At 42.9% G+C, this 72,089-nt stretch overlaps 1 protein-coding gene across 1 annotated transcript; it reads right to left on the bottom strand.

Annotated features, from left to right (window-relative positions):
- Positions 1-45,845: 45,845 nt before the first annotated feature.
- LOC120061836 (retinoic acid receptor gamma-A-like) lies at positions 45,846-71,445 on the bottom strand. The gene is made up of 8 exons (XM_039011632.1): positions 70,871-71,445; positions 49,129-49,277; positions 48,562-48,703; positions 47,885-48,048; positions 47,618-47,794; positions 47,057-47,261; positions 46,628-46,786; positions 45,846-46,344 (listed from the first exon to the last, which is right to left on the bottom strand). Exons 1-8 carry the CDS (start codon positions 71,013-71,015, stop codon positions 46,028-46,030), a joined length of 1,458 nt encoding a protein of 485 aa, XP_038867560.1. The 5' UTR covers positions 71,016-71,445; the 3' UTR covers positions 45,846-46,027.
- Between the last annotated feature and the right edge of the window lie 644 nt (positions 71,446-72,089).

Raw genomic sequence — 72,089 nt, 5'->3', positions numbered from 1 at the left:
ACGGGATGAGGTCAATATCCTTCCAGGGTACCCGGGCCAGGTCGATTAGAAAGGCCTGCTCGCAGAAGTGTTTTAGGGAGCGTTTGACAGTGATGAGGGGTGGTCGTTTGACCGCGGACCCGTAGCGGATACAGGCAATGAGGCAGTGATCGCTGAGATCTTGATTGAAGACAGCAGAGGTGTATTTGGAGGGCAAGTTGGTCAGGATAATGTCTATTAGGGTGCCCATGTTTACGGATTTAGGGTTGTACCTGGTGGGTTCCTTGATGATTTGTGTGAGATTGAGGGCATCTAGCTTAGATTGTAGGACTGCCGGGGTGTTAAGCATATCCCAGTTTAGGTCACCTAACAGAACAAACTCTGAAGCTAGATGGGGAGCGATCAATTCACAGATGGTGTCCAGGGCACAGCTGGGAGCTGAGGGGGGTCGGTAGCAGGCGGCAACAGTGAGAGACTTATTTCTGGAGAGATTAATTTTTAAAATTAGAAGTTCGAACTGTTTGGGCATAGACCTGGAAAGTATGACAGAACTTTGCAGGCTATCTCTGCAGTAGATTGCAACTCCTCCCCCTTTGGCAGTTCTATCTTGACGGAAAGTGTTATAGTTGGGTATGGAAATCTCAGAATTTTTGGTGGCCTTCCTAAGCCAGGATTCAGACATGGCAAGGACATCAGGGTTGGCAGAGTGTGCTAAAGCGGTGAGTAAGACAAACTTAGGGAGGAGGCTTCTGATGTTGACATGCATGAGGTCAAGGCTTTTTCGATCACAGAAGTCAACAAATGAGGGTGCCTGGGGACATGCAGGGCCTGGGTTTACCTCCACATCACCCGAGGAACAGAGGAGTAGTAGGATGAGGGTGCGGCTAAAGGCTATCAAAACTGGTCGCCTAGAGCGTTGTGGACAAGGAATAAAAGGAGCAGATTTATGGGCTTGGTAGAATAGATTCTGGGCATAATGTGCAGACAGGGGTATGGTGGGGCACGGGTACAGCGGAGGCAAGCCCAGGCACTGGGTGATGATAAGAGAGGTTGTATCTCTGGACATGCTGGTCTCAATGGGTGAGGTCACCGCATGTGTGGGAGGTGGGACAAAGGAGGTATCAGAGGTACGGAGAGTGGAACTACGGGGTCCATTGCAAACCAAAACAATGATAACTAGCCTGAACAACAGTATACAAGGCATATTGATATTTGAGAGAGACATACAGTAAGGCATAAAGTGATTGCAGGTCTTGATTGGGAGAGCTAGCTAAAACAACAGGTGAGATAACAGCAGCTAGTCAGCTAACACAGCAACAGCAGGTAAAAATGGCGACGACTAGGCAGAGAGGGTCGGATTAACTACACACAGAGCCTGAGTTAAAACACAGAGCCGACAGATAAAACACAAATAAACAGAATGGAGTACCGTGAATTAATGGACAGTCCGGCAGGCATCAGCTATGTAGCCAAGTGATCATAGTGTCCAGGGGGCAGCCGTAGATGGAGCAGGGAAGCCGCCACTACGCTAGCACGCAGCGTTTAAAGTTAGTAGCCCGGGGGGTGGTCTGCTCAGACGGAGGGGGTCTGCTCAGACGGAGGCCGGTTGAGGGCACAGCGGATGGGGTATTCGTCTGCAGACCAGACGTGGTCGTGTCGACAGAGAATCTAAGCCGGATGGCGATGGCGAAAGAGGTATTGTAGAATTGTGTTTGCTAACTGGTGCTAGCTTCGTGGCAGCACCAGTTAGCTTCGTAGCTTCGTGGCAGTGGCGCTAGCTGCAAGCTAGCTGTGAGGATCAGAAGTAGTGGCTCAGGGATTACGGCAGGAATCCAGCGTTGTTGTGGAGAGACAGTCCGATGTTGGTAAATTGGTGAGTAATATCCAGGCTAATAACAGGGCTGGTGTCTGTGCAGAAGGTAAAAGCTGCTAGTAGCGGCTAAAAATGACTAAATAGCTTGTAGCTGATTAGCTGGTTAGCTACTGTGGGTTCTTGAATGTGTTCCAAAGTAAAAAAAATAATAGCGATTCCGTATCACATTGGGTGAGGTAGGTTACCGGAAGGTATAATCGAATTAAAAATCGAAAAGAGATAGAATTTAAAAAAATATATATATACAAGAAATACGAAAAATACAAACGTACACGAGAGGACGAAACAAAACACGTCTACACTGCTACGCCATCTTGGATCATTAATCTTTTGTCTTGCCCATTCACCATCAATGGCACACATACAATCCATGTCTCAATTGTCTCAAGGATTACAAATACTTCTTTAACCTGTCTCCTCCCCTTCATCAACACTAATTGAAGTGGATTTAACAAGTGACAACAATAAGCTATGATAGCTTTCACCTGGATTCACCTGGTCAGTCTCATGGAAAGAGCAGGTGTTCCTAATGTTTTGTACATAGTGTATAATACAATATTTTACATTGAGTGGATCCTGACACAGTGAATGCTGTGTAATATGCTGTGATTGATAGTAAGTAACTGCAGTTGAACACAAAGAATCTCTCCAAAGTTAAGCTTGGGTTTTGGGGACAATACCATGACAAGGAGAGTCTTCGGCAGTGGTGTAAAGTACTACTTAAGTAGTTTTTTGGGGTATCTGTACTTTACTATTTATAGTTTTTACAACTTTTACTTTACTCCTAAAGAAAATAATGCACTTTTTACTCCATACATTTTCCCTGACATGCAAAAGTACCTGTTACATCTTGAATGCTTATTAGCAGGACAGAAAAATTGTCTAATTCACACAATTATCAAGAGAACATTCCTGGTCATCCCTACTGCCTCTGATCTGGCAGACTCACCAAACATATGCTTAGTTTGTAAATTATGTCAGTGTTGGAGCGTGCCCCTGGCTATCCGTAAATCAACAAAACAAAGGAGATGATCGTGGACTTCAGGAAACAGCAGAGGGAGCACCCCCCTTTCAACATCAACGGGACAGTAGTGGAGAAGGTGGAAAGTTTTAAAAGTTCCTCGGCGTACACATCACAGACAAACTGAAATGGTCCACCCACACAGACAGTGTGGTGAAGGCGCAACCTCAGGAGGCTGAAGAAATTTGGCTTGTCACCTAAAACTCTGACAAACTTTTACAGATGCACAATTGAGAGCATCCTGTCGGCCTGTATCATTGCCTGGTACGGCAACTGCACCGTCCTCAACCGCAAGGCTCTCCAGAGGGTGGTGCAGTCTGCACAACGCATAAACGGGGGCAAACTACCTGCCCTCCAGCACCTTTAAATTTGTGTGTATTAGGTAGTTGTTGTGGAATTGTTAGATTACTTATTAGATATTACTGCACTGTCGGAACTAGAAGCACAAGCATTTTGCTACACTCGCATTAACATCTGCTAACCATGTGTATGTGACCAATACAATTTGATTTGAAATGAATTTGCTTAAAAATACATTTGAAATGATTTATACTTTTACTTTTTATACTTAAGTATATTTTAGCAATTACATTTACTTTTGATAATTAAGTATCAAAAGTAAATTTAATTGCTAAAATATACGCAAGTATCAAAAGTATAAATCATTTCAAATATCTTATATTAAGCAAAGCAGACGGCACCATTTATTATATATATTTTTTAATTCATTTAATTTACGGATAGCCAGGGGCACACTCCAACGCTGACATCATTTACAAACCAAGCATGTGCTTGGTGAGTCCGACAGATCAGAGGCAGTAGGGATGACCAGGAATGTTCTCTTGATAAGTGTGTGAATTAAACCATTTTCCTGTCCTGCTAAGCATTCAAAATGTAATGAGTACTTTTGCATGTCAGAGAAAATGCATGGAGTAAAAGGTACATTCTTTTCTTTAGGAGTATAGTAAAGTAAAAGTTTCCAAATATATAAATAGTAAAGTATCAAGAATGGTCCACCCTTCTTCATACTCCGGTAAAAGTCTAAAAGTATTTGGTTTTAAAGAATATTTAAAACCAAATACTTTTACTGAAGTACTATTTCACTGGGTGACTTTCACTTGAGTCTTTCTATTAAGGTATCTTTACTTTTACTCAAGTATGACAATTGGGTACTTATTCCATCACTGGTCTTCGGGGTGTTGACTGCACCCACTCAGGTAGGGTCCTGATGACTTAGTGATAAAGTGAGGTTGCGTTGAGATTCACCTAAAACACTAGATGGCAGTGCAACAAGGCTTTCAGTGGACTCAGTACGGTAGTTGTCATTTTTTTTTTTTTTTTACCTTTATTTAACTAGGCAAGTCAGTTAAGAACACATTCTAATTTGCAATGACGGCCTACACGCCTAATGACATTATTTGTAGTGAATACTTCAATAAACTCAACTCGTATTCTCCAACAAAACCTCCAAAAAATCACATGCCTTGAGACTTGATTTCAAATTAAAATATGATTAAAATAAAACATGACAACTAGACAAGGAATATGCTACAAAGTGGCCATCATATAAATAACTACATTGGCTGAACATTGTCTACATTTCCTGAACTCAAATACATATTTCTAAGGGAATAACCTTTGTAAGTTGACGCCTCCAAAACATCTACAGCCAGCCCAGCCTCACATTCAATTCGCGCATATATGTACAAAATGTATTTCAGCAGATTTCGTGCGTTTTTGTGCATTTTTGGGGTGGTTCAATTCGTTTGAAAATACACGAATTTCTGTGCTACTTAATTCGTGCGAAAATACACGAATTTCTGTGATACTTAATTCGTGCGAAAAGACACGAATTTAACCAGTAGGCGACACACAAGCCGTTGCAACAACCATAGACGCGATCGCCTGTTATTTATTTTACGTTATGAATATATAGATATTTTGTCTTTTTTTAACCATTTAACCATAAGAGGTTATATATATATTGTCTTTATTTAATCCCTATTAAAACATTGTGGTTTTATGCCTATATGTACTGTTTTCGATTTTTCTGAACAGACTTTTCAGGATAGAATGAATGTAAGCAATGCATGATGGTTAATGGTGTTTTATTCGGTTGTAGTTCCATGTATTTCTTAAAAAATAAACGTGTAAACCATTTTTATTGAACAGAATGTAACTGAAAATACAATGGCAGCCTTGCCATTGTCCATCAATAACAAAACATTTTTTTTTCGTATAACATTTGGGGAAACGTATGCAGTCATTGTAGTCTTACATTTTGTTGGCCAACCAAAATTACCAAAACGTTAACCCGTAATAAGGCTAGGGTGGCTGAGTGTAAATACATGGCTCTGAGTGTAAGCACCTTTTCACTAGAAACGTTCTTGTGTTCAAATTACCGTCAGTGCGAAATAGAAGGAAAGCTTTCGTATTTCCACTTGGCTGCACCTACGGTTACGATAACGATAAATCAAGTGCAATACCTGCGTCGACCTGTGTCGAGCAGCAAAACACCGGAAAGCTTCTAGCCTACCGGAAAGTTACAAGAAGAACAAGAATAGTTACCTCATCCGGTCATGTGACACTCTGGATGCCCCCTAAAAGCAATTTCAACCGTTTTGAAAAATGACGCCTGGTAACCCCAAAAAAATACCAGGTGCATGAAAAGTTTGGACTTAGAATATTTTTTGAAAACCTCCATAAATCACTCAGGCCATTGACTCGAGAAGAAAAAACCTAAAATATTTTCCAGAAGAAAAAACAGAATATTTTTTGAAAACCTCCATAAATCACTCAGGCCAGCACCCATTGATTTGGGGCGGTAGTATAGCGCTCCCAGAGCGGGTATGGAAGTCTGGATCCCCCCTAAAAGCATTTAAGGCTCTGTGTGTCTTTAAGCACCATACTTTTTCACTCCATCCTTGCTGTGTGTGTGTGTGTGTGTGTGTGTGTGTGTGTGTGTGTGTGTGTGTGTGTGTGTGTGTGTGTGTGTGTGTGTGTGTGTGTGTGTGTGTGTGTGTGTGTGTGTGAGAGAGCTTTTCTTTGACATCTGTTTAGCGAAATTACTGATTTACAGTTCATGAGGGTTGACCGATTCACACATTTAAAGTTTTGGAAAGATCTGACTTTTTTAAACCTTCGAAACAGCACCTATGACCCCATTTTAAGGCACTTCCGGTTGGCACAGGAAGCTATAAGTAAATACATATCCTGATCGGGGTATGCTTTTACAGAATCCTGAGTTTTAAGTCTATACGTTAAGAACTGACTGATTTACACAGGGTTGAATGCACTATATATCACAAACTGCTGGTTGGGTATGGCAAAACACTTTTAGGGTGATTTTATCACTTCCGGTTGCTCCAGGAAGCTTAGAATCAACACAGGTAGACCTCATAGTAGCTTGATGGATTGTCATTGAAGACAGGTTCATAAGACATTCATAACCCACATAGGCTTCAGGTTGAATTTAGGGGTGCAGGCAATGTGTTCCTATGGGGTGAGATGTCATTGTAAACTGTTTGATGTAAACACCTTCTTTTAACTGTTAAGGGTTAATGCCACACGGTCAATGTTAGGCTTGCACAGAGACCTTAGGAACGTTCCTGAGGTCAAATTGTGCTTCTAAACCTTAACAGTTCTCTCTCTGTCTCCCCAAAGCAAAAGACTTGAAATGTAGGTCAAGGGTCATCTTCTTGTCACTGTCGCTGCGCTCAGACCGAGCAAGCTACGGTCAAGCGGGGCATCTCGTTGAACTCGGCACGGCTATGGTGATGTCATTTTTAGTGGTGATTTCAGAATGCTATTTTGGTGGTTTTTCACTGTTGAAACATATTGCAAATGCACAAAAGTCAACTAGCAAGTCAGTGTCCATCAGCCAATTAGATATTTTCAGACACCAAACTGATACCATCTGACTCCAAACTCACTTTTTCCAACTCGTTTAGAAGCCAACTATCACATATTTCAGAGCAGGCCCAAAATTCACAGCGCCTTCCATTTAAACCATAATAAAACAAATAATACGTAGTTATGTTCTAGCTGCGGGTCCAGTTTTCACATTATGTTTAGCCCTATGTGAGGCGACCTCGAATCCCAAGTTTCGGCTCGATAGGTCATTCGGTGCCCGAGCAAAACCTTAATTGGTGCTGAAATTCCACTTTTTTCCATGCCTTGCTACGGGGTCCTTGAATGAGCTATCGGACAGAAATGTCGGGGTCCGTCTCTATGGGCCGAGCCGGTTTCAATGCACCTAGTCTTGCAACTCTGGGACTTTTCTAAATGTCACCATTTTGTAATGCTCAAAATGAATTGAAGTCAATGCAAATGCACCAAGGCTTTTTATCGGTCCGAGAACCTTCTAGAGCCACATAACTCACCGTGCTTAATCGACCTGAGCTCTAGAACAGGTTTGTAAAGTTTCAGAACTCTAGGTCTGACGGTTCTTTAAAAGTTCAAACAAAAGTAACTATTGCAGGCACTGTCTGCCTCTAAGCCCCTCAGTGTGTCACTCCATCCTTTCTGTGTGGGTGTGTAAATTTTTCATTGAAATCTGATGGGATGAATGACTGATTTACAGTTCATGAGGGTTGCCTATTCACATATATTAAGTTTTGGAAAGATTTGACTTTTTTAACCCTTCGAAACAGCCCTTTTGACACCAATTATGGCACTTCCGGTTGGCACAGGAAGCTGAAAGTAAACACATATCCTCATTGGAGTGGGCTTTTACAGAATCCTGAGTTTTAAGTCTATACGTTAAGAACTCACTGATTTACATAGGGTTGAATGCACTATTTCTCTCAAACTGCAGGTTGGGTATGGCAAACACTTTTAGGGTGATTTAACCACTTCCGGTTGCTCCAGGAAGCTTAGAATCGACACAGGTAGACCTCATAGTGGCCTGATGGATTGTCATCGAAGACAGGTTCATAAGGCATTATTAACCCACATAGGCTTCAGGTTGAATTTAGGGGAGCAGGCAATGTATTCCTATGGGGAGACATGTCATTGTAAACTGTTTGATGTAAACACCTTCTTTTAACTATTAAGGGTTAATGCCACACGGTCAATGTTAGGCTTGCACAGACCGGGAGGACCTTAGGAACGTTCCTGAGGTCAAATTGTGCTTCTAACCTTAACGGTTCTCTCTCTGTCTCCCAAAAGCAAAAAAATATTAAATTGAGGTCAAAGGGTCATTTGGGTCCTTCTTCTTGTCCCTGTCGCTGCACTCAGACCGAGCTAGCTACGGTCAAGCGGGGCATCTCGTTGAACTCGGCACGGCCTGGAGATAATGGCAATGCCATTGCAGGCTTTGTGTGTCTTTAAGCACCGTACTTTTTCACTCCATCCTTTTATCCCCTTTTCTTCGTGGTATCCAATCGCTAGTAATTACTATCTTGTCTCATCGCTACAACTCCCGTATGGGCTCAGGAGAGACGAAGGTCGAAAGCCACGCGTCCTCCGAAGCACAACCCAACCAAGCCGCACTGCTTCTTAACACAGCGCGCCTCCAACCCGGAAGCCAGCCGCACCAATGTGTCGGAGGAAACACCGTGCACATGGCCCCCTTGGCTAGCGCGCACTGCCCCCGGCCCGCCACAGGAGTCGCTGGAGCGCGATGAGACAAGGATATCCCTACCGGCCAAACCCTCCCTAACCCGGACGACGCTAGGCCAACGGACCACCCTTTTTGTGAACATGACCAATTTGTCAATGTACGATTTCTCTTAAATTACGATAGATAAATGGCTGGTTCTTTTTTTCCTGACACCGTATGCTTATGTACTTTGACGTGAAGCGGTCAAATTAGCACCCTACTTTACGTTTTTGACCTTTAATCCCAGAAAAATGGCCATAACTCAAAAAGCGTTGAGGCCTCGACGCCATCTTGTTCGGGGCCAACTGTCCATTACGTCTTCGAAATATTTTCCGTTTAGGAGAAAAGGCCACATGCATTTGCAATGTGCTTGTGCATTTGCAATATTATTTATTTTCCCTCTGGTGGGAATTTCCTAGACTGCGGAAAAATGACCAAAATGTGTTATTTTTATAAAACGGAAACCGAACGTCCGAGAGATTTAGTTTGATGACTTCCTGAAAGATCTCTCCCCCGCGCACGGCCCGACGCCATCCGCAAATTTTAGAAACGTTGCAGGACGTCTAGTAAGGGACCTTACATTTGCAATGTGGCGTTTCTCACTAACCATATGGCGAGTGCTAAAATGTTCCCTTAAGGTATGGAAAGGCCTTGGAAAGGCCATAAGTGTAAGCCAACATAATTCATTATTTCACATTAACATGTAATACATGCATTATGAAGAAAATGGTGTAATTTAGGCTCCACGAAATATGAAATGGGTTATGAAGAAAATCGTGTATGGTTGCCTACATGACAAAAAGGCGTTCTGATTACAAGTGCACCAGTATCCAAAGTATTAAGCGAAATCAAGCACAGAAAACAGCATTGGCATTAATAAAACAATATTTCCCACGAATTAAGTCGCAGGTAAATGTGCGTCTTTTCTCAAAAATTCTGTTCAGCAAGTCTAAAACAGTACATATAGGCATACAACGACACATTTTAAAACATGGTTAAACAAAGACAACATTTCTGTATATTCATGACGTTGAATTAGCCATTAAGAAGAACAAAAATGAAATACAAATTATCGCGTCTACATGGTTGTTGCAACGGCTTGTGTGTCACCTACTGGTTAAATTTGTGTCTTTTCGCACGAATTAAGTAGCACAGAAATTCGTGTATTTTCAAACGAATTGAACCACCCCAAAACACCCCAAAAATGCACAAAAACGCACGAAATCTGCTGAAATACATTTTGTACATATATGCACGAATTGAATGTGAGACTGTGTTGCTACAGCACAAGTGTCCTCAACCTCCTACTATGAGTCAGCAGAGACCTATCACTGTTTACAAAATATTATTTTATTACATTACATTACTGTGGTTGTTTAAGCAACAGAATTCGCAAAAACATTATCTACTGATAAATCAGCTATAGGGTATGATAGGTCAAAGCGCCCACTCATGGACACGTCGGCTCTTCCCGACACAGTTGCGCAAATTACGCAAACGTTCCAAATATCCATCTGTTAGTTCGGTAGGTTTCATATGAAATACAGCCTGATTACACAGTAGCCTAAAGAAAATAGACTAACTGTACTCCGAAATGCCTCCATCCCAAATGCGCTTTCGTTTAAAACAAGTCAACCAATCTCAACAGCCGCAGTGAGTGACAGCGCGTTCTACTACCCCACTCAGCACAAGGGGGCTGTAGTTCGGGAGAAATAGTTATAATCAGAGTTTCTAAACGATATATTAGGTTCTATACCTTTCAGGATATGCTGTTCTCTCAAGAACTGTATTTACCAAGCCAACTATTTATTTTTGTTGCAGTAGCAGGCACCCAAGTATTAGTTGACAGGCGGTTGTGTGCATCACTTTATTTCAATCACATCTCTGAGGATAGGCAGCACTGAAGCCATTGGTGGCAAATTGCATACCAACATTAGGTAAGCTTTTTAAAACAATTCCATAAGAATGTATGTCTATTAATTTATCAATGTTGTTAATTTCTTCCATGATAACGAAATTATACTTAATGACTCTTGACAAAACTTGAATCAACTAGACTGCCAATTAAATTAGCTTAGCCTACTACAATTCTTTAAATTCAAGCTACAAGTAGGAAAATGTATTCAATCTAGTTAGGCCTATTGGTAACACAAGGGTAATATGAACTAAATAAGAATATTTTAAAATGTATGGGGTCGTGTTCTTTTTAAGAGGACAGTTCAGCACAAGATGGAGCCTTTGTCAATGAATCTAGGCTATTATAGAATAATTTCCCATGTCATAATACTTAACATTAACTTTTAGATGAAAAAAAACTACATTTGACAAAAATAATTTATTAATCAGATAGGCTGTTTGAGTAGTTTAAAAAAAAATAAAGTTACCTAGTAATTCTAGTGGCAGGTGAAGATGCATAGACAAAACAATAAGGTATGATAACAATGTCACAGCAACACCATGACAAAGAAATCCTGTAGTCCTAGATTTCATACTTCACTATCATCTTTGCCTGGCTGCTGGCTCAGTTCTCTCTCACTTTTTGGAGTCCTGCGTGTTCAAACATTCTCTGAAACGATTCTGACATGGACAGTGGACAGTCGTTTTCACAACACTTTGAAATCTAATATTTGTTCCAGTCTGTCAACTACACTCAGAGATTTTGCCATTCATCAGAATGTCAACAATAATAGCCTTGAGCCCTTGATCTCAATCTATGACATTGCAGAATATTATGCTGTTGCCTGTAGGTTTCCAAGTAGAGAAAACACACCAGCTGATATACACTGAACAAAAATATAAAACGCAACATGTAAAGTGTTGGTCCCATGTTTCATGAGCTAAAATAAAATATCCCAGAAATGTTCCACACACACACAAAGCGTATCTCTCTCAGATCTTGTGCAAAAATGTGTTTAAATCCCTCTTAGTGAGCATTTTTCATTTGCCAAGATAATCCAACCACCTGACAGGTGTGGCATATCAAGAAGCTGATTAAACAGCACAATCATTACACAGGTTTACCTTGTGCTCGAGACAATAAAAGGCCACTCTAAAATGTACTGTTTTGTCACACAACACAATGCCACAGATGTCTCTGCTGACTGCTGACTGCAGGAATGTCCACAAAAACTGTTGCCAGCAAATTGAATGTTAATTTCTCTACCATAAGCCACTTCTAACATCGTTAGAGAATTTGGCAGTACGTCCAATCGGCCTCACAACCGCAGACCAAGTGTATAGCGTCGGGTGGGCAAGCTTTTTGTTGATGTCAACGTTGTGAACAGAGTGCCCCATGGTGGCAGTAGGGTTATGGTATGGGCAGGCATAAGCTACGGACAACGAACACAATTACATTTTATGTAATTGTGGCATTTTGTATTTATTTTAACCTCCTTTTTCTCCCCAATTTTGTGATATCCAAATTGGTAGTTATGATCTTGTCTCATTGCTGCAACTCCCCAATGGGCTCGGGAGAGGCAAAGGTCGAGACATGCATCCTCCGAAACATGACCCGCCAAGCCGTGCTGCCTCTTAACACCTGCTCGCTTAATCCGGAAGCCAGCCGCACCAATGTGTCAGAGGAAACACTGTTCAACTGACGACTAAAGTCAGCTTGCAGGTGCCCGGCCCGCCACAAGGAGTCGCTAGAGAGCAATGAGCCAAGGAAAGCCTCCTGGCCAAACCCTCCCCTAATCCGGACGATGCTGGGCCAATTGTGCACCGCCCTATGGGACTCCGTCACGGCCGGCTGTGACACAGCCTAGGAATGAACCCCAGGCTGTAGTAATGCCTCAGCACTGCGATGCAGTGCCTTAGACCGCTGCACCACTCTGGAGGCTCTTTATTTATGGGAATTTGAATGCACAGAGATACCATAATGAGATCCTGAGGCCCCCTGTCGTGCCATTCATCCGCTGCCATCACCTCATGTTTCAGCATGATAATGCACGGCCCCATGTCACAAGTATCTGTACACAATTCCAGGAAGCTGAAAATGTCTCAGTTCTTCCATGGCCTGCATACTCACTAGACATATCACCCATTTAGCATGTTTGGGATGTTCTGGGTCGATATGTACAACAGCTCCAGTTCCTGCCAATATCCAGCAACTTCGTACAGCCATTGAAGAGGAGTGGGACAACATTCCACAGGCCACAATCAACAGCCTGATCAACTCAATGTGAAGATGTGTCGCGCTACATGAGGCAAATGGTGGTCACACCAGACACTGACTGTTTTTATGATCCACGCCCCTATTTTTTTTTTAAAGGTATCGGTGACCAACAGATGCATATATCTGTATTACCAGTCATGGGAAATCCATAGATTAGAGCCTAATGAATTTATTTAAATTGACTGATTTCATTATATGAACTGTAACTCAGTCAAATCTTTGAACTTGTTGCATTTATATTTTTGTAGAGTGTAAATAAGGAATGTAAATAATCATTGTGAAAAAAAATATGCAGTACTACAATGTGATGTCATCTATAAATATGGGTGGATCTCCATTGTTCTCCAATCGCTGACAAAGGCTGCCGCCGAAACTAGTCCAATTGTTTCGACCTCTGCTGCTAAAAAAACAAGACATTAGAACTTAAAGAATACTTCAGTGAGTGCGCATTTTTCCCTTTTAGATCGCTATAAAAAAGTCTGTGCATTGCAATGTTTTGGTGTTAAAAACAATAGAACACTTCCAAATAATGTTTATATGAACAATATGGAGGACTACTAATGTCTCACTCAGGTTGGCCAGTCATAGGTCAAAAAGTACTCCACCTTTGCATGGTCACTCACTCCTGAGGGGTACACTGAGAAAACACTTGCCAACTGCTGTGTACATTTCCAAGGTAAGAATGCATCAATCATGTCAGATTAGCACAGGAATGAGAAGTACATTTTAAGGCAGAGTCTAGCAGAGCAGGTCACAGAGGGCAGCAGTCTGCTGCTGGTTTTATCATCACTGGGATTCATAGAGTAACCAACTGGATTGCATTCCTCTAGAGTTTATCAGTAAATTAGACATTTATTGTCAAACCAGTCAAACGATTTGATGTAGCATACTTTTGATTCCAAATTCGTGACTGAATATACATACACACACACAGTACCATTCACACCTACTCATTCCAGGGTCTTTCTTTATTTTTACTTTTTTCTACATTGTAGAATAATAGTGAAGACATCAAAACTATGAAATAACATGTGGAATCATGTAGTAACCAAAAAAGTGTTAAACAAATCAAAATATATTTTATATTAGATTCTTCAATGTAGCCACTCTTTGCCTTGATGACTGCTTTGCACACTCTTGGCATTCTCTCAACCAGCTTCATGAGGTAGTCACCTGGAATGCATTTCAATAAGAGGTGTGCCTCGTTAAAAGTTAATTTGTGGACTTTCATTCCATCTGAATGCACTTGAGCCAAATCAGTTGTATAGTGACAAGGTGGGGGGGGGGGGGGGTATACAGAACATAGCCCTATTTGGTAAAAGACGAAGTCCATATTATGGCAAGAACAGCTCAAATAAGCAAAGAGAAACGACAGTCTATCATTACTTTAAGACATGGAGGTCAATCAATATGGAAAATTTCAAGAACTTTTGACAGTTTCTTCAAGTACAGTCGCAAAAACCATCAAGCGCTATGATGAAACTGGCTCTCATGAGGACCGCAACAAGAAAGGAAGACCCAGAGTTACCTCTGCTGCAGAGGATAGGTTCATTAGAGATAACTGCACCTCAGATTGCAGCCAAAAATAAATGCTTCACAGAGTTCAAGTAACAGACACATCTCAACATCAACTGTTCAGAGGAGACTGTGTGAATCAGGCGTTCATGGTCAAATTGCTGCAAAGAAACCACTATTAACAGACACCAATAAGAAGAAGAGACTTGCTTAGGCCAAGAAACACAAGCAATGGACATTAGACCGGTGGAAATCTGTCCTTTGGTCTGATGAGTCCAAATTTGAGATTTTTGGTTCCAACCGCCGTGTCTTTGTGAGACGCAGAGTAGGCAAACGGATTATCTCCGCATGTGTGGTTCCCACCGTGAAGCATGGAGGAGGAGGTGTAATGGTATGGGGGTGCTTTGTTGGTGACACAGTCTGAGATTTATTTAGAATTCAAGGAACACTTAACCAGCATGGCTACCACAGCATTCTGCAGCGATACGCCATCCCATCTGCTTTGCGCTTAGTGGGAATATCATTTGTTTTTCAACAGGACCATGACTCAACATACCTCCAGGCTGTATAAGGGCTACTTAACCAATAAGGAGAGTGATGGAGTGCTGCATCAGATGACCTGGCCTCCGCAATCACCCGACCTCAACCCAATCGAGATGGTTTGGGATGAGTTGGACCGCAGAGTAAAGGAAAAGCAGCCAACAAGTGCTCAGCATATGTGGGAACTCTTGTTGGTAAAGCATTCAAGGTGAATCTGGTTGAGAGAATGCCAAGACTGTGCAAAGCTGTCATCAAGGCAAAGGGTAATACACGTTTGATCAGTTTTGGGGAAAGAAAATATTATTAAACAAACCGGAGAAGTGCCCACACTAGCATTTCCAAGACGCTGGATGAGCTGGAGACATTGACGGAGGAGCAGGACAAGGATGAGGAGGGCGGAGAGGGGGACAGGGACGACTTGCTCCTGGTGTTGCCCAGAGCTCAGCTCCTGCAGGTGGGGGTGGATGGATGGACAACTCAGTTTCACTCAACTTCTCTAGAAATGTTTCATACTCATGGTGTAATGAGTCCAACATGAGTACAGTTTGCGGGTAAAATTAATGCACACGAGGGAAGTCTCATAATAGTTCTGTTGCTTGAGGTTACTCCATACAAGTTAAGTGGTTTACCATTCCCTGTTTTGATCATCTCCTTTATAAAATAATAGTTGCGTGCGTGAGTGTGGCGATGCAATCTTCCAAGCACATAGCCGATGTCTGGCATGGGGTCGAATCCCACCTCAACCATTACTTTACACCTTAGTCATTCCATGTCATTTCCGTAAGCCATGACACCCAACATCTCTTATGTATACTGAACAGAAATATAAACGCAACATGTAAAGTGTTGGTACCATGTTTCATGATCTGAAATAAAACAACCCCAGAAATGTTCCATAATCACAAAAAGCTTATTTCTCTCAATTTTTGCACACATTTGTTTACATCCCTGTCAGTGAGCATTTCTCCTTTCCCAAGATAATCCATCCACCTGACAGATGTTTTGTTTACCTGGCCACTGTTTCAAATGCTAACTTTTTTGCATTTGTGGCACAACTCCAATGCAAGTCAATGGTACCTATATATATTTTTTAAAATGTGCTTCATATCCAAATCATCTATAAGTAACCTCATTGAGTTACACAATACATTTTTAGATACTAGATTGGATTTTTGACAGAAATGCATTTCAAACAGTGGCCAGGTAAACAAAACCAAAGCAAGGGTTAGGGTCATACCTGGTGCATAGACTGCTTACAGGGTAAGAAAACCAATACGTAATTTAGTAATTTGTGTGAACCATCCCTTTAACAATGGGGGGGGGGGGGGGGGGGGGGGGGGAATTATGATCACCTAATAGCAGGAACAGCACCATCTAGTGGTCAGACCCTGGTAATATCAAGACTGGGACATAAACTCAACAACTTCAATGACTTATTTCTCTAAACAGGGGGGAAAAACATCACCAAATTTACTGAGAATACATTACACAGGATGAAGAAACAATACTCAGAGCCACAGCTCCATAGTACTTGTAAAACATTGAGTACGGATACTACAGTTGAAGTCGGAAGTTTACATACACCTTAGCCAAATACAATTAAAATCAGTTTCACAATTCCTGATATTTAATCCTTGTAAAAATTCCCTGTTTTAGGTCAGTTAGGATCACCACTTTATTTTAAGAATGTGAAATGTCAGAATAATAGTAGAGAGAAGGATTTCTTTCCGCTTTTATTTCTTTCATCACATTCCCAGTGGGTCAGAAGTTTACATACACTCAATTAGTATTTGGTAGCATTGCCTTTAAATTGTTTAACTTGGGTCAAACATCTTGGTTAGCCTTCCACAAGCTTCCCACAATAAGTTGGGTGAATTTTGGCCCATTCCTCCTGACAGAGCTGGTGTAACTGAGTCAGGTTTGTAGGCCTCCTTGCTCGCACACACTTTTTCAGTTCTGCCCACAGATTTTCTATGGGATTGAGGTCAGGGCTTTGTGATGGCCACTCCAATACCTTGTTGTCCTTAAGCCATTTTGCCACAACTTTGGAAGTATGCTTGGGGTCATTGTCCATTTGGAAGACCCATTTACGAACAAGCTTTAACTTCCTGACGGATGTCTTGAGATGTTGCTTCAATATATCCACATAATGTTCCTTCCTCATGATGCCATCTATTTTGTGAAGTGCACGAGGTCCTCCTGCAGCAAAACACCCCCACAACATGATGTTGCCACCCATGTGCTTCACGGTTGGGATGGTGTTCTTCGGCTTGCAAGCCTCCCCCTTTTTCCTCCAAACATAACTATGGTCATTATGGCCAAACAGCTCTATTTTTGTTTCATCAGACCAGAGGACATTTCTCCAAAAAGTACGATTTTCGTCCCTATGTGCAGTTGCAAACCGTAGTCTAGCTTTTTTATGACGGGTTTGGAGCAGTGGCTTCTTCCTTGCTGAGCGGCCTTTCAGGTTATGTCGATGTAGGACTCGTTTTACTGTGGATATAGATACTTTGTACCTGTTTCCTCCAGCATCCTCACAAGGTCTTTTGCTGTTGTTCTGGAATTGATGCACTTTTCGCACCAAAGTACGTTAATCTCTAGGAGACAGAACGCATTTCCTTCCTTAACGGTATGACGGCTGCGTGGTCCCATGGTGTTTATACTTGCGTACTATTGTTTGTACAGATGAACGTGTTACCTTCAGGCGTTTGGAAATGACTCCCAATGATGAACCAGACTTGTGGAGGTCTACAATTTTTTTTCTGAAGTCTTGACTGATTTATTTTGATGTTCCCATGATGTCAAGCAAAGAGGCACTGAGTTTGAAGGTAGGCCTTGAAATACATCCACAGGTACACCTCCAATTGACTCAAATGATGTCAATTAGCCTATCAGAAGCTTCTAAAGCCATGACATCGTTTTCTGGAATTTTCCAAGCTGTTTAAAGGCACAATCAACTTAGTGTATGTAAATGTCTGACCCACTGGAATTGGGATAATCTGTCTGTAAACAATTGTTGGAAAAATTACTTGTGTCATGCACAAAGTAGATGTCCTAACCGACTTGCCAAAATTATAGTTTGTTAACAAGAAATTTGTGGAGTGAAAAACTAGTTTTAATGACTCCAACCTAAGTGTATGTAAACTTCCGACTTCAACTGTATATACTCATTGTTGGGGTGGGATTGGCGTGGTGTGTGGGGTGTCTGTGGGTGGCTTTCAACCATTTCTTTGGATTCCTCATGTCTAACTCATTGTTAGAAAAAAAAGTGGGGTCCAAATTGGATGTTAGGTACTATATTTATTGAACATGATATGATTCCTATAAATTAAAATGACGGAATTGGGTGCAATCAATTAGCTTAATTTGTCAGAGATCAAATTATATTTCAACCAAATAATGTTGCAGAAATGCTCATCTTAATGGTTTCTAACAACAAACTATTTCAAACTATTTCACAACAATCTGAAATGGTGGGTGTCGAAATCCTCTCTGTGCTTTATGAGGTGGAACAACACACATGTTCTCCCCTCTAAATACTGTAAACCCACTGACTCCTACATCTCAAATTTCCTACTCCATTGAGAGGTGATGGCGAAATAAGGCTCCAACTCATCTCGGTTTCACAGATCCTGAGTTCTGGGACAACCTTCAACATATCTCAGTTTCACAGATCCTGAGTTCTGGGACAACCTTCAACATATCTCGGTTTCACAGATCCTGAGTTCTGGGACAACCTTCAACATATCTCAGTTTCACAGATCCTGAGTTCTGGGACAACCTTCAACATATCTCGGTTTCACAGATCCTGAGTTCTGGGACAACCTTCAACATATCTCAGTTTCACAGATCCTGAGTTCTGGGACAACCTTCAACATATCTCGGTTTCACAGATCCTGAGTTCTGGGACAACCTTCAACATATCTCGGTTTCACAGATCCTGAGTTCTGGGACAACCTTCAACATATCTCGGTTTCACAGATCCTGAGTTCTGGGACAACCTTCAACATATCTCGGTTTCACAGATCCTGAGTTCTGGGACAATCTTCAACATGCAAGCCAGCACAAATACCCTTTTTTCACTAACTCTTTTGACTCATCACATTCACTGCTGTTACTGTTTATTATCTATCCTGTTGCCTAGTCACTTTAGCCCTACCTAGTGTATGTGTACAGCTTTTCACAATTCTAAATGTATTACAATTAGATAGTGTAATTTTATTTGCGATTAGATGTTCTAAACATATTACCCACCACATGGCTGGACCGCTCATTAGACATGATTAGGTGACCACCTATGGCGGCAGATTGACGAGGGACGCACTTTTCTGAGCTAAAACTGACCAAGACGCATCTACAACAACAACATGATGACAATATTTCTCAACAGTGGCATATGGGCTTTTTAGGTGAGCGCCAATGCCGCCCTTTGATAAGTAGTGCCCACCGTGTCAAAGCAGGGGAGCAAAATATTTTGCTTGTCCATTCCCAGCATGCCTCTTAAGGGTGCTGTTGTAGAGATGCATCACTTCAGCGCTCCACCAACGTTCTGTACAAAAATAATCTAACATAAATCCTGTAGCAGATATAGGATACGGTCGAAAGAGTATGTGGCCTATTCTGTAGCCTACAGGCTGGAGATAAAATGTATGACAATGTAATGAGACGGACATCCAGAGGCGGCGCTCCTAGTGGCCGGGGACTTTAATGCAGGGAAACTTAAATCAGTTTTATCAAATTTCTATCAGCATTTTAATTGTGCAACTAGATGAAAAAAATTCTAGACCACCTTGACTCCACAAACAGAGACGCGTACAAAGCTCTCCCTCGCCCTCCATTCGGCAAATCTGACCATAACTCTATCCTCCTGATTCCTGCTTACAAGCAAAAATTAAAGCAGGAAGCACCAGTGACTCGGTCTATAAAAAAGTGGTCAGATGAAGCAGATGCTAAACTACAGGACTGTTTTCCTAGCACAGACTGGATAATGTTCCGGGATTCTTCTGATGGCATTGAGGAGTACACCACATCAGTCACTGGCTTTATCAATAAGTGCATCGAGGACGTCGTTCCCACAGTGACTGTACGTACATACCCCAACCAAAAGCCATGGATTACAGGCAACATCCGCACTGAGCTAAAGGGTAGAGCTGCCACTTTCAAGGAGCAGGACTCTAACCTGGAAGCTTACAAGAAATCCCGCTATACTCTCCGACGAACCATCAAACAGGCAAAGCGTCAATATGGGACTAAGATTGAATCGTACCACACCGGCTCTGATGCTCGTCGGATGTGGCAGGGCTTGCAAACTATTACAGACTACAAAGGGAAGCACAGCCCAGAGCTGCCCAGTGATACGAGCCTACTAGACGAGCTAAATAACTTCTATGCTCGCTTCGAGGCAAGTAACACTGAAACATGCATGAGAGCATCAGCTGTTCCGGATGACTGTGCGATCACGCTCTCTGCAGCCAATGTGAGTAAGACCTTTAAACAGGTCAACATTCACAAGGCCGCTGGGCCAGACGGATTACCAGGACGTGTACCCCGAGCATGCGCTGACCAACTGGCAAGTGTCTTCACTGACATTTTCAACCTCTCCCTGTCTGAGTCTGTAATACCAACATGTTTCAAGCAGACCACCATAGTCCCTGTGCCCAAGAACACTAAGGTAACCTGTCTAAATGACTACCGACCCGTAGCACTCACGTCTGTAGCCATGAAATGCTTTGAAAGGCTGGTCATGGGTCACATCAGCACTATTATTCCAGAAACCCTAGACCCACTCAAATTTGCATACCGAACCAACAGATCCACAGATGATGGAATCTCTATTGCACTCCACACTGCCTATTCCCACCTGGATAAAAGGAACACCTATGTGAGAATGCTATTCATTGACTACAGTTCAGCGTTCAACACCATAGTGCCATCAAAGCTCATCACTAAGCTAAGGACCATGGGACTAAACACCCCCCTCTGCAACTGGATCCTGGACTTCCTGACGGGCTGCCCCCAGGTGGTAAGAGTAGGTAACAACACTTCCGCCACGCTGTTCCTCAACACGGGGGCCCCTCAGGGGTGTGTGCTCAGTCCCCTCCTGTACTCACTGTTCACTCATGACTGCACGGCCTGGCACGACTCCAAAACCATCATTAAGTTTGCTCAATGACAACGATGAGACAGCCTATAGGGAGGACCGTGTGGTGCAAGGACAACAACCTCTCCCTCAATGAGATCAAGACAAAGGAGATGATTGTGGACAACAGGAAAAGGAGGACCGAGCACGCCCCCATTCTCATCGACGTGGCTGCAGTGGAGCAGGTTGAGCGCTTCAAGTTCCTTGATGTCCACATCACCAACAAACTAACATGGTCCAAGCACAACAAGACAGTTGTGAAGAGGGCACAACAAAACCTATACCCCCTCAGGAGACTGAAAAGATTTGGCATGGGTCCTCAAATCCTCAAAAGGTTTTACAGCTGCACCATCGAGAGCATCCTGACGGGTTGCATCACTGCCTGTATGGCAACTGCTCGGCCTCCGACCGCAAGGCACCACAGAGGTAGTGCGTATGGCCCAATACATCACCGGGGCCAAGCTTCCTGCCATCCAGGACCTCTATACCAGGCGGTGTCAGAGGAAGGCCCTAAAAATGGTCAAAGACTCCAGCCACCCTAGTCATAGACTGTTCTCTCTGGTACCTCACGGCAAGCGGTAGCAGAGCGCCAAGTCTAGGTCCAAGAGGCTTTTAAACAGCTTCTACCCCAAAGCCGTAAGACTCCTGAATAGCTAATCAAACGGCTACCCTCTTCTATGCTGCTGCTACTCTGTTATTATCTATGCATAGTCACTTTAATATCTCTACCTACATGTACATATTACCTCAATTACCTCGACACCAGTGCCCCCGCACATTGACTCTGAACCGGTACCCTCTGTATATAGCCCGCTATTATTATTTACTGCTGCTCTTTAATTATTTGTTATTCTTATCTCTTTTTTTTAGGTATTTTCTTAAAACTGCATTGTTGGTTAAGGGCTTGTAAGTAAGTATTTCACTGTAAGGTCTACACCTGTTGTATTTGGCACATGTGACAAATACAATTTGATTTGATTTGCACTTTTTACACAATGCAGGTTTCTCTAATCAAATAGCCTGACCTAAATGGAGCTCAATCAAATAAAACATTTGCTGTCATGTAAAAAAAAAATACAAAAATAACATCCTAAAAACAGGACAGGTCAAAATAAAATAGACAATATGGAATGAACAATCACAACTGTGGTCCAGGAGTTTCACCCCATTGTCATGATCAGTGGTTTCAAGTTTGTATCTATACATTTTTGACAATGTGATCATAGCGAAAAATAAAATACTTCTGCATTTCCTGCTGTGTAAACACACTGCAAATAGGCTCACGATAACTCCTGATAAAGTTGGGTAGCTGATATTCAGAACTTAAATAGCCACATTTCTTAGGTCACAGGAATCAGGACTAATAAAGCCAATGCAATGGAAATTCATAAAATTCCATTGTTGGCCGGCTATACCCCAGTAAGCACGAGCCGACGTAATTTGGATGTAATTCCTAGTCCTGCCCGGATGTCGTTTTAAGGTGTTTTACAAACGGTAGGCTTACCACATAGGTGGGAATTCATAAATTTCAATTTCAGACAACACTGTAGGCTACACCTCAGTAAGCACGAACTGCCGCCGACGTCTTTTGGATGTCTTTTTTTTTAATGCAGTTCCGGACCGGCCTTGATTTCCACATCCACAGACATTGGTTTTTGGTCTGGACCAAATCTGGTCCAGATATTGACCGGTCTGTACCAGCCTTGATTTGGCCCAAACATAGACGTCTATAAATTACTTATTTTCAACTTTCAGTCAGAACCAAAAATCTGCCTGATTTCAACATCTGGAAAATAAGTATTTAAACTTTCATCCAGAACCGAAAATTAACCTGATTTCAATGTCCGGAAAATATGTTTTTTCAACCTCCTGAAAAATTTGTTTTTAAACAATTTTAAACATATGGAAAATATATTTTCACCTTTCATTCAGAACCTAAATAGAACTTAAAATGTCTGGAAAATACTTATTTTAGAAGTCTTTTCAATGTCTTTTTGCTTACCGGGATTATTGTAGTTGTGGGGGAGAGGCATTGTTTGGTCTTGCCTATGGCGGCAGAATGGCAAGGACCGACCCTGACGCACCATATGTCTGCTACAGAGGGACAAAAGAGAGCCATGAGAAAAACAAGTTTTGATCAGTCATCGAAATAAAAGTGCTGAAAACAAAGTGGGCTCCCTATTTAAAAAGAAGATGGAGAACACGATATGAAGGGAAAATACTGGAGTTTTGGTGCACGTACAACCAACTAGCCCAACAATTATACTGCGATATCTTTAAAACAATACAACATATTGTCAAAAATAATATTTTGATATGCAATTGTATCAACTTTTTCCCCCATTACTAATTTCTATATGTATTTACAAAGCACTGTATGTGTATCCTATTTCTCGTCTATCTATTCATCTTTCCTTGCTGTAGCTTGATAAAGGGAGGGTGCAGAAATTGATCTGCGACATGCAGTGGAAGGAGGAGTGGCTCCAAGAGAATAAGATTAATAGGGAGAAACTAGAAGTGGAGCTTGGAAAAGAGAAGGATTGCAACAGGGTAATATAGTCAAGTGTATTGCAATAGGTAGGCTACACACAAAACACATAAACCATAGACCATTATTGGCACACAAAAACACACATCCTAAATATAACTGCCATTCCCCTAGTTTCTCTAATCTGTCCGCATCGGACATTCAGATCATATCGGAAACGGTTTCCTTTTTTTATTTATTTTAAACATCCTCTGCCACGTTCACAGTAAACACAGAAAGACACATATGCTGGCAGCCTGGCATCAACACCCATCCATCACACTGCTCCCCACAGTGATTCACAAGACGCTGGAAGTCACACTTAGCCTACCGACTCTAAACACACCAGTGCCCCCTGCAGGTGCTGCTGAGCGATGCCCGCAGGGAGGAGCGCGAGATGAAGGCCAGCCTGAGAATGAACCTGAAGGAGAAGGAGCAGCAACAGCTAGAGAGACAGGCAAGGATCAGGCTATGTGCCATTTATAATCAGGTGGATTTATGTCTATACACCGAGTTTACAAAACACTAAGAACACCTGCTCTTTCCATGACAGACTAACCAGGTGAAAGCTATGATCCCTTATTGATGTCATTCTTAAATCCACTTAAAATCAGTGTAGATGAAGGGGAGGAGACAGGTTAAAGAAGGATTTTTAAGCCTTGAGAAAATTGAGACATGAATTGCGTGTGTGCTATTCAGAGGGTGAATGGGCAAGACAAAAGATTGAACTGCCTTTGGACGGGGTATGGTAGTATGTGCCAGACACACCCGTGTGTGTCAAGAACTGCAACGGTGCTAGGTTTTTCATGCTCAACAGTTCCCCCTGTATCAAGACATAGAGCCAACTTGACACAACTGTGGGAAGCATTGGAGTCAACATGGGCCAGCATACCTGTGGAACACTTTCTACAACTTGTAGAGTCCATGCCCCCACGAATTGAGGCTGTTCTGAGGGCAAAAGGGTGATGCAACTCAGTGTATATTTAACTGCTGTTATGTGTGGCATGACTATTTATAAAAATAAGATCTAAAAATGACATTTTAGTGTAAGATTTGGTTTGAGTAAACCATGTGGATGTTTCGATCTCTGTTAGTCTTACCATGTAATGGTTGCTGTGTACACATTCAAATACATACAGGACCTGCTGGACTACATGCATCAGCTGGAGCAGAGGCTGGAAGTGGCTACAGACAATAAGAGGAAGGAAGTGGCTCTCTACTACTCAACTAGTGAATATTATCAATACCACAGAGGCTTATGTACAGACCCAAAGCCAGGCACACACAGTATAAATTCCAGTCATATACAGTATAGTACAGACGTCGTCACATTCTTGGATGCTCATAAACTCATATTTAAAGAGACACCCTGTCTTCCTTTGCAGCTCGTGGCGATGACTCCTAATATGACAAATCGTCTGAGGATGAGAAACCCTCTTCAGAGGATGAGAAGCCTACGTCTCCACTACACTACCAGACACCCAGACTACCCTACTGGAATGACGCCCTGGAACGCTCCTCTCACCGGAGTGTCGAGTGTCCCCAGACAGAGACAGTAGGCCACCATATTACAGCCAAAGTCAAACTATATACATACCACCAAAACACAGAATACGTAATGGACACAGCAAAATATACTTAACAAAAATATAAAACGCAACAATTTAAAATATTTTACTGAGTTATAGTTCATAGAAGGAAATCAGTCAATTGAAATAAATGAATTAGGCCCTAATCTATGAATTTCACATGACTGGGCAGGAGCGCAGCCATTGGTGGGCCTGGGAGGGCATAAACCCACCCACTTGGGAGCCAGGCCCAGCCAATAAGAATAAATTTTTTCTTACACATTTTAGAGTGGCTTTTTATTTTCCCTGGCACAAGGTGCACCTGTGTAATGATCCTTCTGTTTATTCAGCTTCTTGATATGCCACACCTGTCAGGTGGATGGATAATCATTTGTGCACAAAATTTGAGATAAATAAGCTTTTTGTGCATATGGAACATTTCTGGGATCTTTTATTTCAACTCATGAAACATGGGACCAACACTTTACATGTTGTGTTTATATTTTTGTTCAGTATATAAGACTGTGGCTCATCCAAATAACACAAAAGCATGTTATTAACAAAACATACCAAATGACATCAGTACATGCATATCAATATCCCTGAAATCCTCACTTGAGTTGTTTTCTGGGGTTTTCTGTGTGTGTGTGTCCTTCTATCAATCTGGACTAAGGATGAGGGGCACAAGACCAGTAAGGGTGAAGACCAGACCACAACAACCCAATCATAAGCTGACCATTCTGGCCTTCTGCCAAACCCTCCACTATATCCAACCCCCCGTAACTAACCAGTTTATTTTCCGACTGTACATACACAGTGCTGACTGCTGTTAAAACCGCCCTGTTCCTTTCCTCTTCATGTGTGAGAATATGTAAAGCACTGCAGCAGCGCCCCTGAATTAAAGAACAGCGGGAATAAGAGCATCTATAAAATGATAATGATTTTCCTCCCCCAAAAAATGATTTGAGTGTTATAGAGGTAATGCATCAGCTGGAATAGGCCAGCGGGAGTAGAGCAGAGCCACATAGGGAGGGATGGGAGTAGGGGGAAATAAAGACCAGTGCTGGAAGCAGTGTGGGGATGATCCATCACTAGTCACACACAGTGTTCAGTATTCACCACAGCATTACTCATTCTCCCGCTCTCTCTCTCCAACCATTATTAACTACTATGCCCATTCTCTCTCGCTTGCATCCATCCACAGAGCCTCAACCAAATGTCTCGCCATCTCCCTCTTTCATTGTGAGCTTGCTGACTGCTCCCCCTTGTGGTAAAAAAAAATGAGGACAAGTTGATTGAATATCCTACAAACAGTGATGGGCAACTTTGAAGGGGGTGGGGGCCACAAAAAATCTGAACTCATCATGAGGGGCAGCAGTGGCTCGTGGGTCTGCATACCCACATATGCAGTCAGAACCAGCCCTAGCCTTTTGGGGACACTAAGAAAAATATTGCCAGGGGCAATTCTACACATTTTGCCATTGGGTGGAGAGAACTGTTTGCAGTTTTGAATATGATATTAAAGTGAAAGTGACTAACAAAATCAATGGGGCCCCCCCGGTCGGTAATTGGATCATTACTACAAGTTTAGATAGCCGGCTAGTTGAAAGCAATCTGTCCATTACACTATTTTTATCTTGGTATACATTTTATCTAGGTGCTATAAACTAGCCCGATACATTTGGGAGTAGGCTGTAAAGATGTGTGTAGAGTTGTAAAAGTGTGCACAAGAGTGATAGAATGAACAAGTTCCCTCTTTGGTTTACTTTTTTTGCAATAAAACACTGTCTGTTTACCGATTTTATGCTCATCTCTATCCTGTGATTTTGGAGGCACCGTTAAAACAAACGGTCCATACTCTATCACAGACTGGCTGGATGGAGCGGAAGATCAGGAAGGCGGTCGACTGACGGCTACTCTGCCTCTGGTCCTCTTTCCAATTTCTACACTCTCTTACTATTCTCCAATACTCCCTCTCTACCCAGCAACTTACTTTTTGCAGTAGTCCGCTCCATGCACTTTCCTCCCTCCCACACACAAACACCTGTGCCCCCCCCCCTCCCATCAGTCCAGTCTAACAAATTCTTGCATTCTTCTCAACCTTCTTTAGCACTAAAACATCTACATTCTGAAACCAACCTCCTCTACATAATCCTCTGGCCCTATCCCTCCCACACCTGAATCTGAGATGGAGGAAAAGCGCTCATTATAAAATCAACGGTCTCATGCAGTTGCTTTTACAGCCTGCTCTGAGTCTGAAACCTGGTTTGTGGAAATCGGAGTCGCTCTGTGCTAAAATGCAAACATTAGAGCTACCCTCTTTGAGAATCCCACTACCCCTCTACTATGGCATCACATATCACACCACCACTCTACAACAAGTCCACCCTTCCTTCCCTAATCTGCTCCTTTTCATTCGCTCTCACTCTCAGTTAATATTATGATTGTCTATCTTAAGGCCTCTAACTCTGTTTCCTTCTTGGGCTCAAGAACATCCCCATCTGCCATCTACAACTAATATACAAGGCTTCCCTGAGTGACCCTTGATGATGTATGGTCCAAAATGCCTTTACCCTCTGATGTGTCTGATAATACTAGTCATATTCATCTGCAGCCAAGGGTAAGAGAGGCTCCCCTCCTCCTTTTTTCTCTGTGCAGTTTTTATTTTTTTATTTTTTTTAGAGCAGTCTCACTCCAGGCAGCCAAAGGCAGATCAAATATAAATGAAGGCAGAAACACATAAAAAAGGGGGAATAAAATATACTGCCCAGCCTCCTTAAATCCCCCATCCGCGTTCCCATGGCAACGTGCCTCAGCGCAGTCAAATATACAAGGTCGTTAAAAGCTTCCTTGTAAAACAGTGTATAATGTATGGACCCTGTTTTAATCCTTGCACTGCTTTATCGATCTCTGTTTAATGAAAGTTAATTATAGCAATCATTTAATTAGCAGTCCTATCCCAATTTATTACATTTTCTCTCTCCCTATTACTAAAAATGACCATGCTGAAAACACATCCATCATTGAAGGGAGGCTTGTGTATGTGTGTAATGCATGCAAAGATTCATTATGCCAACTTTCAAGATCAGAGTGAGCATTTTCGCAAAAAACAGTAGGGCCTATCCCCCCAATCTAACCAAATCAGGTGGGCCGGTTATGTTATACATGACTGTCAGTAGCTAGGTTTCCATCCAATTTGCGACAGATCTTCACGCGAATATTTTAAAATACGCATAAAAAATTATGCGCATTTTCCCACCAGTGGTATTTCCACCAAACGGATTTGACTTATTGGGGATAAAAGTCATTGCGTGATGACGTAGTGTAAAGAAAATGTACTTTTTTCGCGTAATGTGTTTCAATCGCAGTTTTAACTAGTTTTGTCACAAAAACTGTTGCGTTAAATAGCAAATGTGTCAAGTCTGGTTTTGGCACGTGTGCTCTAGTCAACAGCTCGCAGTGCGGATCGGATGTGCGGTTAGGCTAGTGTAGGCCTACATGAGATTATTATGGATAAGAGCGAGAATAATTTGTATTTGTCAAACGGCAGACAAACATCAATCATTTTGTCACCAGAATAAAACCCTCGATATTTATTCGAAAGGAGCGTCCAGATCACCGTGCACTTTCACCACCCTGTGAAGTTCATCATTTATTTAATCTGTAGCCTAATAAACTGTATGGTTTCCTGAGTCGTAATGGGAGGACCACACACCATATCATCGCGGGACTCCCAATTTTTCTTAGATATAATGGTCATAATATTAATATTTGCTCATAAGGCGTTTCCACCACAATTTATCTCATAATAGGCCTACATTTTACAGACACAAAAATATTCAACCATGATGAACGAACAAATGATCTGGCCGCATTTATAAAATTGTACCAAAACTACCTGTTTCCATCATAGCTGTCGTGATATTTTTTTATACGGTATGACTTTACTCGCATAAAACTCTTGATGGAAACGTGGTTAGTGTCCCTGTAGATGTGGTTATGGAGAACATGACATTACAAACTAAGAGGTAACAGTTAATGGTCTAAATCTAGAGGACAAGAGAGCAACCACTGCACTTACTGTCAACTTGAGTCGACGGATGAAAAATGGGCCTTCCCCAACGTCCTGCAGCTTACTTCATTGCAGCTTCAATATGCAAATGCACATTAGTTCATAGTTACTTAAAATATTAATTAAAAAGGTATGGAATTCGTCATTGTCCATGTTTGGCTAATTGCGCATGGGCAGAAGCGTATGGGGTGTATTCATTCTTTGAATGGTAGTAGGTTTCCCGCTCAACAGCTTGCTGTGTGTTAAGAATGGACATCCAGCCAACGGCAGGCCACTGATTGAAAATGGGTAATTGATGAAAGAGAAGAAAGGAGGCTGACACGAATTGTGCAGAGCAACAGACGGGCTACAGTTAGTCAACTGACAGTCCATTGGTTCCTAAAGACCAATAAAAGAATGCACAGATCGTCGTACCTTGACACGAATGGGGTATGGCAGCCGACAACCTTACGGAGTTCCACTTCTTTCAGAAAAAAATAAGAAACTGCAGTTGCAGTGGGCTGAGGAACGAAAACACTGGACACTGGAGAATTGGAAAAACATTGCCTGGTCTGATGAATCCCGGTTCCTGCTGTTTCATGCTGATGAGAGGACTAGGGTACGGAGAAAACCACATGAGTACATGCATCCATCATGCTGCGTGTCAACATTGCAGGCTGGTGGGGCATGTTTTCATGGCACACGTTGGGGCAACGTTTGAATGCCACAGGATTTCTGAAGATGATTGCCAATCAGGTGCATCCCTTCATGGCAGCAGTGTAACTATCTGAGATATCATTTTTTATTTAACTTTTATTTAACTAGCCAAGTCAGTTAAGAACAAATTGTTATTTACAATGGCAGCCTACTGGGGAACAGTGGGTTAACTGCCTTGTTCAGGGGCAGAATGACACATTTTTACCTTGTTAGCTCAGGGATACAATCCAGCAACCTTTCGGTTACTGACCCAACGCTCTATCCATTAGGCTACCTGCCGCCCCATGGCTAGAATTGTCCAGGAATGGTTCCACAAACATGACAGTGAATTCAGCTTACTGCAGCGGCCTGCCCAGTCATACAATTGTACATCTGTGGGATGAGATGGAATGAGCTATTTGGAGAAGAGATCCACTACCAGGCAACTTGACAACTGTTATGGGTAGAAACATCCCAAGAATTCCGAATAGCACTAAGAGGCACAACTCCGATAGTGTTTTTTCTCAAAGTTGCCAGGATGTCACGTGTCCTACTTATATCAGTACACCTAAGCAACCTAAGCATTACAAAACATATATTCAATCAAATAATCCTCATATAGAAAATAAGCCATTCAAATGTATGTTGACCAAATTTGAGGGGGGAGCTACCTGCTTGAGAAAAAAGATTTTGGGCCTCTCACTTCACCTCTTCCTGTCTGGCAACTACTATTTTTTTATTTAACTAAGCAAGTCAGTAAAGAACAAATGCTTATTTACAATGACGGCCTACCCAGGTCAAACCCTAACAATGCTGAGCCAATTGTGCACCGCCCTATGGGACTCCCAATCACAGACGGTTGTGAAACAGCCTGGAATTGAACCAAGGTCTGTAGTGACACCTCTAGCACTGAGATGGAGTGCCTTAGACCGCTGTGGCACTCGAGAGCCCCATCTACCTTAACGTGAAAGCTGTAGAAGGTTTTAGTAGGACAGTTTAAAAGTTGCCTAGCCTTTTTGATATACGGTTAACTCCAAATGTTCAAAATGTAAACTCAGAAAAAAAAGAAACGTCCTCTCACCATCAACTGCGTTTATTTTCAGCACACTTAACATGTGTAAATATTTGCCTGAACATAACAAGATTCAACAACTGAGACATAAACTGAACAAGTTCCACAGACATGTGACTAACAAAAATGGAATAATGTGTCCCTAAACAAAGGGAGGGTCAAAATCAAAAGTAACAGTCAGTATCTGGTGTGGCCACCAGCTGCATTAACCTCTCTTGGGTATGGGGCAGTATTTTCATGTCCGGATGATAAGCGCGCCCAATGTAAACTGCCTGTTACTCAGGCCCAGAAGCTAGGACATGCATATAATTGGTTGATTTGCATAGAAAACACTAAAGTTTCTAAAACTGTTAAAATAATGTCTGTGAGTATGACAGAACTGATATGGCAGGCGAAACCCCGAGGACAAACTACCCCCCCCCAAAAAATTCAGCCTTCCACTGTTTCCAATGGCTTTCATATTTATTATGAGGCGAACTCCTCCCAGATTGTAGTTCCCAGGGCTTCCACTAGATGTCAACAGTCTTTAGAACGAGTTTCAGGCTGGTTTTTGGAAAAATTAGCTAGAAGTTGTAGTTTTTCTAATTGGCTCCCATTTTGGCTGTAGTGTTTCCATGCGCGTGGGTGAAAGCACGTTCTTTGTTATTTATCTCCGGTAATGAACATACTATTCTCGGTCTTAAATTCTATCGTTTATTTATGTATTAGGGTACCTGAGGTTTGATTCATAAACGTTGTTTGACTTGTTTGGATAAGTTTATTGGTAACGTTTGGGATTCATTTTGTATGCATTTTGAAGGAGGGAAACTGGTGGATTATTGAATGAAGCGCGCCAGCTAAACTGAGTTTTTATGGATATAAAGAAGGACTTTATCAAACAAAATGACCATTTGTGATGCAACTGGGACCTTTTGGAGTGCCAACAGAAGAAGATCTTCAAAGGTAAGGCATTTATTATATCGCTATTTCTGACTTTCGTGTCGCACCTGCCTGGTTGAAAAATGTTTTTCATGTTTTTGTATGTGGGGCGCTGTCCTCAGATAATCGCATGGTGTGCTTTCACCGTAAAGCCTTTTTGAAATCTGACACAGCGGCTGGATTAACAAGAAGTTAAGCTTTATTTTGATGTATAATACTTGTATCTTCATGAATGTTAAATATTTTTATTTATGTAATTTGAAATTCGCGCTCTGCAATTTCACCGGATGTTGGCCAGGTGGGACATCCCACCTGCCCATAAGAAGTTAAGTACTGCAGTGCATCTCCTCCTCATGGACTGCACGAGATTTGCCAGTTCTTGCTGTGAGATGTTACCCCACTCTTCCACCAAGGCACCTGCAAGTTCACAGACATTTCTGGGGGGAATGGCCCTAGCCCTCACCATCCGATCCAACAGGTCCCAGACGTGCTCAATGGGATTGAGATCCGGGCTCTTCTCTGGCCATGGTAGAACACTGACATTCCTGTCTTGCAGGAAATCACGCACAGAACGAGCAGTATGGCTGGTGGCATTGTCATGCTGGAGGGTCATGTCAGGATGAGCCTGCAGGAAGGGTACCACATGAGGGAGGAGGATGCCTTCCCTGTAACGCACAGCGTTGAGATTGCCTGCAATGACACCAAGCTCAGTCCGATGATGCTGTGACACACCGCCCCAGACCATGACGGACCCTCCATCTCCAAATCAATCCTGCTCCAGAGTACAGGCCTCGGTGTAACGCTCATTCCTTTGACGATAAACGCCAATCCGACCATCACCCCTGGGGAGACAAAACCGCGAATCGTCAGTGAAGAGCACTTTTTGCCAGTCCTGCCTGGTCCAGCGACGGTGGGTTTGTGCCCATAGGTGACGTTGTTGCCGGTGATGTCTGAGGACTTGCCTTACAACAGGCCTACAAGCCCTCAGTCCAGCCTCTCTCAGCCTATTGCGGACAGTCTGAGCACTGATGGAGGGATTGTGCATTCCTGGTGTAACTCGGGCAGTTGTTGTTGCCATCCTGTACCTGTCCCACAGGTGTGATGTTCGGATGTACTGATCCTATGCAGGTGTTGTTACACATGGTCTGCCACTGCGAGGACGATCAGCTGTACGTGCTGTCTCCCTGTAGCGCTGTCTTAGGCGTCTCACAGTACGGACATTGCAATTTATTGCCCTGGCCACATCTGCAGTCCTCATGCCTCCTTCCAGCATGCCTAAGGCACGTTCACGCAGATGAGCAGGGACCCTGGGCATCTTTTTTTTTGTGTTTTTCAGAGTCAGTAGAAAGGCCTCTTTAGTGCCCTAAGTTTTCATAACTGTGACCTTAATCGCCTACCGTCTGTAAGCTGTTAGTGTCTTAAAGACCGTTCCACAGGTGCATGTTCATTAATTGTTTATGGTTCAAGCATGGGAAACAGTGTTTAAACCATTTACAATGAAGATCTGCAAAGTAATTTTGATTTTTACCAATTATCTTTGAAAGACAGGGTCCTGAAAAAGGGACGTTTCTTTTTTTGCTGGGTTTATCTAGGCCTAGGTAGGCTATTTCACAATGTAGAAATAGGGTACAAGTTACTTACATGCTTGACAAAGACTGATTACCTTTCCCTCTCATGAAAGTTGCAAGTGTACACAGGACGCGCTGGAAGTAGTATCATTTAACCAAAGTCATACATAGCCCAACTGGTAGGCCTAAACTGTTCAAAAGTCAAAATTATCTGGAAAACTCAAACATATCAAGAAACAGGCCAAACGGATCAAATTCTTCGTCTTCTATGGTATTTTGGCGATCACACAATTTTTTAATGTTCATCCCGACACCTGCTATGCGGGATGGAAACAGGATTCTATCAAAAATATATATATTTTTAAAATAATAAATCAAACAACTTTTCTTTCAAAAAAAATATCTGATCCCTACACAGGCTCAAAGTGAACCTTCTTCACCTTGAGCCTCAAGGTCTTCTGGCGCCAGTACCCCTTGCAAGTCTTCCGACCATAAAATCCTTGAGTCCCAAAAACTGTTCTGCTTCAGCCACAATAATGTCTAGTTTCTTCGACTTCTTTGAGGGTTGTGCAGTACAGTTTATAACTGTGGCAATGAACGCAACAAAGTCCACTTTTTTAACACACAGGGTATCTTTTGTCTGGCAGCAAGTAATGACTACAGGCTGTGATGTATCCACTACCATCTCTTCACTGTCATCATTTGTTTCTTCTGTTGCCCCGTACCCTCCATATACATCCCACTTTTCATGTGTCCAGGATTAAGCCCTTGTCTCACTGTCCTTTGTCTCCTGTTTCCAGGCCCACCCCTCCTCCTCGTTTCATCAACCATGGCCATCCGGCGTACACAATGAGATGCCTCCTGAGTCTTCGACCTCGGGGCAGGGGTTTCCAGTAGCTGGTTGACTGGGAGGGTCATGGCCCGGAGGAGAGGTGCTGGTCCCTGTTAAGAACATCCTGGACCCAGCCCTCGTCGCCGACTTTCACCGCCGGCACCCCGGTCAACCAGGTATTTGCCCAGGTAGGACGCCAGGTGGCACCTCTAGAGGGGGGTACTTTCACACCCTGATCTGTTTCACCTGTCTTTGTGCTTGTCTCCACCCCCCTCCAGGTGTCATCCATCTTCCTCATTATCCCCAGTGTATTTATCCCTGTGTTCTATGTTTTTCTAGCCCTCCCGGTTCCGACCCGTTCTGCCTGCCCTAACACTGAGCCCGCCTGCCTGACCATTCAGCCTGCCCTGACCTCGAGCCTGCCTGCCCCCACTGTACCTTTCGGACTCTGACCTGGTTTATGAACTTCTGCCTGTCCTCGACCTGCCCATTGCCTACCCCTTGTAATTCAATAAATATCAGAGACTCGAACCATATGCCCCCTGTGTCTGCATCTGGCTGTCACCCTGTGTCGTTATATGCGTAGGTAATTGCTCATTATCAAAAAACAACAGGACAGACAGGTTTTCTTATTTTTTTCCATTCACTCAGCGGGCACCAACCACATCAGGTATTCAACCTGAACATCCGTAGTTACCCCTGAGATGACTCCTTTCATGGGTGCTCTACTCCGAAGTTCTAAACACAAATCTTCTGTTGTCCGGATTTTTTTGAGGCCCACTAAAATCTTCATCTGCTCGTCAAAAATACATTTAATTAAAATAAGACCACTCCTGGTCACTCTGACAGACTCCACTCTTCCAAGCGCATACTTATCGACAACTCAAATGGGTTTCCTACATATGCATCCTTACTCAACAAACGCATCCCGACAAGAAGAGATTCATTATCATTTACACACATATCCTCCACTCCAATTGTAGACTATTTCCTTTTTGTTCCAGTTTTTTACATTAATGTTGACCATTCAGAACATTCGTCTTCACCAAATTTACTCGGCCACTTCCGCCATCTTCCCTTAGAGTCCATGTGCCGAATCGTCTCAACAGAACAAATTTCTACGAGAACACAACTTCAAGCCTGCTTCAAGCTTCCTCACGTGACAGAAAGTGCGGGAACACACACCTGGCTGAGATTGGATTGCTGCACTCACCTGGGAAGATCAATCAATGGTGTATATTAGTATTTTGTCCCTTGTCAAGCCCCCCCCCCCCCCCCCCCCCCATGTTGCTGTTTTAGAGCTCAGGGCTTCTTGAAAGACAGGACAATCTCAACTTTTTCCCCACAAGAATGTGTCTTAATATTAACAAATTTGAAATATATATTTTGATAGACCAAAGTATGAGCTATCACACCATGTAAAGGAACATAAAATGCAACTAACTGGATTTATGTCAACTTCGTCAGACACCGTAAAAGGCATTTCAGTTTTATAATTATTGTCCAAAAAGTGTTTAAAGGCCTTGATTTTGTATTAAATCACTATGAAAGGCTCCAGGGCAAATTTTGTTCGCTATTTGGCATGTTTTCTAGATTTAGAACATAAAACGGAATGTATAAATCAAGCATTATCTCTTAGGTCTAGCACAATAAATACTTCAATTTGTTTAAGCATATGTTGCAGAACAATGATTAAAATATTTTTTTCAGAAAATTGGCCCAAAAATATTGACTCCATCAGTGATGGAGCAGACAAGCAACTGACGGAGTTGACAACAGATACTTTTTCCCCAAAAAATTAAATAAAAGATCAATACAAACGTTTGTAAAATATGGAAAATTGTTTATTTGAAAATCCGCAATAGAATGGTTGTTTCTATCAGATCTTTCAGCACTTTGACGGAGCAGACATTAGATACAAATCTAACAGAGTTGACAAAAATTACATTTTTCTTCTTCATTCAAGTGATATACAGTACACAATAGCAATTTTATTTTTCCTCAGTTGCTTTGACCCTAAAACCTAATTAAATGTAACATATTTGAACCAAAACTCATATTGTATCAGGCATATGGGGTTGATAGTTTATGGTTGTGACCATGGTGATTCCAATGTTGTTAGTTTAAATCTATTAACAGTAGAGAACTTTACAGACCATGAGTGGTCTTGTTGCACTACATGTAATGAGGACAGGAATAAGGGGTCCTTATTGTGTAGCTGACCCTGCTCATTCCTGATTCATTTTAGATAAATCTGATGGAGTTCACCAAATCTCTGGACAAATCTTTTAGGAATCGAAGTTTTTAGATAAATATTCTTTAACGTCACAGAGGGCTAAGGTCAAATAATGCAAAAAATAAAATAAAAATTGCAACTATAAAAATAAAGTTACCCTGCCGGACAAGGATTGTCCTGACTTTCAAGAATCGCTGAGCTAATTTCCATGAGGCTAAAAGAACGCTTTGCAGTTTTAAAGTGACCTTCCTGTAATTCTAAAACTTTTTCATGGTTTATGATGTGTTCATATGCTATCTGGGGGGCCCAACCTCCTCCGGGAGGGGACCCCAAACATAAATGTTTTATATTTTTTGGGGGGTTGGGGAGCCACCGCCTTGCGTGGGCTGTTGGGGTGTGTGCTACGCCAGTGTCCCTGGTCTCAGACTCAGCATCAGGTTCCATGTCCATTGCCAATGCTCTCTGATTGAACTAAAGCAAGCACTTTTAGAAAAAGTATTTTAATGAAAATGTGCCACCATAGAGATCCTATCCTAATTCTATGTGTGCCACTATACTGTACCTCCGTTCTTGGTGTCTGTCAGCATGAGTGCTGTTGCAGAGGGGTTATAAGGCCCACTGTACTCTTATCCCACATCAAAAGGTTAAAAGGACAATTCTGACTGTTGTCACAAGTTAAGCATTATATCAAAGAAACTGTTAGGACATTAGACTAAACAAGAAAGCTTCAAAGCAATGTCTTTTTGAATGCATTCCAACTGATTTGGTTTCCCCATCTTTGCTTAGCTTTTCCCAGTCATGTGTTGCTTTCCTTCAGATAGTGTGAGATCAGACTTGCATGAAAGCTACATCTGACATATTGTTGCATAAACCTTCTGCATCAAAGGGGAGTGAAATTTTATAGAGGGGCACACATTTGACGAGTTGTCTTGTCTGAGACTATAGACTTGAGTTTGCTCTCTAACTCTTAGGCTTACACCTACAGGTATAACATTGTGCAATGTTGATTTCGGTCGCGATCCCCTGCTCAGATGTTGCATGCATCAACCAATGGTTGCGTGCCATGTCATCGACTGTGCTGTCGGGCACCAGATTTCTTTAACATAATGATGGTTATGGTTAGCTGTTACGTAAAATACCAAAACAGGCATTGTAAGATCTGGCCTGCGTCAGCCACGTCTGAGCAGAGCAACACGCCTACTGTCTATCCCCATCAGACGCAATCATGACACGCAGTTTAAAGTACCAAAACTAACTGTGAACCAACTATATTAATTTGGGCACAGGATGAAACACACGAAACATTCATGGACATTTAGTTAGATAGCTGTTGCTAGCAGTTTGTCCTGGGAGATGAACATTTACCTGATCATGCATATGGTCCTCATTTAAACTGGTTCTTTGTAGAATTTTGACCTGGATCATACGAAAACCGTGTGTTTTTCTACTCCAATAATTCATCCACAGATACAAAGGGAAACCTAGTTCGATTTGAGTTAGTGTGATTAATACCCTGTGAAAGTAACTGTCCCTTCCGATTTACTTACATACCATGTCCACTAACCTTTTGAATTTGCTTCACGATTATACCGTATCATCAAATTCGTGAAAACGCGGTCATTTAAGATATACAATTATATTTGTGCTTATGGATGAATTTAAGTCTACCAGTAAAGTTTTTGCACTAAAGACCATTGCACTGCATTTTCACCCGTTGAATATCATTCAAAAGCTTACAAAAGTTAAAAAATGACAATTCTATCCTTCCTGGAAAACGAGGTACCACTTGCATAGGGTATGGGCGCATACGAGCAGATCACTTTTCAAATCAAATCAAATTGTATTGGTCACATACACATGGTTAGCAAAAAAAAAATACACATGGTTAGCAGATGTTATTGCGAGTGTAGCGAAATGCTTGTGCTTCTAGTTCCGACAGTGCAACAATATCTAACAAGTAATCTAACAATTCCACAACAACTTCCTAATACACACAGATCTAAATAAAGGAATGGAATAAGAATATCTAAATATAAATACAGTTGAAGTCGGAAGTTTACATACACTCAGGTTGGAGCCATTAAAACTTGTTTTTCAACCACTCCACACATTTCTTGCTAACAAACTATTATTTTGGCAAGTCGGTTAGGACATCTACTTTGTACATGACACAAGTAATTTTTCCAACAATTGTTAACAGACAGATTATTTCACTTATAATTCACTGTATCACAATTCCAGTGGATCAGAAGTTTACATACACTAAGTTGACTGTGCCTTTAAACAGCTTGGAAAAGTCCAGAAAATTATGTCATGGCTTTAGAAGCTTCTGATAGGCTAATTGACATCATTTGAGTCAATTGGAGGTGCACCCGTGGACGTATTTCAAGGCCTACCTTCAAACTCAGTGGCTCTTTGCTTGACATCATGGGAACATCAAAAGAAATCAGCCAAGACTTCAGAAAAAATTTTGTAGACCTCCACAAGTCTGGTTCATCCTTGGGAGCAATTTCCAAATGCCTGAAGGTACCGCGTTCATCTGTACAAACAATAGTACGCAAGTATAAACACCATGGGACCACGCAGCCGTCATACCGCTCAGGAAGGAGAAGCATTCTGTCTCCTGGAGATGAATGTACTTTGGTGTGAAATGTGAAAATCAATCCCAGAATAACAGCAAAGGACCTTGTGAAGATGCTAGAGGAAACAGGTACAGAAGTATCTATATCCACAGTAAAACAAGTCCTATATCGACATAACCTGAAAGGCCGCTCAGCAAGGAAAAAGCCACTGCTCCAAAACCACCATAAAAAAGCCAGACTACGGTTTGCAACTGCACATGGGGACAAAGATCGTACTTTTTGGAGAAATGTCCTCTGGTCTGATGAAACAGAAATAGAACTGTTTGGCCATAATGACCATCGTTATGTTTGGTGGGAAAAGGGGGAGGCTTGCAAGCCGAAGAACACCATCCCAACCGTGAAGCACAGAGGTGGCAGCATCATGTTGTGGGGTGCTTTGCTACAGGAGGGACTCGTGCACTTCACAAAATAGATGGCATCATGAGGCAGCAAAATTATGTGGATATATTGAAGCAACATCTCAAGACATCAGTTAGGAAGTTAAAGCTTGGTCACAAATGGGTCTTCCAAATGGACAATGACCCCAAGCATACTTCCAAAGTTGTGGCAAAATGGCTTAAGGACAACAAAGTCAAGGTATTGGAGTGGCCATCACAAAGCCCTGACCTCAATCTCATAGATAATTTGTGGGCAGAACTGAAAAGGCATGTACGAGCAAGGAGGTCTACAAAACTGATTCAGTTACACCAGCTCTGTTAGGAGAAATGGGCCAAAATTCACTCAATATATTGTGGGAATCTTGGGGAAGGCCACCCGAAATGTTTGACCCAGGTTAAACAATTTAAAGGCAATACTACCAAATACTAATTGAGTGTATGTAAACTTCTGACCCACTGGGAATGTGATGAAAGAAATTAAAGCTGAAATAAATAATTCTCTACTATTATTCTGACATTTCACATTCTTAAAATAAAGTGGTGATCCTAACTGACCCAAGACAGGGAATTTTTACAAGGATTACATGTCAGTAATTGTGAAAAACTGAGTTTAGATGTATTTGGCTAAGGTGTATGTAAACTTCCATCTTCAACTGTATATGGATGAGCAATGGTAGAGCATCATAGGCAAGATGCAATAGATGGTATAAAATACAGTATATGAGATTAGTAATGCAAGACATATAAACATTACTAAAGTGACATTATTAAAGTGACTAGTGATCCATTTATTAAAGTGGCCAATGATTTCAAGTCTGTATGTAGGCAGCAGCCTCTCTGTGCTAGTGATGGCTATTTAACAGTCTGATGTCCTTGAGATAGAAGCTGTTTTTCAGTCTCTCGGTCCCAGCTTTGATGCACCTGTACTGACCTCGCCTTTTGGATGGTAGCGGGGTGAACAGGCAGTGGCTCGGGTGGTTGTTGTCCGTGATGATCTTTTTGGCCTTCCTGTGACATCGGGTGCTGTAGGTGTCCTGGAGAGCAGGTAGTTTGCCCCCCGTGATGCGTTGTGCAGACCGCACCACCCTCTGGAGAGCCCTGCGGTTGTGGGTGGTGCAGTTGCCGTACCAGGCGGTGATACAGCACAAACAGGATTCTCTCAATTGTGAAGTTTTTGAGGGTTTTAGGTGACAAGCCAAATTTCTTCAGCCTCCTGAGGTTGAAGAGGCGCTATTGCGCCTTCTTCATCACACTGTCTGTGTGGGTGGACTGTTTCAGTTTGTCCGTGATGTGTACGCCGAGGAACTTAAAACTTTCCACCTTTTCCACTGCTTTCCCATCGATGTGGATAGAGGGGTGCTCCCTCTGCTGTTTTCTGAAGTCCACGTTCATCTCCTTTGTTTTGGTGACATTGAGTGAGAAGTCCAAGATAGTCACCGCCTTTCAGTGTGTTGCATTCTTGGGATAAAAATGGACCAAATTGCATCAACTGCAAGTTTCTGCAGTTGCTCTTCAACAACTTCATCCTGCAGCCATCATCTGCGTTGTGGGAGGCTCTATTGTCAACCAATCATTAGGTTTTTTTTGTTTGACCGTCACGAACGTGACCAAAGATGTGACCAATTACTTCAATTCATGTGTAGCCTACAGTGAATAAATAAATGTGATTGAGGCTCTCTCACTAATTGATTGTATAATGTTCACATGTATGATTTCAGTTTGTGAGTGTGGGATATGGGTGTTTCTCAACACTATAAAGAACACTTTTTATAAACAATGGCAACACTGCCAAGTTGATCTGAGCCTTGCTGTTGGAAATCCACATTAGTGTCTGACTTTCGGCTCTAGCAGATGCACCTGGGACTTGCAGCGCGTTGAGTGTCTCAAATAAAACAAAGTTCTATTTTAGCATTTGGTATCACAGAAATGAGCAGTGCGGATGAAATGATTGAATAACATATGTGTACATTTATTTTTTCATCGCTAGCACATGCAATGTGGTTGGTGCAGTCAAGGTGATAGTTCGATTCCATGTAATAAACAAGTTATTTTGCTCCTACAACTCTGGTCTCTTCTGCCTTATAGGACACATTTGGTATTGTATTTTTTATTTGACCTTTAAAGTAGTCTATGGGCTAGGAGTAGTAACCTTGATCTGTGGTTCAGATTTGTTTAAATAGCCACTGATAAATTCAGCTAAATTTTTCTTTATTGCATTACCAATTGGGCATGGCCAATTCAACTAAATGACTTGGTTTGATAATACCCTAACAGCCTTTTCACACTACAGTATCTTGCTGACCTGTAGCCTACAGTACAGTGCTGGTTCAGATATTTTCTTTCAGCAAGGTTCCAGCAACTGTTGTGGATGTGCAACCAGGCCAGCGCAGTACAGCTCCACTCAGATTGGCTCGACTCAGTAGCCTAGTAATAAAAGGGTGGTGATTTAGCCACAAATGTGTAACATGCCAATGTTACCCCATTCACTCCCAATAGAGTAGCAGTAGATTCACCTTGCTATGGCATGACTACATCGCCCCCTTGTGTCCATGTGTTTTTACCAGGTATGTCATCTGTATTGAAGCAAATTACATCGTAATACAAATGAACACACACATATAAAAGAGAAGTTTCTTTATAAAACCAAATTATTTGAAAAAACAACAACATCCAGACGTACAGAAGAGACAACTGCCTCAATGACAATAAAATAAAATAGTAACAACAACGACAGGCTACACAAAGCGTTGTTTTGAGAAAGGGACGACAGGCTACACAAAGCGTTGTTTTGAGAAAGGGACGACAGGCTACACAAAGCGTTGTTTTGAGAAAGGGACGACAGGCTACACAAAGCGTTGTTTTGAGAAAGGGACGACAGGCTACACAAAGCGTTGTTTTGAGAAAGGGACGACAGGCTACACAAAGCGTTGTTTTGAGAAAGGGACGACAGGCTACACAAGCGTTGTTTTGAGAAAGGGACAGCAGGTATAAAAACAACAGAAAAACAAACTACCAGTACATTTTATCTCAAAAGAGCATACAAACAAAAATGGGGATTTCATGTTTTGACACAAACAGAAATACAAATCTTAGGCTGATTTTGAAATCCCTGAATTTAATTACAATTTTGTATCCTTTGTTTTTTTACAAATTCAATTGAAATTTAAAGTTATGGTTATTAAAAGTAACACCAACAAATAAGAACAAAATGCAAATTAAAATAAGTATAGTACATTCTGAAAAGCAATTACTTATCTCATAAAATACCCAACAATCCTTAAGCATTAAAAAGGAAGCGCTTATTATCAATAATAAAAGCTGTGAAGAGCCACAAATATTCAAACTCAAAAAATAGCACACATATTTCAAATGAATGACCTAATTGAGATTCTTCATGAATGATAACACTGGTGTAATTGTTTTTTCTTTGGCCAATCTATTTTCAGTTACCATCAAACAATCACTACTAAATGTCAGCTGTCTTTGAAAAGCTTTTGCCCAAAATATATGCCCCATTTTCTTCAAATAGGCCTAGGAAAATACAGGTTCCCACATCTAGATTTCTTTCTACATTGGTTGCTTGCTAAGTGCTTGCTAAATGCACAAGAACCATGGCTTTTTTCTACATCTGCTTAGCTTCAAACAAAACATTGACTACTGTATATAAAAAGGAAACAATAAACAAACACTTAAATAAATGTCCTTTATTCATTACTGCTATTCCAAGAAGCTCCTCAGGAGTCCAATGAACCTGATTGAAAATCTCATTTAGAGGTATGACGATGGTATCAAATATATTGCTAATGTGACTAATATTGTGAGACAGAGGCTGAGAGTCCTCTGCAGCATTATGAGACCACACACACACACAGAACACAGTTAATATGGCTTTTGTTTTGAACGAGTGCTGTCAGATATACCACTACAGTAGCTACAGTTTGTGAACTGCGCTGCAGTAAGGGTTGAGGTTTATGCATCAGGGTGTGACTGACTGTATAGGAAAATTCTCCCTCTACTCCATGAGGGCTGAGTACTGAGTAAGAGGTAGGCTTGTGCAGTGGCTGCTGACATGAAGGTGTAAATCACTCTTTCAGAATAACTAATGGCCTCAATGCACACTGGGGATTAACTCCAAATCCATTCCATACACTGGAAATCTTACTCAGCCTAGGGTCCATGTTAATGCTTTACAACCACAGATTTTAATAAATCCACACACTGCTGTGTCTGTTTGTCATAGTAAGAGGCCAACGGCAAGGTGCCAACGGTATGCAATCTGAATATACTGTAGATGTGGGGTTTTGAGTTATTATGAGCATTAATATGCCGCTCCTTTATCAAAGTAATATCTTGTACAGTAATGCTTGGGACAGGAAGATACATGTATAGAGGAACTGGGTGGAATATCTCAATTGTGGACTTTAAGAGAAGGAAATGTAGTCATTCTAAATTGACTAACTTATCTAAATCTCAAATTCGTCAGAAACATTTCTTATTACACATGTAAAGTACAGTATATCAAAAGTGAAATGACATCAAAAGAATGTCAAAATCCCAGCGTTGCATAGATCAGGGCTCTCCAACACTCTTCCTGGAGAGCTACCATCCTGTAGGTTTTCGCTCCAAACCTAATCTAGCACACCTGATTCTAATAATTAGCTAGTTGATTTGCTGAATCAGGATTGTTACAACTGGAGATGGAGTGAAAACCTACAGGAGGGTAGCGCTCCAGAAACAGGGCTGGAGAGCCCTGGCATAGATTCACTTTACAAATGAAGAATTCTCTATATGACTGGAGTAAGAAAATCAACCATATGGTTCTGTGCATGTTCTTGGACAGAACTATGGACCAAAACTCCTATAACCCAGTTTATGTATGTAGACAGTTTCCAAAATACTATCTCATCTGCTCTATGGTAAAGCAAGCACAAAACACAAAATGTACATTATACAAGTAATGTGAGACACACTCTCATGCTCACCCTCACCCTCTCACACTCATTCACACACACATCTACATACCCCACACACAGTCAGTTCCTGATTCAGGCAGCTCATACAAGGCTATCTCCCTCATGGGTTTGCATATAATTCCAATATTGCTTATTCATCGCTCTAGGAGGGTGAAATTTCATGGACATCGATGATATGTGTAACTATGACCTACACATTTGAGTTATTCTATTGAATTAATGGAATGGACCTAAGACTGAACTGGTCCGGTGAGTGTTACTTAGTGATCCAGTAATCCAGTCCATGTATCCTTTATCATATCGCTGCTCATTATGGCTTACTTTCAATGTGCTGTACTATTATCAACACACCACCTGAGCCTTGGCTTGGGGATGGGAGTAGACACCTACTTTCATTTTCACAGATACTCAGCTATGTGCTGGATTCTGCCCACCCAGATATCTGATCACCCCCCTGGTAGACCACCAGGCATTCCACTGAGAACAAAAGGAAATGACAACGAAAAGAGAGTCCTCTTTCACATTCAGATCCCGCTTGAATGGCTTGTAGATGAAGAGAACAGGGAGTGTGACGGACCATCGGTGCTACCCCACACTCCCTTGTTGTGATTTCCTTCAACATTCTAGAGTCTAGAGTCACCTTGAGTCAAAGCATTGGCATTAAAAAGCATAACATTGACCCTGCACACATGGATGTTTAATGAGTGTGTTTGTGTGTTTATGAACTATAGCTTGTAAAATCCTTGTTGTTTTAGTTTGTCTCACCCTACAGAGATCTATAGTAAGCTCTGTCCCAATGAGTGAAGTCACAAGCACAGACAATGTAAAGATTAGAAGAGAGTTGCCAGTTTGCGAGATGGGTTGCCAGATTGAGAATCTATCGCTAGTTTGAGATGGCTCATCAAACATGAGCATGACTGAAGCACAAACATACAAAAAAACGATCAAATAGAAAAATGCATAGTAATACACATGAATATACAATATGGTGAAATATGAATGCATACGTTTTCTTTTGGAAAATCATACAATAGAAGAAAAAAGGTCAAATGTCACTGGAAATTATTTTCAAAGGCATGTGTGGCAATGGTTTCCACATTAAGAGTTTGGTTGTTGCAGATGTCGTTTCGTCATTGCTCTTGCACTTATCCTAGCCCTTAAGGAAAGTGGGGGAGTATATTTCCTATAGACCCCCGCTTGAAGCTGCTGCCACTCCGCTTTGCATTTCCTTATGTTTCTGTTTGTTTGGAGACAGCGTTGTAAAGTAACATAATGGTCAGTCTTATGGTTGGCACAGTGATCTCTCGTGACCCTTGTCCCAACTCAGTGACACTTAGTGCTTGTTTTTCTCTCTCTTCTCTTATTTCCCGGACTACATGTTCCACGTGTTCCTATAGAAAGGGCCCGTTTCACCATGGAGTGTCAGAGTCGGTGCAATACATATACAGCCTTTACTTCTCTGTTTATCTAGAGCAAAGAGGGAATTATTATGGGTATACAGTATGTATGTGTATGTGTGTATATTTGTAAATGTATGGGGGGGGGGGGGGGGGGGGTAGTGTAACAACAGAGGTGAATGCTATGTCTTGGCAAAGACCCTTGTTACAGGATGGGCTGCTCATGTAGGGAGATGACTTGGTGTGCTAGGACAGGGAGTGTTGGTCTGTCTGAGGGTGGTGGAGCAGGAGGTGATGTGTATGGGTCAGAGTGCATCACTATGTCTCTCACTGGGCTCTCCCAGTCGCCCCTTTCTGGGACCCCCCTGCTGCCACTGCAGCCTCCCCCCAAGGCTCCCCATCGCTGTCCGCCCCTCTCTCCCTATCCTCATCCCCCCATTCATCCTCTTCATCTTCCTCCTCCAGGCTCTTCTCCTCCTCTCTCTCTTTCTTGATGGCCTGGATGGCGGGGGGGGCGGCGGCAGAGGCGCTGTCCCCAGAGTCGCTGCTGTCCTCAAAGGCTTCAGGGTTCTCCAGCATCTCCCTGATCAGAGGAGGCATGGGGCCTGGGATCTCCATCTTCAGAGTGATGGCCCTCTCTGCACCTACAGTACACAGAGAGAGAGCGAGACAGAGACATGCATAAACATGAGTTTACATTCACATTTACATTTGAGCCATTTAGCAGACTCCTCCAGAGCAACTTACAATCAGTTAGTTATTAATTGTTAATTATTTGTGGCTCTATGTCTCTATCAATACTGATTGAAAGCCGGAGTCTGAGGATCTACTGTACATGCATATTGATCTATGTGTCAGGATGCGTTAAGGCTATAGCCTATGTTATGAATAGAGATCTAGGCTGTGCAGATCCTTATCTGTACTGACCCTTGGTGCTGATGCCCCTGAGGTCAGTGACCTTCATCAGCATACGGGGGAACAAATGGGGCTTGTTGGGGCGTCTGCGGCGGGCGTAGATCTTTAGGGCCTCCAGGAGGGGCTCCTGCAGCTTGTCTACCTTCTGGGGCTCCTCCAAGTCCATACGGTCTGAGGGAGAGAGCCAACACACAGGGTCAGGAAGGGGGGTGGGCAATGATAGAGGGTGAGGAAGAGTAAGCAGCCAATGACATAGGGTCAGGGGGGAAAAAAGACGTGAACAAAAAGAGAAGAGGAGAGAGTGCTTAGTATATTGAGACAAACACACATGCGCGCGCGCACACACACACACACACACACACACACACACACACACACACACACACACAGTCACACAAACACACACATGAACACAAACAATAACAGCCAATGCTGCAGTACCTCCACAGATGAGGCAGATGGCGCTGAGGAGGCCAGTCTCTGTGTCGTCCATCTCCAGAGGCAACAGCTGGCCAGCAAAGGCAAACACCAGTTCTGTGAGCGGGCCGAAGCCTGCGTTGTGCATCTGGGTCCGGTTCAGAGTCAGCCCGTCTGAGAAGGTCATTGTGTCCTGCTCCGGAGTGTAGCGAGTGCAGATCCTCAGCATCTGAGAGTGAGGAGAGGAGAAGATAGAGAGGTTAGGGGAATAACGACAACAAGGATGATGAAAAGGGAGGACGAAGAAGAGGAGGTAGTGTAAAGTGTAGGGAGTGACAGAGGATGGAGGACAGTGACATGTGGATTGTGCAATGTGTGTGTATAGTGTGTTGAGGGAAAGCGAAGTATGGATAGAGCATTGTAAGGGAGAGAGGAGTGGATAGATTGTAGTGAGGGAGAGAAGGGTGAAGGTGGAGGGAGAGATGAGTGAAGGTGGAGGGAGACATGAGTGTGCACTGTAAAGAGTAGTGAGGGAGAGAGGAGTACAGACAGAGTGGAGGTGGGGGGAGAGAGGTGTTTAGGTACCAGTATGTCCAGACAGGCTGATTTGAGGAGTGTGATCTGGTCAGCGATGGTGAGGGTGGTGAAGCCTGGCAGGCGCTTGGCAAACTCCACTATTTTGATGATGCACTTGGTGGAAAGTTCACTGAACTTATCCCACAGCCCCAGATCCAACTGTACACGGTGGTCTGCACTGGAGTTCTGGAACACAGGAGAGACACAGAGAGAGAGAGGGCTGAGATTCGTGTGTGCGTGTGTGTGCGTGTGCGTGTGTGTCTGTATTTGACTCACTGTAGTGTATTTGCCCAGCTGGACGAGTGAGGGGAAGGTGTCTTTGTGGGCCTTGCTGACTTTGTTGACCAGCTCCTCCAGTTCTCCACTGAGCTCATAGCTCTCCGGCAACACCACCTCCTCCTTCACATCCTTCTTCTTCTTGTTCCTGTCATTACGCACCGCTGCATGGGGGACAAGGCAGCAGGTAGCCTGGCGGTTAGAGAGTTGGGCCAGTAACCGAAAGGTCGCTAGTTCGAATCCATGAGCCGACAAGGTGTAAAAACTGCCGATGTGCACTTGAACATGGCACTTAACTCTATTGCTTCAGAGTTGCCGTTGATAATGGCTGGCCGTGACCCTACTCTTTGAGACAACAGTGAAAGGGAAAGTGATAGATTGGTGGTAGTTGTTGTCATCTAATAGAGCAACACATCCCTCATGCTTCCCTCCTTCCTTCCTCTCAGGATGTCCACTTATAGAGCGGCCATATTGTGATTTCAGTGCTACCCCAGTACAGACATGGACTGTACTGAGATCCCTTTCCAAAACACTCTTTGCCACACAATCACTCTCACACGCTCTCTGTATTCCAACCATCTCTGATCCCCTCACACCTTTACACTTGAGCACAGCATACCCAGAAGGTATGGGCAAAACTGGTTGTAATGCAATCTTTCTGAGGCCCTGGCACTCACCTTCTTTGGACATGCCGACCTCAAAGCACTTCTGCAGCCGGCAGTACTGACAACGGTTACGGGTCACCTTGTTGATCTGACAGTTCTTGTCTCGGTGGCAGGTATACACCATGTTCTTCTGAATACTGCGCCGGAAGAATCCCTGAAAGAGAGAGAGAGAGAGAGAGAGAGAGAGAGAGAGAGAGAAAGAGAGACCGAGAGATACAGAGAAAGTATGAGGAACCGAGAGACCAAGAGAGAGTAAAAGAGAGAGAAATCAGCCATTAAAACATTGTTTCCGGGAGCATAGATCTCTCACTCCATAGCCACAGGAGGGGATTTGAGCCCATGCCTTTGTCCTTAGATAAAGATTCCACCAGAGGGCAGCACAGGCATCTTTTCATCCTCTAACGTCAGAATAGGGATGAACTGCATGGACACAATTATGGTAGACTGTCTGTGTGCCCCTGTCTGACTGTTCATGGCTTGTTTGTTTGTTTGTGTATGCATGTTCTGTATATATCATGTATTTGCTTGGGTTACACATCCTGTCTGTACATATTGACTGAGTCTCTTTGTGTGTCTCACCTTGCAGCCCTCACATGAGCTGACCCCATAGTGGTATCCAGAGGACTTGTCCTGGCACACGAAGCAAGGCTTGTAGATGCGAGGAGGAGGGGGCGGAGAGGGTGAACTGGGCACCATCTCCTCAGAGCTGGTGCTCTGGGTCTCTACTGCTGCTCACATAGAGGGAAAGAAAGAGATTGTTTATTTCACTTTTGTTTATTATCTATTTCACTTGCTTTGGCAATGTAAACATATGTTTCCCATGCCAATAAAGCACTTTGAATGTAATTGAGAGAGAGAGAGAGGGAGAGAGAGAGAGAGAGAGAGAGAGAGAGAGAGAGAGAGAGAGAGAGAGAGAGAGAGAGAGAGAGAGAGAGAGAGAGAGAGAGAGAGAGAGAGAGAGAGAGAGAGTGAGTAGGGGGCAAGAAAGACAGACTTTAACTTACTGCACATTTCAGTATTGCAGCTAATAGGTATACTGTGTGTCAGAGGATTAACGCAACTCTTTCTGAAGCCCCCAAACATCTTTGAAGGTGCATTACAAGTACAATACCCGACTGGGGTTCAATGGGACCCACAGTGTTGTTCCCTAAATAAGTTAAGCTGATATATAGATATGGAGTAACTGATAAAGGCAGACTTGTCAACAAACAAGCCCAACCCCCCTCTAGCCCAGCCTTTCAGCTCTACCCAGGAGGGCAGCTCAAAGGCAAACATTTTAAGAGATGGGGGGTTGGTTCAGCACTGATTGACATTGGAGAGAGAGAGAAAGAGAGAGATCGAAAGAGGGAAAAGAGACACAATTAGCTGATGGCCAGATGGCTATGCTGATAAAATGCTGATTGGCAGATGAGATTTGATTGCCGTCTCCACTTCTGGGGAGTGGGGGGTGGAGCATACCTCTGACTGTCTGACTAACTGACAGCTGAATAGTGTGTGTGTGTGTGTGTGTGTGTGTGTGTGTGTGTGTGTGTGTGTGTGTGTGTGTGTGTGTGTGTGTGTGTGTGTGTGTGTGTGTGTGTGTGTGTGTGTGTGTGTGTGTGTGTCTTTTTTTATTTTGAATGCCTGTCCAACCCGACATGCTTGTATACCTCTAGTCACATTTGAACAAACAGACTGAAGGTGTTTATGAGACTGCTGTCTCCCTCTGTCCCTCCCTTCTGTCTCGCAGGGGGAAAATGGCACACAATATAACACCATTTGCTGTCCCACAAGCAGTCATTCAACTGCTGCCAATGAAAACCTTCAAAATAAACAACGTCAAACACACACACACACACACACACACACACACACACACACACACACACACACACACACACACACACACACACACACACACACACACACACACACACACACACACACACACACACACACACACACACACACACACAGACAAACATTTGAACACAGAGACAACACGACATGGATGAAGCCCAGATGAGTGAAACCTTGGTCCATGTCTAAAAGGGAAAACGTCTTTATTTTGTATTCACCTTAATTCTAAGAGTGCAGTCCTTCTCTTTTTCATCACTGACCATTTCAGGTCTATGCACCATCTAGCTACTTAACATAACTACAAATGCACTGTGTTTTTCCTGACTTCACACACACAACAAAGAGCAGACATTTGCATAGACACACACACACACACACATTCATTTATAAATGGTCAAAAGCACATATACACATATATTTAGCTACATTCACCGACCAAGCCCCCAAAACAATCCCCTCTAACATGCCTTTCAACTTTCACCTTCAGTCACCCCAACTTCACCTCCCCATGCCCATTCCCAAACCCCCCTGTTTTTCTCTTGTTTCCTGGCCCTAAATTCCTCAGCGCAGGCTGGCCAGGGTTTAATAGAGGACCAGGCTCGTAAGCTGGCCTATAAAGGTTGTGTCTGGGCTGGGAAGGAGGCCCCCGGCCAGGCCAACCGCCTCTTTATTGGGATCCAGTCACCTTGGACAGCCATTCACACCACCAGCTGGACCCTCGCATCCCTTCCCCGTAAAAAAAGACAAAAAAAACAAAAATGGAGGCGTTGAAAATCCAAAAGCCACGCACAGCCCCCCTCCTAGCTGCCATCTTCAATGGAAAGAACAGTTCTGGCCCAAATGTGGACCTCTACACACCCCCACCTCCCCCCACCCTTCCTCCTCCTCTACACCCCTCCAGCCCCCTCTCTCTCACACTAGGGCCTGCGTTTAACAAGAGAGGCGAGACTTCAAAAATAGTAGAAAAGGGCATAAAGGAATAATCTAATAAAAGAAGAGCGGGACAAATGAAGAGAGAAATAGAGGGAAGAAAGAGAAAGACATGAGAGTTAGAGGACAGAGTGCTCCCAGTGGCTAGAGAGGTGGAATAAAACTCTGACCCTTTAGCTTTGACCTTGACTGATGAGATGTTTTGTAAGACCACCACCACCATTAGTATTAGCTACAAACAGTGTAACAGTCTACTACCACCACTACTATTAGTACTAGCTACAAACAGTGTAACAGTCTATTACCACCACTACCATTAGTACTAGCTACAAACAGTGTAACAGTCTATTACCACCACTACCATTAGTACTAGCTACAAACAGTGTAACAGTCTACTACCACCACCACCATTAGTACTAGCTACCAATAGCCTAACAGTCTACTACCACCACTACCATTAGTACTAGCTACCAATAGTGTAACAGTCTACTACCACCACCACCATTAGTACTAGCTACCAATAGCCTAACAGTCTATTACCACCACCATTAGTACTAGCTACAAATAGTGTAACAGTCTATTACCACCACCACCATTAGTACTAGCTACCAATAGCCTAACAGTCTACTACCACCACCACCATTAGTACTAGCTACAAATAGTGTAATGGTCTATTACCACCACTACCATTAGTACTAGCTACAAATAGTGTAATGGTCTACTACCACCACTACCATTAGTACTAGCTACCAATAGTGTAACAGTCTACTACCACCACCACCATTAGTACTAGCTACCAATAGCCTAACAGTCTATTACCACCACCATTAGTACTAGCTACAAATAGTGTAACAGTCTATTACCACCACTACCATTAGTACTAGCTACAAATAGTGTAACAGTCTACTACCACCACCACCATTAGTACTAGCTACCAATAGCCTAACAGTCTATTACCACCACCATTAGTACTAGCTACAAATAGTGTAACAGTCTACTACCACCACTACCATTAGTATTAGCTACCAATAGCCTAACAGTCAATTACCACCACCACCATTAGTACTAGCTACCAATAGCATAACAGTCTATTACCACCACTACCATTAGTACTAGCTACCAATAGTGTAACAGTCTACTACCACCACTACCATTAGTATTAGCTACAAATAGCATAACAGTCTATTACCACCACTACATTAGTATTAGCTACCAATAGCCTAACAGTCTATTACCACCACTACCATTAGTACTAGCTACCAATAGTGTAACAGTCTATTACCACCACTACCATTAGTACTAGCTACCAATAGCCTAACAGTCTATTACCACCACCATTAGTATTAGCTACCAATTGCCTAACAGTCTATTACCACCACTACCATTAGTACTAGCTACCAATAGTGTAACAGTCTACTACCACCACTACCATTAGTATTAGCTACAAATAGCATAACAGTCTATTACCACCACTACCATTAGTACTAGCTACCAATAGCATAACAGTCTATTACCACCACTACCATTAGTACTAGCTACCAATAGTGTAACAGTCTATTACCACCACTACATTAGTATTAGCTACCAATAGCCTAACAGTCTATTACCACCACTACCATTAGTACTAGCTACCAATAGTGTAACAGTCTATTACCACCACTACATTAGTATTAGCTACCAATAGCCTAACAGTCTATTACCACCACTACCATTAGTACTAGCTACCAATAGTGTAACAGTCTATTACCACCACTACCATTAGTACTAGCTACCAATAGCATAACAGTCTATTACCACCACTACCATTAGTACTAGCTACCAATATTGTAACAGTCTATTACCACCACTACCATTAGTAAATCAAATCAAATCAAATGTTATTAGTCACATGCGCCGAATACAACAGGTGTAGACCTTACAATGCTTACTTACGAGCCCCTAACCGACAGTGCAGTTTAAAAAAAATATGGATAAGAATAAGAGATAAAAGTAACAAGTAGTTAAAGAGGAGCAGTAAAATAACACTATATACAGGGGGGTGGCGGTACATAGTCAATATGCAGGGGCACCGGTCAGTTGAAGCAGTATGTACATGTAGGTAGAGTTAATTTTGGTGACTCTGCATAGATGAAAACAGAGAGTGACAGTGGTGTGGAGGGGGGAAGGGGTGGGGGGTGGGGGGGCAATGTGAATAGTCTGGGTAGCCATTTGACTAGATGTTCAGGAGTCTTATGGCTTGAGGGTAGAAGCTGTTTAGAAGCCTCTTGGACCTAGACTTGACACTCCTGTACCGCTTGTCATGTGGTAGCAGAAAGAACAGTCTATGACTAGGGTGGCTGGAGTATTTGACAATTTTCAGGGCCTTCCTCTGACACCACCTGGTATAGAGGTCCTGGATGGCAGGAAGCTTGGCCCCAGTGATGTACTGGGCTGTTCGCTCTACCCTCTGTAGTGCCTTGCGGTCGGAGGCTGAGCGGTTGCCATACCAGGCAGTGATGCAACAAGTCAGGATGCTCTCGATGGTGCAGCTGTAGAACCTTTTCAGGATCTGATGACCCATGCCAAATCGTTTCAGTCTCCTGAGGGGGAATAGGTTTTTTTGTGCCCACTTCACGACTGTCATGGTGTGCTTGGAACTTGAAGCTCTCAACCTGCTCCACTGCAGCCCCGTCGATGAGAATGGGGGCGTGCTTGGTCCTCTTTTTCCTGTAGTCCACAATCATCTCCTTTGTCTTGATCACATTGAGGGAGAGGTTGTTGTCCTGGCACCACACGGCCAGGTCTCTGACCTCCTCCCTATAGGCTGCCTCGTTGTTGTCGGTGATCACGCCTACCACTGTTGTGTCATCGGCAAATTTAATGATGGTGTTGGAGTCGTGCCTGGCCATGCAGTCATGAGTGAACAGGGAGTACAGGAGGGGAATGAGCACGCACCCCTGAGGGGCCCCTGTGTTGAGGATCAGCATGTCGGATGTGTTGTTACCTACCCTTACCACCTGGGGGCGGCCCGTCAGGAAGTCCAGGATCCAGTTGCAGAGGGAGGTGTTTAGTCCCAGGGTCCTTAGCTTATTGATGAGCTTTGAGGGCACTATGGTGTTGAATGCTGAGCTGTAGTCAATAAATAGCATTCTCACATAGGTGTTCCTTCTGTCCAGGTGGGAAAGGGCAGTGTGGAATGCAATAGAAACTAAATTATCTGTGGATCTGTTGGGGCGGTATGCAAATTGGAGTGGGTCTAGGATTTCTGGGATGATGGTGTTGATGTGAGCCATGACCAGCCTTTCAAAGCACTTCATGGCTACAGACGTGAGTGCTACGGGTCGGTAGTCATTTAGGCAGGTTCCCTTAGGGTTCTTGGCCACAGGGACTATGGTGGTCTGCTTGAAACATGTTGGTATTACAGACTCAGACAGGGAGAGGTTGAAAATGTCAGTGAAGACACTTGCCAGTTGTTCAGTGCATGCTCGAAGTACACGTCCTGGTAATCCATCTGGCCCTGCGGCCTTGTGAATGTTGACCTGTCTAAAGGTCTTACTCACATCGGCTGCGGAGAGCGTGATCACACAGTCTTCCGGTACAGCTGGTGCTCTCGTGCATGTTTCAGTGTTATTTGCCTCGAAGCGAGCATAGAAGTAGTTTCCCTCATCCGGTATGCTCGTGTCACTGGGCAGCTCTCGGCTGTGCTTCCCTTTGTAGTCTGTAATGGTTTGCAAGCCCTGCCACATCCGGCGAGCGTCAGAGCCGGTGTGGTACGGTTCAATCTTAGTCCTGTATTGACGCTTTGCCTGTTTGATGGTTCGTTGGAGGGCATAGCGGGATTTCTTGTAAGCTTCTGGGTTAGAGTCCCGCTCCTTGAAAACGGCAGCTCTAGCTTTTAGCTCAGTGCGGATGCTGCCTGTAATCCATGGTTTATGGGTGGGGTATTTATGTACGGTCACTGTGGGGATGACGTCATCGATGCACTTATTGATGAAGCCAATGACAGATGTGGTGTACTCCTCAATGCCATCGGAGGAATCCCGGAACTGTGCTAGCGGAACTGTGCTAGCAGTCTGTGCTAGCAAAACAGTGCTGTAGCTTAGCATCTGCTTCATCTGACCACTTTTTTATTGATCTAACACTGGTGCTTCCTGCTTTAATTTTTGTTTGTTAGCAGGAATCAGGAGGATAGAATTATGGTCAGATTTGTTTTAACATGTTGATAGAAATTTGGTAAAACTGATTTAAGTTTCCCTGAAAGTCCCCGGCTACTAAGAGCGCCGCCTCTGGGTGAGCGTTTTGTTGTTTGATTATGGTGGAATACAGCTCAGTCAATGCTATCTTGGTGCCAGCCTCTGACTGTGGTGGTATGTAAACAGCTACAAAGAATATAGATGAGAACTCTCTCGGTAGGTAATGTGGTCAGCAGCTTATCATGAGAAACTGTCCGTCAGGCAAGCAATGGCTCGAGACTTCCTTAGATATCGTGCACCAGCTGTTGATTACAAAAATACATTGACCGCCGCCCCTTGTCTTATCAGATGCCGCTGTTCTATCCTGCCGGTATATCGTATAACCAGCTGATAGCTGGTTAATATGGTTAGTTAGCTGGTTAGTATGTTAATATTGTCGTCATTGAGCCACGTCTCCGTGAAGCATAAGATGTTACAGTTTTTAATGTCTTGTTGGCAGTTTAATCTTCCCAATAACTCGTCCATTTTATTGTCCATGATTGCAAGTTCGCGAGCAGAATTGAGGGGAGTGGTCGTTTATTCGATCGCCTCCTACTCCTCAGAAGGCAGCCCGCCCTCCGGCCTCTCTTTCTCCGCCTCCTCTTCACGCTGATCACTGGGGTCGGGGCCTGTTCCCGAGGGAGCTGTATATCCTCCGCCTCGGGCTCTTCAGAGTCGTGAAAGAAGAAAAAGGATTCTGCTAATCCGTGGTGAGTAATCGCAGTCCTGATGTCTAGAAGTTATTTTTCGGTCATAAGAGACGATAGCGGCAACATTATGTACAAAAATAGTAAAAAAATGAGTTACAAACAACGCAGATAAACAAAAAAAAAACACAATCGGTTGGGGGCACATAAAACCTCTGCTCCGGCGGCATTTTAGCTGAACATTTTAGTACCAGCTATCAACAGCGTAACAGTCTACTACCATCACTACCATTAGTACTAGCTACCAAAAACCTAACCGTCTACTACCACCACTACCAGGATAATAGCGGACGATATTGCCACTCCTATTTGACATATCAAATCAAATCAAATTGTATTGGTCACATGGTTAGCAGATGTTAATGCGAGTGTCGCGTAATGCTTATGCTTCTAGTACCGACAGTGCAGTAATATCTAACAAGTAATCTAACAAATTCACAATGACTACCTTATACACACAAATGTAAAGGGATGAATAAGAATATGTACATATAAATATATGAAAGAGCGATGGCCGTGCGGCATAGGCAAGATGCAGTAGATGGTATAGAATACAGTATATACATATACATATATCTACAGGTATATACATATACATATGAGATGAGATGCTATCAATGTATCAAAACGTCATTCCGCTACCTAAGAATAGTAAAGCCCCCTTTACTGGCTCAAATAGCCGACCAATCAGCCTGTTTACCAACCCTTAGTAATCTTCTGGGAAAAATTGTGTTTGACAATGCTATTTTACAATAAACAAATTGACAACAGACTTTCAGTACGGTTATAGGGAAGGACATTCAACAAGCACAGCACTTACATCAATGACTGATGATTGGCTGAAAGAAATTGATGAATAAAAGATTGTAGGGGCTGTTTTGTTAGACTTCAGTGTGGCTTTTGATATTATCGATCCTAGTCTGCTACTGGAAAAATGTATGTGTTATGGCTTTACACCCCTTGATATATTGTGGATAAATAGTTACCTCTCTAACAGAACACAGAGAGTGTTTTTTAATGGAAGCCTCTCCAACATAATCCAGGTAGAATCAGGAATTCCCCAGGGCAAGTGTCTAGGCCCCTTGCATTTTTCAATCTTTACTAACGACATGCCACTGGCTTTGAGTAATATAAAGTAATGTGTCTATATATGCGGATGACTCAACACTATACACGTCAGCTACTGCAGGGACTGAAATGACTGCAACACTTAACAAAAAGCTGCAGTTAGTTTCAGAATGGGTGGCAAGGAATAAGTCTTTCCTAAATATTTCAAAAACTGAAAGCATTGTATTTGGGATAAATCATTCACTAAACCCTAAACCTCAGCTTAATCTTGTAATAAATCATGTGGAAATTGAGCAAGTTGAGGTGACTAAACTGCTTGGAGTAGTCCTGGATCGTAAACTGTCTTGGCCAAAACATATTGATACAACAGTAGCTAAGATGGGGAGAAGTCTGTCCATCATAAAGCGCTGCTCTGCCTTCTTAACAGCACTATCGACAAGGCAGGTCCTACAGGCCCTAGTTTTGTCGCACCTGGACTACTGTTCAGGCGTGTGATCAGGTGCCACAAAGAGGGACTTTGTGGCACCGGCAATTGGCTCAGAACAGGGCAGCACGGCTGGCCCTTGGATGTACACTAAATTGCAATTGGCTCAGAACAGGGCAGCACGGCTGGCCCTTGGATGTACACTGAGAGCTAATATTAATCATATTCATGTCAATCTCTCCTGGCTCAAAGTGGAAGAGAGATTAACTTCATCACGACTTGTATTTGTGAGAGGTATTTACATGTTGAATGCACCAAGCTGTCTGTTTAAACTACTGGCACACAGCTCGGACACCCATGCATACCCCACAAGACATGCCACCAGAGGTCTCTTCACATTCCCTAAGTCCAGCACAGACTATGGGAGGCACACAGTACTACATAGAGCCATAACTACACAGAACTATATTCCACATCAAGTAACTCATGCAAGCAGTAAAATTTGATTAAAAACTGATAGAAATACACCTTATGGAAGAGCAGTGACTGTGAAGCAACACAAACATAGGCACAGACACATGCATACACACACACGATAACATACGCACTATACACACACGTACACATGGATTTTGTGTTGTAGATATGTGGTAGTAGAGGGGCCTGAGGGCACACACTTGATGTGTTGTGAAATCTGTTGTGAATGTATTGTAATGTGTTTAAAATTTTAGAACTGCCTTAATTTTGCTGGACCCCAGGAGGAGTAGCTGCTGTCTTGGCAGTAGCTAATGGGGATCCATAATAAAAACAAATACAAATACTATTAGTACTAGCTACCAATAGTGTAACAGTCTACTACCACCACTACCATTAGTACCAGCTATCAATAGCCTAACAGTCTACTACCACCACTACCATTAGTACCAGCTACCAATAGCCTAACAGTCTACTACCACCACTAACAATACCATTAGTACTAGCTACCAATAAGCTACGAGTCTACCACTAACATTAGTACTACTACTAGACCAATAGCCTAAAACCACTACCAAAACCACTACCACCATCGGTAGCCCAACATCTTACTACAACCAATAGCCTACATTGAGATGCTACCACTACTTCAACTGTTGCTCCTATGTTGTCTCGCCCTGACCTTAGAGAGACGTTTTATTTCTCTATTTGGTTAGGTCAGGGTGTGATTTGGGGTGGGCATTCTATGTTGTCTATTTCTTTGTTTTTGGCCGAGTATGGTTCCCAATCAGAGGCAGCTGTCTATCGTTGTCTCTGATTGGGGATCATACTTAGGCAGCCCTTTTTCCCACTTTCTGTTGTGGGATCTTGTCTTTTTGTGTTGCATGTGTTTGTACTCCTAGCTTTGCGTTCATTGAGTTGTTTATTGTTTTTTTTGGTGGAACATTTAAATTAAAGGAAAATGTACGCCTACCACGCTGCACCTTCTAACGACGAACGTAACATATGGTCACAGGAACCACAGCCACTGTTGCTTTTACGGCTGGTGATTAGAGTCAGGACTTTTTCGTGACCAGCAATCCCAACCAGGAATAACTCTGGGCCCTCGTTCACTATAACTGCTCTGATCAGTGTTATAGAAGACTGAGGTTGCTTAATTGTGATCGCATGTAGACGATCAAGCGAATATGTCTGAGCATTCCGAAATATAATCCTGGGCCCCAAATCCTTCTACCATGGCCTGAGACAGACAGAGACCCAGTCCCAGGATATGTCCAAAATTACTACTTCTTACCAGGGCCCATAGGAAATTAGAGCACTATATAGGGAATTAGAGTACTATATAGGGAATTAGAGTACTATATAGGGAATTGGAGCACTATATAGGGAATTGGAGCACTATATAGGGAATTGGAGCACTATATAGGGAATTAGAGTACTATTTACATTTAAGTCATTTAGCAGATGCTCTTATCCAGAGCGACTTACAAGTACATACATTCATACTTTTTTTTTTGTACTGGCCCCCCGTGGGAATCGAACCCACAACCCTGGCGTTGCAAGCGCCATGCTCTACCAACTGAGCCACACGGGGCCCAATACTATATAGGGAATAGGGTACCTTTTGGAACACCCATGCTGTCAGTAGAGACAGGTAGTGGAGGTGGTAGTGGGTTGGTGCTGAGTGAGGGACACTGTAACCGGAGTGCTGTTTTCTATTTATGTAGTAACACTACAATGAAAGAAAGGCCCAGAAAAAAGGCTCCTATTGAAAACGAGGAGCTGCATGTGGCGCCAGGGGAGAGGTAGTGACTGACAATGTCTGACGCGAGGGGGGAGAGGTGGAGAGAGGGAGAGACAGAAAAGGGAGAAAAGACAAAAGGACACAAGATAAAGGGAGAGAGGGAGACAGAGAAAAAGGAAGGGGCATAGAAGGACATGAGTGAGGGAAAACAGGAGAACACAGAGAAATAGATTGGGACAATCCCAGCTCCACCTGGCTGGAAGAGACCGAGAGAGAGGGGGCCTGGATCTGTCAGGATCTGTCATCACCCTGAACTGAGCCCAGCCTCTGAGCCTCAGCCTGAAAAAACGCCCTTCTCTCTCTCCTTCTGTCTCTTTCTTCACCCAGGGCTTACCTCACAGCGTGTCACTACATCAATCAGCATCCATAGGACTACCCCTAGACAAGCAATTAGACCAGCTCCACCACTCACAACTCCCTCCATCTCACTTTATCCCTCTCTCTCTCCCACCTTCCTCTCTCCATCCTTGTTTATCCCTCTACCTTCCTTCTTCCACCTTTTCACTTTGTGCAAAAGTGGGTCTGTGGCTACCCTGGTGCTTTAGTTAGCTGCAGTTTGCTCTCTCTCTCTATCTCTCTCTCTTGCGTTCACCTTTTTCATCTCCCTCTTCCTTTCATTCTCTCTCACTCCCTCTTTCTTTTTCTCTGCTTCTCCTTCAGGGTGTCTCAGCTCTACACATCTCTCTCTTGCTCTCTCTCGCACTCCCCCTCTCTTTCAATTCAATTCAAGGGCTTTATTGGCATGGGAAACATATGTTTACATTGCCAAAGCAAGTGAAGTAGATAATAAACAAAAGTGAAATAAACAATAAACAATTAAAAAAGTAACAGTGAACATTACAGTCACAGAAGTTCCAAAAGAATAAAGACATTTCAAATGTAATATTATGTCTATATACAGTGTTTTAACGATGTGCAAATAGTTAAAGTACAAAAGGGAAAATAAATAAACATAAATATGGGTTGTATTTACAATGATGTTTGTTCTTCCCTTTTCTTGTGGCAACAGGTCACAAATCTTGCTGATGTGATGGCACACTACGGTATTTCACCCAATAGACATGGGAGTTAATCAAAATTGGGTTTGTTTTCGAATTATTTATGGATCTGTGTAATTTGAGGGAAATATGTATCTCTAATATGGTCATACATTTGGCAGGAGGTTAGGAAGTGCAACTCAGTTTCCACTTCATTTTGTGTGCACATAACCTGTCTTCTCTTGAGATCCAGGTCTGCCTACGGCAGCCTTTCTCAATAGCAAGGCCATGCTCACTGAGTCTGTACATAGGCAAAGTATTCCTTAAGTTTGGGTCAGTCACAGTGGTTAGATATTCTGCCACTGTGTACTCTCTGTTTAGGGCCAAATAGCATTCTAATTCCTCTGTTTTTTTGTTAATTTCTTCTAATGTGTCAAGTAATTATCTTTTTGTTTTCTCATGATTTGGTTGGGTCTAATTGTCTTTCTCACTCTCTCGCTTCGCTCCCTCTTTCTCTCTCTCTGCTTCTCCTTCAGTGTGTCTCAGCTCGACACATCACTGTTTAGAAAACAAAAGCTCCTGTGAAACCTGAGGCCTTCCTTATCAGCCCCCAGAAGCCTGGGACTCAATTAGCATGACAATCCCCATCCTGAGTGCCGTGTGTCAGCCTAGGCTATGAGGAGGGGTGATGGGGGGTGTGGGTGGGGAGGGCAGGTACAGCAGAGCCATCACAATACCGTATCATTTTACTCCTAATCCCCTCTGTTTTTGCATGGCTTCTTTTTGCAGGGGAGGGAGTGAGTCTTCATAATCCCCCCTTGTCACTTATACATGCACCACTTTCTACCATCGGTTGGCCTTCACACACTCCCCCATCTATCCCCCTCTTTCTCCCTGTCTGTCTTTCAACCATGCAGCATAGGTCTGTCTTAACTCGCTCTACCTATGCTAGCTATTACAGCTGGGGCATGAGGCTGACATACACTGAGGCCATGTACATTTTTCATCTAATTACAGAGTTTTCTTGACCTTTGAGACTCATTAGATGTCTGAATGAACCTCAATGTAGATACAAGCTTGTCAGTTACACAATGATTTTTTTTTGTCAGTGTAGGCTATAGCCTACGTTAGTACAGTTTGCTTGCTACAACAGCCGGACCGTGAAGAAGCTTTAGTCAAGACCTTATGCAAACTTTTCACCCATTTGTCATATATGTCACATGGATCCTAGCGGTGAGAAATGCATTTTCATATCCAGCACGCACCCACATGCACACGGTGTAGCGTGTTGAATGTATGCTGTGATGAAGGGCTCCTTTCATACGCTGTGGGCGACAGAGTGGGGCGCATTGCCCAAGGGGCAGTTCAGACTTCTCAGGGGTGGGCTTCAGCCAGCCTGGTGGGCTTCAGCCAGCCTGGTGGGCTTGACAGACCCTCTCCATGGGATGTTACTATGGGAGTATCCTGTGATTTTGTCTACGTTTATCTTCCCTTGTATTTTCAACAAAATAGTTATATTTTATTTACTAGGCAAGACCGTTAAGAACAAATTCTTGTTTTACAATGACGGCTTACCCCGGCCAAACCATCCCCTAACCCGGACGACGCTGGGCCAATTGTGCGGCGCCCTATGGGACTCCCGATCACAGCCGGTTGTGATACAGCCCGGGATCGAACCAGTGTTTGTAGTGACGCCTTAGACCGCTGCGCCACTTAGGACCCATAAGTAGTGTTCCTGACACAGGTATCTGACAAGGAAAAACTCCATGTCCTAGTGATACCTGGCAATAACTTAATAGTATTTTTTCCTGGTCAGGGTCACATGGCTTTTTCGAGTTCTAATGATCGATATGAGATGGCATTTTATAGAGATGAGTTTCTGCACAAACTTCAGTTGTGCCAACATAATGGAATCTCGGTACATGACTGTAGGCGTTCAGTTTTAAATTGGACGTGCTCCAATCTACAGTATGGCGCTATCAGGTCTCCAAAGACTCATTTGGTTTGCAAATTTCCTTTTACATAACTTCTCGCCTCACAAAATGTTCTGGAGTCTGGTGTGGAATGTGTGTGCGTGTGAATGTGTGTGAGTGTAGGCTGGTTTCAGTGTATGAACATGTTGGAATGTGTGTATCGGTTTTCAGTGTGACTTTCAGTGTGACTTTCAGTGTGAAATAAGGGAACAACACATACAGTATGTGGGAACAACACACAAGAACACCACCGTAAGCCTGATCTGAGGGAGAAAATGGAGACTACGTTAACTCATCCCATCCTGTATATACCAACAAACAGGAAAACAATTCCCTTGTGTGTCTTCAAACCCATATGCTCCACAATGACCACTCACTCTTTGAAATGAGCATGATGTGGGCAAATGTGTGAACTGATTTAATGGGTCATTCTAGAGTTGTATCTGTACACTGGTGTTAAACATACTAGTTCGTTATAACAGATAGGCCTATGTTTACAGATAACCAATAAGGATTTTTGTATTTTACCAGGCAAGTCATTTAAGAACAAATTCTTATTCACAATGACGGCCTACCCCGGCCTAACCCCAACAACGCTGGGCCAATTGTGCACCATCCTATGGGACTCCCAATCACAGCCAAATGTGATACAGCTTGGATTTGAACCAGGGACTGTAGTGATGCTTCTTGCACTGAGATGCAGTGCCTTAGACCACTGCGCCACTCGGGAGCCCCAAATAAGCCTGAACCCCAGGAGAGGATATGCTGAGTGCGTGTATGTGTTAGCACGGGGGGGTGGGTCGAAGACATTTCAGTCTAAAATGTGGAGCAATGGCACTTCCTTTCGTCAGCTGTCTTAAGTTCAATACCTACACCCCCCATCCTCCCTCACCTCCCTTCCCCCTCCCCGGCCTGTCCCATACCCCTCCCTCTCTCCCCCTTCTGCCTTCCTGCTCTGTTGGGAGGAGGAGCCCTTCCTGTCATTGGCAGCTTCTTTGAAAGGAAAGCCTGTGATAAAACCAGTCTACCGTCCAGGAGATGGCTCCATAAAAACAGCAACACCAAACGCACAGGCAAGAGGGGGTCACACGCACAAACACATGAGCACACACCAGCTCATGCATGCACACACACAATCCGAGAGGAATTATCACACCCTTACTAGAACGACACACAGCCGTGGACTATACGGCAAACACACACACATACACACAGATAATGTGGAGAGTAATGCTGCAAGTTCACCTACAGATGTAGGATCTTAATATGATCACCCTGTTGCAGGGAACATTCAGGAAATGTACAACTTGTAGTGTATTTGAGGTTTAAAAAGGCTTCTAAAGTTTGTAATTTCCACTTTGAAATGTCAGACTTGAAATTTCAGACTTGACCCCTACAAAAATATCCATTCATTAAAATCCACATAATACTTAATATTTCCTGTTGCTGCAGGGTTACTTTCCTACTGTAGCAGATTGGCTCAAATGAAGATCCTACATCTGTACTGACTTTTGTATATGTTCACTCTATAAATACAACTGCAGTGTTTTATGCAATATTTACTCCCATATGTTTTTCTCCTAACAGAGATGGACAGGAAGGCAGGGTTTCTTTGTGAGGGGGGGGGGGGGGGGGGGGGTTCTTTTTTTAGGGACGGTTGTTAAATCAGGATTGCCCCTCACATTCACCTCACATTGCATACAAAGCAGCCTTTCTTCTTTACAACACCTCATAAAGCTACCTTTTTATTTCACCCCTTTTTTTGGATGAAACGGAGTCAACATTTGGCCACCCCTCATCTCCCCTACTCACCAACTACCCCTACTTTCTGCACAACACTTTCTTGTCAGATGACCAACACTATGCTTCAAACAGCCATGCCTTCCTAATCCCACCTTGATGAACAACAACACTGAGACAAAAACACACATAGACCCACACACACACACACACACACACACACACACACACACACACACACACACACACACACACACACACACACACACACACACACACACACACACACACACACACACACACACACACACACACACACACACACACACACGCGCACGTTTCAATTGTTTCCAAACATCCAACCATTGAAGTCAATGTGTTGTGGCCATGGATGGGAAAGACTGTTATGACACAATGAAAAGGGGAATTACAGAGTCTGAGACAAGCTAGAACAAGACTAGACGGTAAAGACTATTCATTACAACAGGTGAGGCACTACAGTGCTGCCTGGCTGCTTCCTCATGCTACAGTAACTGCTTTTCAATAACTCGACCAAGCTAATCCCATTACTTTTAAGATTGTTTGAGTTACACTGAAATTGGGAAACAATTTGTCATTACTGTCAAGAACCACTAATCCTAGTGCAATACAAGTGGTTCAGTCACCACAATTACTAAAGCACTCATCTGACTGAGAGAGGTTTGAGTATCTAAACAACCTAGCTACAAGTCCCACAAGGCATTTCAACTAACTTTGCATTAGCAATTTCAGACCAGGATTCTCAACCAGTAAATCAACATATCAATCATCAACATATCAATCATCAATCAACTAATCAGTCACTCAAAATCAATCCCTTTTGTGTGGTCGGCCAGTTTAGCACATCTGAACAGGCCTCAGTTAATAACTCAAACAGCAACTCAAACATACACAGTAGCTAAAGCTTAGCACAGGTTATTTTTGACTGAAGAGTAACAATCAGTTGACTAGCTACTTACTGGTGTTCTGCTCAGCATTGCACTGCCACAGGAAGACAGGATCCCCACTTCCTCTGGGGTTGGATCTCAAACTTCGATACATACACACTCCCAGAGACAGACAGAGACCATACACTAACACACACAGGTAGTCCTGAGGCGTCACCTCACGCCATTTACAACCATTCTATGTCTATCTGGGAGAAACCATAGAGAGGTGCCTGACGACAGTCCAATAATGTCCAAAATATAGTGTACCAGTCAAGAGTGTGCAAGGCTGTCATCAAGGCAAAGGGAGGCTGCTGTGAAGAATCTCAAATATAAAATATATTTTGATTTGTTGAAAACTTTTTTGCTTACTACATGATTCCATATGTGTTGTTTCATAGGTTTGATGTCTTCACTATTATTTTACAATGTAGAAAATAGTAAAAATAAAGATAAACCCTTGAATGAGTAGGTGTGTCCAAGCTTTTGACCGGTACTGTATAATGTAGAAAATCTTTATATCATGTAAATGAGTGGTTCTCTGACTTTGGAAAACAATGACAGACTAATACAAAGGGTAGGGTTGACTGGGTCCTTCTCCCACTGGCCCTGGCCCAATGGCACTATGACAAAGCCAGCCCAGAGGCGTCCCAGGACACTGTGTAGGACGCATAGGAGTGGACGCACCATGGACAACCAATATTATTTACTGTGTTCCCTTGCCCACTGAAGACAAGCTATAAAATGCTATTACTGAATTCCATCAGGGGCCTGTGAAATCTGTGCAGGCACAAACAGGGACAGCCGTCTGAGCACTGAGACAGACACACAAAAGCACACACACCACAGACACAAATACACACACCGTCTATGGGATGTATTCTCTCTCACTCTCCCTCTAAACCCTCTCAACTACCATCTACCTCACATATAGTATTTCACTCTGTCTCCCTATCCTTGTTTTAGACCGATTTAATCAAACTGGCTCAAGTATGTTTGTGTAAATTCTTACTTTACAACCTGTTGCCTTTGTGCATACATGTCTTATTATGGAAGCTAAAAACATATACCTGTGAGTGTCAAAGTATTTGCCATTTTTATTTGACCATGAAAAAAGTACATTTATGCTAATGTATTACTCTACATACTGCAATGTAGATTTCATCCTGCCTCTCCAATTTCTCTTAGAGAAATATTCTCACTTTACAGTTAATCTGTAACCATATTATTTAATCCTGAAGGCACAGCATTTAAAACAAACTAACATTTAATCCTATTTCACCTGAGCTTCCTAACATAGTCATGACACGTATAATGTGGCCATATGACCTTCAAGGTGGTAGTGAATAAGACATCAAGGGCAGAGAGGAGAGAAGCAGAGAGAGACAGAGGATTAGTGTTATCACTCCCAGAGAAGACATGCTGGCGTATTCTCTGATGAAAGGACGAAACCCCCTGAATACAGAAGAAGGGATGGAATTGTAAGGGGTAAATCTTAATCCCTAATCAAACCCCCATTCATCCCCCTTTCATCCCTCTCTTCTTGCTGCCCCGTCCCTGCAGGCAGTCTAATCTCTTAATTGAGCCTTTTGTAATTATAATTGAATAATTAAAGGCCTTCATTAAAGGCAAACAAATGATGTTGACGTATTCTGACAAGACACAAGATCCGAGGGATACTGTATGCATGATTCAGTGAGACGGACACACATATACAGCAGCACACTCATAAGAATTCAAAATAATGGCATGTATAGTCCTTGTTTGGTGTTGCTTTCATTATTGTACAATACCATGTCTACTTTATTTAATAGTGTTTAAAATGATGCCTTTCTCTTTCTTTATTAGGAAGCCCACCGGTGTGCAAAGAGGGACACACGCACACAGATCCTGACTTTGGCCTGTCTGTGCTCTCTCCATAACGCCTGACATTGAAACCAAGGGAGGCAGAAAGGTCCTGAACTAAAAACAACAGAAAACAGGAAAACTGGCCACACACACACACACTAGGGCCGCCTGAATGCCTATCCCGGATTATGAGAATTTAGAGAAGTAACATGACCAAGCTCCACACTGTGACAGAGCCTCTATTCCAATCTACCCCCTGGCGGATCCTTCACAGGTTGGCTGTGTTGTTGATACTAGTGCTGATGTGTTGTGTTCTCCTGTAGGCCAAATGTTCTATTCTGCTGATGATATATGAGAAAGACCTACAGCCTTCAGAATATTTACCTTATCAAATTCGATAAAACACAATGCAGTGTGTCAAAGTAATAGAGCTGAAAAAGAGCTTGGGTTGTCTTTTTGTGAAAAACGTGATGGCCTCGTTTGTTGTTGACAAGCCTGTCAATCTATCATTGACCTCCTTTCTGTCAATGCTAAACAATGACACACGGTAGTTCACCTTCCAAGGGCAAAAAACCTCAAACATCAAACACACCAGCCTGGTCGAGTCGGTCTCATAGACTAGACTTAACATAGTAATGTAAAAATTAGTATGACATGCTACGTTTGGTATGGCTATATAAGACAGAAGGTTACTTAAAGCTGTAATACGTACATTTTTGGTCGACACAAACAAATTCATAGAAATGTGTGTTATAGATCTGTCATTCTCATTGAAAGCAAGTCTAAGAAGCAGTAAATATGTTCTATGTGTGCTATTTCTATACTTCCCATTCTTAAGTTTCCTTTTTGCATCTTTAACTTTTGGTTTTGTACACCAGCTTCAAACAGCTGAAAATACAATATTTTTGTTTATGGAAAATATATTTCACAGCGGTTTAGATGGTACAATAATTCTCTACACTATACCTGTTTGTTTTGTCACATAAACTGAAATTAGGCGAACTATTAAAATTTTAGCAACCAGGAAATGTCGGAGCATCTTTAAGGCAAAAAAGGAAAGTAGGGTGCGTGGTATAATGCAAACGTCTAGCAACCTAAAAGTTGTGTGTTCCAATCTCATCACGGACAACTTTTGCAACTACTTACTACTTTTTTTTAGCTACTTTACAACTACTTAGCGTGTTAGCTAACCCTTCCCCTAACCCTTTAGCCTAACTCCTAACCTTAACCCCTAGCGTAGTTAACGTTAGCCACCTAGCTAACATTAGTCAAAACAAATTGGAATTAATAAAATATCATACAAAATGGATGATGGACATCCACAAGTTAATATATAGGCTACCATACGGAACATATCATACTAATTGGAATGTCCAGTGATTTTCTTTTACTATGTTACGTCTACCCCTGAGTCCAGGTTGAACACACTCACAAAGACCCACTACTTTGAGAATGTGAATGAGTTCTTACTGGTTATTATGCTATCCTACTACCTAAATTAGATTTTAGTTCGACCTTTCCATGTTTGGCAATGTAAGGGTGAGCCATTGCTAGCTCATCCGTCTGTTGGCAACAATGAGGGCTAACCAGTGTGAATAGAGTGGGTGAATTACGCCTCTTCGCAAGTTATTGTCTCTCGATGTTTACTGAGGTTATTGGGAACAGAGGATGGAAACAGAACACCGTTCTAAAGATGAACACTCAACACTAGATCCCTCTTTTCTCTCTCCCCGCCCGGGGCCATCCACGCCTATCAAAGGACATTTCTGTGGTCTTTAGACCTACTCGGTTTCCTCCTTATCTTTGTCTCTTTCTCAAACTGCCTAACAGATACTATTTTGTGAAGGCAACCAATCGTACGACCAGAGAAAAGTAGTTTATAAACGGAACTTAATTCACTTAAAGTGTTCGTGGAAAAATAAATCTCATTCTCTTCAATCAAAAAGTGTTCTGGTGGCCACTATGTACATTTGCGCAACAGAAACGTAATAATAAGGTCACTTAGGACATTATAGGACCTAGACTGTTACCGAATAAAGAACGGCTCATAGTTTCGATGTTCAATACAACTGTAGCAGTATTTTGTTGTCCTCCTGTCCCCTCAGAAGTTGGCGATTGTATTTAGCGAGTTGAGACCGGCTGTGGTCTCGCTCGTCCTGACAGCTCATTCGTCTTCATTACGGGAAACACCGTGGGGCTGACAGCGCCTGAAACCCTGGTGTCTTCACAATTAATGAAGATATATAGGCAGTTCACCTTGAAGAACTTAAACTTACCAGCACACGGTGTAGGCCTACTGTCATGAAGTAGAATTCCCCATAGGTCGCAATTATAAAATCGACACACAAGGCGCTAAGGGGCACAGCCTTGCGTAAAAGCGTGTAGGCCATCTGGATGAAATAGATCAATATAACATCTGTAATAGTTTCCTGTGTCTTCCCTGCCTGAACACGTTCTTATAGCGCAATGGCAAGGCCCCCCCTCATCTTTCATATTCAAATGAGCATGCCAGAAACACCATGTTGCCAGTGCCAGAGTATGCTATTATCATATGAAATACAGTGGTGAGGGTAGATGGGCTGCATAACAATCACAACTTATTTTCTCACACCCATTGTTTTTCACTCCTTTTCACTCATACAGGCATGATGTGTGTTAGCAAAGTGGCAAAGCCTCTAGGAAAAGAGAGAGAGACATGGCTCTGTTATACCCCAAGGCCTCAGTTGTTACTGTAAAGCTGTATTGTCCTACTTATTCATGCTCTAGTTATTCTTCATTAACAGTTTTGCCCTCAAATGAACTTTTAAGTTAGATGCTAATTATGTTTTTAAGTAGGCCTAGTTATTCACATTGCATCAGTTACCCATATCTCTACTGAAATGGGTCCTAGGCTTTCATCATTGGGCCTCTTGTGATCCCTCTTAAGGATCCCCTTTCATTTTGACTTTGGTAGTTAGCTTCTAAACACCTCACAAGGTCAAGGGGCCCATATTGTGAGAGAAAGCTAAATCATTCATCTGAAGTCATTCAAAAAGAAAACAAACGTGATGATGAATAAATATGCAGTCCCACACACTGAGCACATAAACAAACAAACTGGAGGATGAGAAAGGGCACGAGAATCAAATGGAATCTGTCTCTTCCTGTGGAGAGAGCTCTATGATAACATCAGCACTCTGATAAGGACACACATGCACACTGAGATTGTCACTCTTTCCGCATGATCACAATAACACCACCGGCCTCACCGGCCTGATGAGGAGAGTGAAAACCCTGTCTCTGCAAAAACACGCACAGCACACACACAAGCCTTTACAGTCTGATGAGTCGAGTGAGGAGACAGAGCAAATACTTCACTTACACTGAACACTGGCTGTCCCAGCCCAGGCAAAGGGGTCCAGACCAGGGAAGAAGGGGGTGGCCTTGCCCAGCATACAAGCCCCCTGAGTGGACACGTCGAAGAGTGGCCGAGGGGCCATCCCTAGAGCCTCCATACAGTCAAACATGTTCCTCTCTCTAGCTCCACACACACTATTTTGTCCAACAACCACAACAACACCAGAGTCCTCTTCTGCTGTGGTTGTTCAGCTGAGCTTAGCTAGCAGTGACGTCTCAGAGGAATTTCCACCCAGAGAAAAACAAGAGCAGCTCAGAGCAGGACTGGCTGTCCAGGCTTGTGGTTGTTGTAATAGTGGACCTCTGTCACTTTCAGTCGGGGTGAACCTTCTCCAGGTGCTGTGCGTCTGTCTCAGCCTCTGTTTGGTTCCACTCTGATAAAGTCCTTGACTGGCTTCTCTCTGTGTATTGGTCTTGGAGTTGAACAGCTTTTTTCCCTTTTGTCTCCTCTTTCTCTCTTCTCTTGAGCTCCAGACTACTTCCCACTCTCAGTCACCCTCTCCACTCTCTGGGTGTTTCTCATTGGGAGTTGTAACTGATCTAAACACCCCCCTCTCCTTAGCTCTCTGGGCCTCTCACACACAGCCAGTGATACTTTGGAGTGAACCAACAGCCTGTTCTCTCAGCAAAGAGGGGGGGGGGGGGGGGGGGGGGGGGGAGCAGGGAGGGAACTAGAGAGCCGGGGGCGGGCCCATTAGTCTGGTTGGTCACATAACAAACTTTCTATCCTATGTTCTCCCTCTGCTTTCCCTTCCTCCTCTTCATATTTCATATTTTACAAATGAAAACAAACACCATGCCTCCCTCCCTGTCTTTCTTTCTATTTTAATTCCAATTTAAGGGCTTTATTGGCATGGGAAACATATGTTTACATTGCCAAAGCAAGTGTAATAGATAATAAACAAAAGTGAAATAAACAATAAAAATTAACAGTAAACATTACACTCACAAAAGCTATGCTCACTGAAACTGTACGTAGTCAAACATTTCCTTAATGTTGGGTCAGTCACAGTGGTCAGGTATTCTGCCACTGTGTACTCTTGCTCTTTCTCTCAGCCCCCCTCCTCTACTCCTTTCTCAATTGAAAAGCCCCCTTCTCCCTCCCTCCCACACAGTCTTGAGCCTCCCCCATCCCTCCTTAGGGTTCAAACACCAAAGTCATTTATGTGTCCCCAATGCCACTT

This window comes from Salvelinus namaycush, chromosome 2 (assembly GCF_016432855.1).
Source record: "Salvelinus namaycush isolate Seneca chromosome 2, SaNama_1.0, whole genome shotgun sequence".
Classification (NCBI taxonomy): domain Eukaryota; kingdom Metazoa; phylum Chordata; class Actinopteri; order Salmoniformes; family Salmonidae; genus Salvelinus; species Salvelinus namaycush.
The sequence above is the reverse complement of the archived record's forward strand: the minus strand, read 5'-3'. Positions and strand labels throughout refer to the sequence as shown.

Bases quoted from the DNA above. Each gene is read 5' to 3' on its own strand.
- LOC120061836 (XM_039011632.1), bottom strand. From the start codon at position 71,015: ATGTTTGACTGTATGGAGGCTCTAGGGATGGCCCCTCGGCCACTCTTC. The intron at 49,278-70,870 runs GTAAGTGAAGTA...CTATGTGAGCAG, and splicing joins TGGGACAGCCAGTGTTCAGT to CAGTAGAGACCCAGAGCACC. The intron at 46,787-47,056 runs GTACTGCAGCAT...TCTCTCCCTCAG, and splicing joins CATCTGCCTCATCTGTGGAG to ACCGTATGGACTTGGAGGAG.